The sequence below is a fragment of the Muscardinus avellanarius genome (genome assembly GCF_963383645.1).
Source record: "Muscardinus avellanarius genome assembly, chromosome: 16".
NCBI classification, from domain to species: domain Eukaryota; kingdom Metazoa; phylum Chordata; class Mammalia; order Rodentia; family Gliridae; genus Muscardinus; species Muscardinus avellanarius.
Genome location: NC_137802.1, coordinates 27,919,495 through 27,991,119, shown reverse-complemented (window position 1 = coordinate 27,991,119; position 71,625 = coordinate 27,919,495). Strand labels below are relative to the sequence as shown.

Here is a 71,625-nt window from a genome sequence, read left to right as displayed (position 1 = left end):
CACACACACACACACACACACACACACACACACGGTCTTGCTAAGTTGCTGAGGGTCTTGCTAAATTGCTAAGGCTGGTCTCAAACCTGCAATCCTCCTGTCTCAGTTCCCCAAGAACTGGGATTATAGGTGTGCACCATCACACCAGATTTTAATCTAGTCTTGAGTCTGTGGGTGTTTGGGCTATCTGCAGTTTTTGTTTTCATGAACTGAGTCCAGTAGGGGAGTTTGTGTAGTATATAGTGAAGGGAAGAACTACTGACTCATGAAGAGTGTGTGCAGCAGATAACGCCAAACTGCCTTCTAAGGGTGCGGGTCCACCTGCCTATCAGCAGCAGGGTGGGGGGCCAGCGCTCCATCTCCTGGTAGCCCTGGCGTGGGTCAGTGTTCCACCTGTTGTGTCCACATCTCAGAGATTCCTGGCCATACACAGTCCTCCCTTGGCTTCTGGCCTGAGTACCTCTAGTCTGGTCACCCCGGGCCTGACCTGAGCTTCTTACTTCCTGCTTATTTTGTTGGCTCAGGCTTGCTCCAGGCCACGGCCCAGACTTGGCCCAGAATCTGGGTTCCATTAGGGCTTGGTGGATCCGAGGGGTGGGGGACATTAGAGATCGTTTTCCCATGCCAAGCCGGGTGGCAGTGGGATTGCCTGCCACAGAGGAGATGCCTCCCACCCCTGAGGACTAGGACTCCTTAAGAGAGTTTTAGCAGCTTTTCTTGAGGCCTTTGGCAGGTCAGCTCCGGCACTGTTGGCACTGGCAGGAGGATGAGACATTTGTACTGGCTTTTGGCCAGGCCACATGGACGGCTCTGCACACAGCGCCAGCTCATCCAGCCGGGGCTCAGGTGTGCAGCTTGCCCACCCCACACCTTCACCTTCCAGAGTGGCCGCTGTGCTGTCATGGTCACATGACAAGCAACACCCAGGAACTCGGAGCCTGAAACACAGGTGCCACCCCAGGTGCAGCCACCACGAGAAAAGGAGTATCTGTGAGGCAGGAGGATTGCAAGCTTGAGCCCAGCCTGCCACGCTCGCTCACCTTTCTTTCTTTTCTTTCTTTCTTTCTTTCTTTCTTTCTTTCTTTCTTTCTTTCTTTCTTTCTTTCTTTCTTTTCTTCCCCAGTACTAGGGGCTGAATTCAGAATCTCATGCATACTAGGCAAGCACTGTACCACTGAACTATACCTCCAGGCCTTTTTCAATTTTTAAAAAATTTTATTTTGAAGCCTGACATGGTGGTGCACACTTCTAATCCCAGTGCTTGGGAGGCTGAGACAGGAGGATCCAGGTTTGCGGCCGGCCTCAGCTACTTAGTGAGAGAGACCCTGTTTCAAAATAAAGAATAAAATTGCTGGGGGTGTAGCTCAGAGGTAATATGCCCCTGGGTTCAATCTTCAGTATCGCAATATATATATATATATATAGGCAGGACATTGCAAAGTTGCTCAGGCTAGGCCCAAATTTGCAATCCTCTTGCCTCACAGATATTTCTTTTCTTGTGGTAGCTCGGGGTGGCACCTGTGTTTTGGGCTCCGAGTTTCCGGGTTTTCCTTGTCATGTAACCACAACAGCATAGTGGCCACCAACACTGCCCGAACTGGCTGGAAATGCAGCTCTACCTCTAACTGACTTGGTTATTTTGCTAGAGAGTTGATGTCCCTTAGCTGCTTTTCCTTATGTGGACACTATCTATAGCCACAGGATTATTAAATGAGAAAAATGTATATAAATGTTAGCACTCTTTCTGGCACAGGCTGGGCACCAGGAACTGTTTTGCATGGCGCTGGCGATGTGGTAGGAAGAAGCGTGTTTGGAGTGAGCAAGACCCAGGTCTTGTTCCTGGTGCCCTCACGACCTCTTGGCTGTGTCAGTTGGCTTGTCCGAGCCTCAGTTTCCCCTATTTGCAAGATGGCAATAAGATTTCTCCAGCATTTAGTTCGCTGAGCTAAACAGGAGGGAAAAGTGCTTGATGAGTATTACTGACTGTTACTATATGACATGCAGGGGCTTTGTTTTTTCTTTCTTTCTTTCTTTTTTTTGGTGGTACTGGGGATGGAACCCAGGGGGCTTCTACCTCCAGGCTACACTCCCAGACCTATTTCATATTTTATTTGGAAACAGGGTCTCTTAAGCCAGAAAGGCTGGCTTCGAACCTGCGCAATCCTCCTGTCTCCACCTCCCAAGTGCGGGGTTACAAGCCTGCGCCACCATGCCCCAGCGGGCTTTGTTTTTTTCTAAAAGGGAGAGGAGACTAAGTGACACGAATAAGAATCATTAGCTGGGCGTAACCTCAGTACTTGGGAGGCTGAGAAAGGAGGATCGCAGGTTCAAGGATCATCTCAGCAATTTAGCAAGATTCTCAGCAACCTAGAAAAACCCTGTTTAAAAAACAAAAAATAAGCTTGGCATGGTGACACACGCTTGTAATCCCAGCATTTGGGAGGCTGAGACAGGAGGACAGCAGTTTGTGACCAGCCTCAGCTGCTTAGTGAGGTCTTTTGCAACTCAGTAAGACCCTGTTTCAAAATGAAGAATAAAAAAAAAAAAATAGGGCTGGGGGTGTACCTTGGAGGTAGAATGCCCCTGGGTTCTATCCTCAGTACCTAAAAAAAAAAAAAAAAAAGGCTGGGATGTAGCTCAGAGGTAGAATACTCCTGGATTTAATCCCCAGTATCACAAAAATAAAAGAATCATTTCCTGTGGAATAGGTCAGACTTTATGTTTCAAATATTTATAAACGTATATATTTTAAAACTACATTAAGCTGGACATGGTAACACATGCCTGCAATTCTAGTATTTGAGAGGCTGAGACAGGAGGATTTTAGGTTTGAGGCTAGCTTCAGCAATGTTGCTAGACCATTTAAAACAAACAAACAAAAAAAACAGAGTGGGGGTGTGGCTCGGAGGTAGACCATCCCTGGGTTCAATCCCCACTCCTCCCCCAACAAAGAACGCATGACAAACACCGTGGAAAAGAGAAAACTAGAACTCACGATCCTCCCACGGAAGCCGAGCCGCTGCCGGTCAGTCACTTCCTGCCAGGGTTTTCCACGTGCATTTTATTAAGAGATGATACTTAGAGGCTACGCGCAGCTCGGTGTTCTTCCTCTTTCACTTAATGCTGCATCGTAAACATTTCCTCACGCTGCCACATGCTCTTCGTAATTGTAAGTTTTTATGGCTGCATACCATCCTTAATTAAGACCTTTGTGTGTAAAGTTCTACACTATTTTACATTTTTTTTTTTAAAGAATCCAGAAGTCAAATTTACTGGGTGAGCAGGTAGAAGTTCTTTTTATAGCTTCAGATTCATCTGGGCAAATTGCTTTCCAAAGGGTGTTATCCATTTGCTACGAGGTCCTGTCTGATACTGCCCCTTTGGCTCTGTATTCATTGGTATTGGGTATTATAGGGATTATTGGGATGTTATTTTTTCTGGGCTGATTTGTGAGCTGTGTCTCTTATTCATCAGCTGCAGTTGCCAAACCAGAAAGAGTAAAGGAGTCAAGAAACTACATCAAGCCTCATGGATGCTGGGTCATGGAGTCAAAAGACCTTGAGCAGGGCTTTTACTGACTGTCTCCCTGACTTTTACCTTTGGCATTTGTACTATAAAGAGGGATGGACAGCCAGGTGTAGTGGCACATTTCTGTAATCCTTGTATTTGGGAGGCTCAGATAGGAGGGTTACAGGCTTGAGGACAGCAATTAGTGAGACTTTCGGCAACTTAGTGAGACCCTGCTTCTCCCAATTTTTAAAAAAAGGGCTGGGGGAGCCAGGTGTGGTGGTGCACACATGTAACTCCAGCATTTGGGAGGCTGAGACCAGAGGATTGCAGTTCAAGGCCAGCCTCAGCTACTTAGGGAGGCCCTTTGCAATTCAGTGAGACCCAGCTTCAAAATAAAGAATAAAAAATAGGGCAGGGGGTGTAGCTTGGAGGTAGAATGCCCCTGGGTTCCATCTCCAGTACCAAAACAAACAAACAAACAAACAAACAAACAAAAAAACAACCCAACAAAAAACAAAAAACAAAAAACAAAAACAAAGCTGGGTGTATAGCTCAGAGGTAGAATGCCCCTGGGTTTAATTTCCAGTATCACATTAAAAAAAAGATGGATGTATATTATAGTTTGTTTGTTTATTTATTTTGTGGTACTAGAGAAGGAACCCAGGGGCATTTGACCTCCAAACTACACACCTAGCCCTATTTTGAAAGAGGGTCTCACTGAGTTGCGGAGGGCCTCACTAAGTAGCTGAGGCTGTCCGCAAACTGTGATCCTCCTTCTCAGCCTCCCAAATTCTGGGATTACAGGTGTGTGCCACCATGCCGGGCTTATTTATTTATTTTTATTTTTGTGATGCTAGAGATTGAACCTGGGACATCATGAATGCTAAGTATGTGCTGAACCACTGAATTCAACCCTAAGCTTCTTAATATAATTTTTATTTATATTTATTTATTGGTTTTGGTATTGGGGACTGAAGCCAGGGGCATTCTACCTCTGAGCTATGCCCCCAGCCCTTTTTATCTATCTATTTATCTATCTATCTATCTATCATCTCTCTATCTTCTACCTATGTATTTATTTTGTAGTACTAGAGATTGAACCTAGGGGCATTCTACCTCCAAGCTACACTCCCAGCCCTTTTATTATTATTATTATTGCTGTTATTTTGCAGTACTGGGAATTGAACCCAGGAACACTACCTTTGAGCTGCACTATCAGCCCTGTTTTTCTACTTTCTTCTCCTTCTCCTTCTCCTTCTCCTTCTCCTTCTCCTTCTCCTTCTCCTTCTCCTCCTTCTCCTTCTCCTCCTTCTCCTTTTCCTTCTCCTTCTCCTTCTTCTTTTTCTTCTTCTTCTAGTACTGGGGATGGAACCCAGGGGCATTCTACCTCTGAGCTGCACCTCCAGCCCTATTTTTTATTTTTTATTTTGAAATAGGGTCTCACTGAATTGCAAAGGGCCTCACTAAGTAGGTGAGGCTGGCCACAAACCATGGTCCTCCATCTGAGCCTCCCAAATTCTGGAATTACAAGCATGCGCCACCAAGCTTTTATTCTTTACTTTGAAAGAGGGTCTCACTGAGTTGCAGAGGGCCTCACTAAGTAGCTGAGGCCGTCTGCAAACGTCAATCTTCCAGTCTCAGCCTCCTGAATGCTGGGATTACAAACTGGGATTACAAGCGTGCGCCACCACGCCCGTCTTATTTTTTTGTTTTGATACAGGGTCATGGACCTGTGATTCTCCTGTTTCAGCCTCCTAATTACTGGGATTACAGGCATGTGCCATCATGTCTGGCTTCCTTTTTATTTTGAAACAAGGTCTTGCTCTGGGCTTGGTGGCACACGCCTGTAATCCCTGTACTGGTACTGGGAGGCTGTGATAGGAGGATCGCAAGTCAGCAAGTAGTGAGACTTAATCAACACAGTGAGACTCTGTTTCCAAATAAGAAATAAAACTGGGCTGGGGGATGTACCTTGAGGTAGAATGCCTCTGGGTTCAATCCTCAGTACCACAAAAACAAACAAAACAAAATAAAACAACAAACAGACAAACAAAAAACTCAGGATTTTGCTACATTGCCCAGGGTCAGGCTAATTTGCTGGGGCTGGCTTCAAACCTGTGACCTTCCTGTCTCAGCCTTCCAAGTACTGAGATTACAGACATGTGCCACCAAGCCTGGTTTAGATATCCTTTTTAATCACTGAAAGATAATCTGTGGAGAGAAGTTACCACAATGTGTCTAACTGTTCCTTTATGTTTCTCAATTTTTACTGTCAATCAGTACTACCACAGTGAACACCTTTTTCATAAATCTTTAATTTTTTGGATTGGTTGCCTGAAAATGATTTTTGGAAATGAAATTTGTGGATGAGAGTGTTGGTATTTTATTATACTTTATATTTTGAGTGTGTTAAAGACAAGATGCCAAACTGCTCTTGGAAAGGCTTATACCAGTTTACCACCCCACCGACAATGTACACGTGTTCAATTCACTTTCCCTTGCCAGCAGAGACTTACCATATTTAAAACAATCTTCCAGAATGCAGCTCCTGTAAATTAGTTTTGTGCTCTAATCCAGTATTAATCTAACCTTTAAAGCCAAGGGACTTTTCCCTCTGTGTATTGCCAACCAAATCCATTCTGTCCAACTGAGGCCAGCTCTGTTCCGCAAGGATGTAGAACGCTGTGTCTGAGATTTCATTGTCTACTTTCCTTTCTTTGCAAAACCTCATGGCCAAGTTTTCATGAATCATTATAGAAGAAAAACATTGCCTTTGCTTCAGGAAGTGCTCCAACATTTCTTTACGGGATTATGACTTGGACTAGATCTCCCATGGAGCACAGGTGGGGCTCTGCCTAGGAAGGTGCCATCTGATTCACTCCCTGGGACGTGGCGGACTCCGCGAGGGTGCCAGGTGTGGTGGTGCGTGCCTGTGATACTAGTACTTGGGGGGGCAAGACAGGAATACTGCAGGTTTGAGGGCAGCCTCAGCAATTTAGCGAGACCCTATTTCCAAATTTAAAAAAAAATTAAAATAGGGCTGCGGGTGTATCTTGGAGGTAGAATTTCCCATGGGTTCCATCCTTTGCAACACACACACACACACACACACACACACACACACACACACACACACGGCAGTGAGGTGACCTGGAAAAGGGTCCTTTGTGCTGGGCAGCGCTGTAAGATTAGCCGTTTGTTTTTGCCTCCTGAGTCTCTCTTTCCTCTTCTGGTATGGGGCTTCTCTCCCCCTGCCAACGACTACATTGTGATAGTGGGATCTTGCTGAGTCCTACAGAATCCTTTCTTCCTCTTGGCCAGCCTGACTGACTCGTGAGTGGGCATTTGACCCGAGAATGGCCAGCCTGGTCCTCCATGGCGTTGGTCATAGAAATGCTGGGATCTGCTGTGTTCATGCCACATAACCATGAAGCTGGGTAAGCTGGGGTGTTTCCCTTAAGGCTGTTGCTGGTTCTCTGTTCCCTTCGCGTGGAAGAAGCTATTGGCACCTGCAACAGAATCCTGGGAATGCGGAATGAAGGGAAAGCACACGGAGATGTGGCGGGAGAGGTGGAAACTCCCATGCCAGCCATTGGAGTTTTGGCCTGAATTGAAATTATTCTTTCATTTACAATGGAAAAAACTCTAGTTCACCTGGTGGGCCGGAGAACTTAGATCTGAGAGATGAACATCGAGAGTTCTAAAAAGAGGAAGCGCCGGGCGTGGTGGTGCACGCTTGTAATCCGTGCACTTGGGAGGTGGAGACAGGAGAATCACGCAGGTTCGAAGCCAGCTGTGCTGGCTTAAGAGACCCTGTTTCCAAATAAAAAAGTATAAAATAGGTCTGGGAGTGTAGCCCGGAGGTAGAAGGGCTTCCAGGAACCCCAGTACCACAAATTAATTAATTAATTAATTAAATTTGTTGCTGATTATAGAAATTCAGTGACTTTGTATATTGATTTTTATTCAGTAGCAAACTCTTATTAAAACTAATAATTTCTCCATTGACTTTTGTGTTTTCGACAAAGCCAATACTGTCTCTGAATAATGAATGTCTTATTTCATTTTCCCAACTCTTATACCTTTATTTCTCTCATCTAATTAAATACTGAATGAAAATGCTATATAGGCACTAATTTCTTTGTCTCAAAGGGAAAACATTCTATACTACATCATAAAATAGGATTTTTTTCTGTCGATATATACTTTAAGAGGTTAAGGAGATTCAATTCTAGCTTTCTAAAGGTTATTTTTATATTCCTATTTATCATTATCATTATTATCATTTTTATTTATCATTATTATTTATATTATATCATTTATATTTATTTTATTTTATATTTATTTTATTTATCATTATTATTTATATTATCATTAATGGGTAGTAATAATCTGTAAGAACTCTGAGAAGCCATTAAAAAAAGACACTAATGAAAGGTTAGAACTGAAAGAGGCTGCAACATGGGAACCAAACCCTGCAATAACAAAGACAGACACAGACAGACAGCACTGAAGAGGAGAGGGGCTGTGGGGAGCAGGGCGATGCTCTCTGGAAACACTGTTTGTGAGTAGTCAATAGTCTGATTAATGTGGAAGATCATGGCACAATAAAAAGGTATTACAGCCGAGTGTCTACACACGAGCGAGTGTGTACTAAGTGCTAAACACATAAAATAAATATATGAAAGCAGTGGTAGCTGCTGTAACTCATGCCGCTGCAGGAGCTTTTAAGAGTTGCTAATAAAATAATAATGCATGTTATTTATCTGACCGTGTTCAAAAGGCACAGACTGTTCGCAGGTGGCCATGCATCTCGCCGCCCAGGTGGGGGGGCTGTCCCATGGCTATAGGTAAGCACAGGCTCTCTGGAGTCTGCTGTGCATGTAGCCCTGGTTCTGGCAGTAAAGGAGGGATCTAGCTGGGCGTGGCGGCACATGCCTGTACTCCTGTACTTGGGAGGCTGAGACAGGAGGGTCGCAGGTTTGAGGCCTGCCTCAGCAATGGAGTGAGACTCAGAAACCTAGTGCGACCCTTTTAAAATGAAAACAGGGTGGGGTGGGGGAAGGTAGCACAGAGGTAAGATGCCCCTGGGTTCAATCCTTAGTATCACAAAAATAAAATAGATAAATAAATAAAGGAGGATGAGAGGCTGATCCTCCTCTCTGCAGCAGCCTGATGTCTAAGGTCTTGCCCGTGACATCTGCAGCTCCTGCTGGGAGTCAGGGGCTCCTCCTGCTCCTGTCATGGGTGCCCTGGGCTTGTGTCTTGGGCCATATAAACCACAGCCCTGGGCACTGTCCTTAAAGGTGCGTTTACTTCACTGACCCTAAAAGCCCCCCACGAACTCTCTTTCTTCCTCCCAGGTCCCCACGTGGCCCAGGAACTTCATCTCTGCTTCGCATGGGAGTCTCAGCCTGGCAGCCCATTGGTCACCACGCAGGCTGTGTGCCTAAGTGCTTAACTCAGACCCGCGGGGACATGTGCACCCAGGGCTGAGAATCCTCAGCTGACACAAACCTGTTTTCCCGCGCGAGGAGACAGAAAAGCAGCTGTTACCAGCTCTCTCTGCGCCGGCCTGTTTCACAGAGCTGGGTTATCCTCACCAGTTCTGCTCAGCAGTACCTGCCAGAGTATGGCCATGGAGTAGGTGCACTGTCTTGTCAATAAAATAAAACTGAATTTCTTACGGAGCTCCAGGACATTTAATCCCCCCCAGGCTACCATCCAAACCCTCAAGTGAGTTAAAGACATGGAATTTGGAATTAAAAAAAAAAAAAAACCCTCGAGGATCAGCTGGGTGCAGTGACGTACACCTGTAAATGCCAGTTTTAAGGAGGCTGAGGCAGGAGGATCTCAGGTTCAAGGCCAGCCTCAGCAACTTAGTAGTCTCAGCAATATTTTTTTGAAACAAAAATAAAAAGGGTATAACATACACACACACACACACACACACACACACACACACACACGGAACACGATCTGTGTTTGATAGCAAAGGGCCACACGACCTTGTCATGGTCCTTAATTCCTTATGAGGCTAAGACTTTCCATCTGAAAATGGGAAAAGTGCGATACTCCTGTCTCTGCCTCCCAAGCGCGGTCCCAGTACATATTTTTAAGTGTATAGTTCAGTCATATTAAGGGCAGTCACCATATTTTGCTACCATCACTACCCTGACCTACTCTGTTCATCTTCTAATTCCATCCATCCATCTTCTTTCTTCCTTCCTTGCTTCTCTTCTTCTTCTTCTTCTTCTTCTTCTTCTTCTTCTTCTTCTTCTTCTTCTTCTCTCTCTCTCTCTCTCTCTCTCTCTCTCTCTCTCTCTCTCTCTCTCTCTTCTTTCTTCCCCCTCATACAGGGGATTGAACCCAGGGTATTCTACCTCTTAATTATATCCCCAGCCCTTTTTTTTTTTTTTGTTTTTGAAACAGGGCCTTGCTAGTTTGCTGAGGCTGGCCTTGAACCTGCGATCCTTCTGTCTCCCCAGTACTGGAATTAAAGTGTGTGCCACCGTGCCTGACTTTGTAGTCTCTTAGGCCTTGTCTTCTCTCAATTCTGGGGGCTCTCCAAGGGAAGCTTGTACATTCAACTGTCCCATCCTGGTTGTTATTTGCCATCCCAGCTACCCTGGGCAGGACCTCAGACTCAGCGCACACACTGTCCCTCGGGTGAACATCTGCAGCCCCGCTCTCTAGATGCCGGGATCACCTCCTCTCAGATGACAGTGGGATGTCTACTCTCGGTAGAGGAACAACCTTGTCCTACCCTTGGTGTGCTTCTACATTGAGAGCACAACACGACCGGCCCCCAACACCTCAGTGGTCCAGCCTCGGCCATCGTGGCCTCAGTCTTGCACAGCACGAGGTGTGTGGGGCATTACTAGTGTGTTTTTTAGGATATTCTAAATCCTAATGTTTAGAAGGCAGAGACAGGAGGATCGCAGATTTGTGGCCAGCCTCAGCAACCTAGTGAGGCCCTCTGCAATTTAGTGAGACCCTGCTTCAAAATAAAAGTATAAAAGATAGGGCTGGGGTGTAGCTCAGAGGTAGAATGCCCATGGGTTTGATCACGGTTAAAAAACGTGTTCTAAATATTACTACACCGCAATCCAGCTCAGCTTCTGTTTACTGTCTCTTCTCCAGTTCTGGGCAAAGAGCAGGCCCACCTGTCTTTCACATCCTTGCGTGTTATCTGTAGAAGACGACATCTTCCTGCACATAAGAGCTGGGTTTGTAGCATGGAACAGTCCAGATCCAGGCCTAGTACAAGAAGCATTTTCTGTGTCCATGGATAACCTCTCCTGGCATCTCCTGGAGTCGCTGGACTCCTGGGCGCCGCAGTTGTCTCTGCTGTCTCCATAGCTACAGGAGCATTTATTCCACATCTTCACTACAGAGAGACATACAAGTGGATTTTCCCTAAAATAAAAGGCTCTCTTTTCCCAGAGGAGATTCACTTTTTGTAAAAAGAAAGTGGCCTTAGCTTTGAAAGTAAAGGTTTCCTCCCACTCGCAGTCCACTGAGATTTCAGGGACCTGCGGAAGAACTTGAGTTAGCATTTATCTCTGTTTCCTGTGCTTTCCTCCTGTTATGGGCCAAATTATCATCCCCTCCCCCCAAATTCACATCAAAGTCTCGTCCCCTAGAACTTCAGCATGTGACTGTATTCGGAGATGGGGGCTTTAAAGAGGCAATTAAGGTAAAATTCAATCAGTACCATGTTAGGGTGGTAATTGTGTTATTGTCCTCTTTATAAAAAGAGATTAGGCCGGGCTTGGTGGTACACACTTGTAGTCCCTGCGCTTGGGAGGCAGAGACAGGAGGATCACGCAGGTTCGAAGCTAGCCTTGCTGGCTTAAGAGATCCTGTTTCCAAATAAAAAATGTAAAAATAGGTCTGGGAGTGTAGCCTGGAGGTAGAAGGGCTTCCAGGAACCCTTCTACCCATCGGAAAAAAAAAAAAAAAAAAAAGAGATCCTGTTTCCAAATAAAATATTAAAAAAAACTAGGTCTGGGAGTGTGCCCCGGAGGTAGAAGGGTTCCATCCCCAGTACCATAAAAAAAAAAAAAAAAAGAAGAGATTAGGCTGGGTGTGTAGAGCACATTTGTAGTTCCAGTACTTGGGAGGCTGAAACAGGAAGATTCCAGGTTTGAAGCCAGCCTCAGCAATTTAGCAAGCCCCTCTGCATCTAAGTGAGATCTAGTTTCAAAATAAAAAATAAATTATTGAGCTGGGTGTGGCGGTGCATGCTTGTAATCTCAGCATTTGAGATGCTGAGACAGGAGGATTGCAGTTCGTGGACAGCCTCAGCTACTTAGTGAGGCCCTTTGCAACTCAGCTACTTAGTGAGACCCTGTTTCAAAATAGAGAACAAAAAATTAGGGCTAGGAGTATAGCTTGGAGGTAGAATGCCCCTGGGTTCCATCTTCAGTGCTGAAAAATAAAATTGGTCTAGGGGTATAGAGTAGAATGTTCCTGGGTTCAATCCCAGCATAAAAACAAAAACAAAAACAAAAACAAGCCAGGCGTGGTGGTGCATGCTTGTAATCACCTTGGGTGGATGAGACAGGAAGACCACAGGTTTGCGGCCAGCCTTAGCTACTTAGTTACTTAGTGAGACACTCCACAATTTAGTGAGACCTTGTTTAAAAAAAGAAAGAAAGAAAGAAAGAAAGAAAGAAAGAAAGAAAGAAAGAAAGAAAGAAAGAGAAAAACTAGGGATAGGAGTGTAGCTTGGAGGTAGAATGTCCCTGGGTTCCACCCTTAGTACCACGAGAGAGAGAGAGAGAGAGAGAGAGAGAGAGAGAGAGAGAGAGAGAGAGAGAGAGAGAGAGAGAGATTAGAATATGGAGAAGAATGCCCTTGGAAGACACAGGGGGGAGATGGCCATCCAGAAGCTGTTAGGCCTCAGAGGAAACCAGCCCTCAGCCTGAGACTTCAGCCTGCAAAACTGTAAGGAAATACAACTCTGGTTGTATTTCCATACAATCTGTGGTTGTATCTGCCATACTTGTTAACATAGCTCTAGTGAACTAACACCCTTCTCCCTTGGCAATCTTTGCAAAAGCCTTCCCCATGAAATACTGTGCAAACCTGGAGGCCTGACATGCACTCTCCTGCGAACGGGAGGAGAGTATTTCAGGAGGGCATTTTGGCTAGGTGTGTAGCTTCAGGAGGATCTTGAAGGAGCAGAGAGGATGGGGCGGGGGCGGGGGCACAACCAGCCAGGCACTAAAGCTGCCTCCATGTCTTCAAGATGGACCAGCCAAGCCGGGCGTGGTGGCGCATACTTGTAATCCCAGCATTCGGGAGGCTGAGACTGGAGGATTGCAGTTCGCGGCCAGCCTCAGCTCCTTAGTGAGGCCCTCTGCAACTCAGTGAGACCTGGTTTCAAAATAAAGAATAAGCGCAGGGCGTGGTGGTGCATGCTTGTAATCCCTGCACTTGGGAGGCGGAGACAGGAGGATTGTGCAGGTTCGAAGCCAGTCGTGCTGGCTTAAGAGACCCTGTTTCCAAATTAAAAGTATAAAATAGGTCTGGGAGTGTAGCCCGCTGGTAGAAGGGCATCCAGGAACCCCAGTACCATAAAAAAAAAAAAAAAGAATAAGCTGGGCTTGGTGGCGCACGCTTGTAATCCCAGCATTCGGGAGGCTGAGACTGGAGCGTCACGGTTCGCAAACAGCCTCAGCTACTTAGTGAGGCCCTCCACAACTCAGTGAGACCCTGTTTCAAAATTAAGAATGAAAAACTGGGAGCCAGGTGTGGTGGCGCACGCTTGTAATCCCCGCGCTTGGGAGGCAGAGACAGGAGGATCGCACGGGTTTGAAGCCAGCCTTAGTGAGGCTCTCAGCAACTGGGAGTATAACCCAGAGGTAAAAAGCCTCTGGGTTCCACCCCCAGTACCACCAAAAAAGTAAAAACAAAAACAAAAACAAAAAACTGGGCAGAGGGTGTAGCTCAGAGGTCAAATGCCTCTGGGTTCCATCCCTAGACACCCCCCCCCCCAAAAAAAAAGAATAAAATAGGTGGTGGCACACACTTGTAATCCCTGTGCTTGGGAGGCGGAGACAGGAGGATCACACTGTTTCGAAGCCAGCCATGCTGGCATAAGAGACCCTGTTTCCAAAAATAAAAAAGTATAAAATAGGTCTGGGAGTGTAGCCTGGAGGTAGAAGGGCTTCCAGGAACCCCAGTACCACCACCACCAAAAAAAAAAAAAAAAAAAAAAAAAAAAAAAAAAATAGGGCAGGGGGTGTAGCTCAGAGTTTAAATGCCCCTGGGTTCCATCCCCAAATCTGAAAAAAAAAAAAAAAAAAAAGATGGACCAGCCAGACAGACAGACACTAAAGCTACACTGTCCAATAGGAGAGTCACGTGTGCCTACTGAGTCCTTGAGATGTGACTTGTCTGAAATGGAGATGCGCTATTAAGAGTAAAATCTATAAAGACTTAGGTTAAAAAAAGGAAAATTTTTTTTGTGTATGATACTGAGGATTGAACCCAGGGGCATTCTATCTCTAAGCTATATACCCAGTCCTATTTTATTTTATTTTATTTTATTGTGGTCCTGGGGAATGAACCCAGGAACATTCTATCTCCGAGCTACATCCCTGACCCTATTTAAAAAAATTTTTTTTTTATTGAACATAAATGGTATACATTTAAACTATACTTGGTGCCCTCTCCCCCCGCCCCCGTTTTCCCTTCCCCCCTCCCACCAATGATTGTCCAGGGTAACCATGCCATATTCATGATTTTACACATATTCAGATGTAGACCCTCATTAATCAAGTTCAGCCTTCCTCCTCTCCTATCATTCCATTCAAGCTTTGCTGGTATTTCCCCTCCATTATCTGGAGTCCCACTGGTATCCTCTGTGTTCCCTAGTTTGGGCATATTAGAGGAAACATTTGTACCTTCTCCTTCTGTGCTTGGCTGATCTCACTTAACATAATGCTCTCCAGGACTTTCCATCTTCTTGCAAATGATATGATTTTGTTCTTCTTTATGGCTGAGTAGAATTCCATTGTGTGTATTTCCCACAGTTTTGCTATCCATTCATCTGTTGATGGTGATCTGGGTTGGTTCCATATTTTGGCTATTACAAATTGTGCTGCTATGAACATAGGTATGCATATGTTACTATAGTTCTCTGAATTCAACCCCTTTGAAAAGATACCCAGGAGTGGTATAGCTGGATCATATGGTGGATCTATTCCCACCTTTCTTAGGAATCTCCACACAGATCTCCATAGTGGTTGAACTAGTTTGCATTCCCACCAACAGTGTAAGAGAGTTCCTCTTTCCCCACATCCTCGCCAGCATTTGTTGTTGTTTGATTTCTTTATGCTTGCCACTCTGACTGGGGTTAGATGGAATCTCAGTGTAGTTTTGATTTGCATCTCCCTGATGGCCAGTGATGAAGAACATCTTTTCATGTATCTATTGGCCCTTTGTATCTCTTCTTTTGTGAAGTGTCTACTTAGTTCATTTTCCCATTTCTTGATTGGGTTGTTTGTTTTGCTAGTGTAGAGTCTTTTGAGCTCTTTGTATATTTTGGATATTAGCCCCCATCAGAGTGGTGGCTGGTAAAGATCTTTTCCCATTCTGTCGGCTTCCTCTTTAGGTTATTGATAGTTTCCTTTGATGAGAAGAAACTTTTTAGTTTGATGCTATCCCACTTGTTAATTCTTGCTTTAATTTCCTGAGCTTTGGAGGTTTTGTTGAGAAAGTTACTGCCTGTGCCAATGTGTTGTAGTGTTGAACCTATGCTCTCCTCTATTAACTTCACAGTCTCTGGTCTAATTTCTAAGTCTTTGATCCATCTTGAGTTGATTCCTGTGCATGGTGGGATATAAGGGTTTAGATCCATCTTTCTACAAATGGATAGCCAGTTCTCCCAGCACCATTTGTTGAAAAGGCTGTCTTTTCTCCAGCATATGAGTTTGGCCCCTTTGTCAAAGATTAATTGGCTAAAGATGTGTGGGTTTGTTTCTGTATCTTCTATTCTAATCCACTGGTCAGTATATCTGTTTTTGTGCCAGTACCATGCTGTTTATACTACTATTGCTCTATAGTATAATTTGAAGTTTGGGATTGTGATGCCTCCTGCATGTTTCTTATTGCTGAGAATTGCTTTGGCTATTCTGGGTTTTTTCTTTCTCCATATAAAGTTCATGACTGATTTTTCTAGGTCTATAAAGAATGTCACTGGTATTTTAATGGGAATTGCATTGAATCTATAGATCACTTTTGGAAGAATGGCCATTTTGATGATATTTATTCTGCCTATCCATGAGCATGGGAGATCTTTCCATCTTCCAAGGTGTTCTTCAATTTCTTTCTTTAATGTTTTAGTTTTTGTTGTAGAGGTCTTTTATATCTTGGGTTAGGTTTATTCCTAGGTATTTTATTGGTTTTGAGGTTATAGTGAATGAAATTGTTTTCTTTGTTTCTTTCATTGTGGATTCATTGTTGGCGTAAAGAAAAGCCACTGATTTCTTTAGGTTGATTTTGTATCCTGCGACTTTGCTGAATTTGTCAATCAGCTCCAGAAGTCTTTTGGTTGAGTTCTTTAGGTCTTCCAGGTAAAGGATCATGTCATCTGCAAATAAGGATAATTTTAATTCCTCTCTTCCTATGTGGATTCCTTTGATTTTCTTCTCTTGTCTTATTGCTGCAGCAAGTCTCAAGGACTATATTGAAAAGGAGTGGTGATAGTGGGCATCCTTGTCTTGTTCCTGATTTTAGAAAAAATTCTTGCAGTTTTTCCCCATTCAATATAATGTTGGCTTTGGGTTTACAGTATATTGCCTTAATGATGTTGAAGTATGTTCCTTCTATCCCAATTTTATTTCTTTTCTTTTCTTTTCTTTCTTTTTCTTTTCTTTCTTTTTTTTTTTTTTTTGGTGGTACTGGGGGTGGAACCCAGAGGCTGTCTACTTCTGGGCTATACTCCCAGACCCATTTTATATTTTATTTGGAAACTGAGTCTCACTAAGTTGCTGAGAGCTTCACTAAGTAGCTGAGGCTGGCTTCGAACCTGCGTGATCCTCCTGTCTCAGCCTCCCATGCGCGGGGATTACAAGTGTGCGCCACCACGCCCGGCTCTATCCCAATTTTCTGCAGGTTTTTTTTTTTTTTTGTGGTACTGGGGTTCCTTGAAGCCCTTCTACCTACGGGCTACACTCCCAGACCTATTTTTACATTTTTATTTGGAAACAGGGTCTCCTAAACCAGCGTGCGCGGCTGGCTTCGAACCTGCGTGATTCTCCTGTCTCCCAAGTGTGGGGATTACAAGCGTGTGCCACCACGCCTGGCTTCTGCAGTGTTTTTAACATAAATGGGTGTTGGATTTTGTCAAATGCTTTTTCAGCATCTATTGCTATGATGATGTGGTTTTTATTTTTTATTTTTTTTGGTGGTACTGGGGTTCCTGGAAGCCCTTCTACCTCCGGGCTACACTCCCAGACCTATTTTTGCATTTTTATTTGGAAACAGGGTCTCCTAAACCAGCGCGCGGGGCTAGCTTCGAACCTGCGCGATCCTCCTGTCTCTGCCTCCCAAGCGCGGGGATTACAAGCGTGCGCCACCACGCCCGGCAATGATGTGGTTTTTGTTCTTGGTTCTATTTATGTGGTGAGTAACATGTATTAATTTGCGTATGTTGAACCAGCCTTGTTTTTCTGGGATGAAACCAACTTGGTCATGATGTATTATTCTCTTGATATAGTTTTGAATGCATATGGCTAGTATTTTGTTTAGAATTTTTGCATCTATGTTCCTTAAGGATATTGGCCTGTAGTTTTCCTTTCTTGAGGTATCTTTATTTGGTTTGGATATTAATGTGATACTGGCCTCATAGAAAGAATTTGGGAGAGTTCCATCTCTTTCAATTTCCCGGAACAAGTTATGAAGTATGGATATTAGTTGTTCACTGAAGGTTTTGTAGAATTCAGCTGGAAACCCATCTGGGCCTGGGCTTTTCTTTGGTGGAAGAATTTTTATTGCCGTTTCTATTTCTTTGGTTGCTATTGGTTGGTTTAGGCTTGCTATGTCCTCTTGGTTGGTTTAGGTAGTTTAACTGTGCTTAGAAATCTATCAATTTCTTCCACGTTTTCAAGTCTATTGGAGTATAAATTTTTAAAGTAGTTTCTGATAATATTTTGAATTTCTTCACTATCTGTGGTAATATCTCCTTTTTTATTTCTAATTTTGATAATTTGAGTTGATTCTCTTTTTCTTTTGGTTAGGTTGGCCAGGGGTTTATCAATTCTATTAATCTTTTCAAAGAACCAACTTTTTGTTTTATTGATTCTTTGAAATGTTTTTTTTGTTCTCCATTTCATTTATTTCTGCTCTAATTTTAATAATTTCTTGCCTTCTGCTGGCTTTGGGAATAGACTGTTGCAGTCTTTCTAGGTCCTTGAATTGTGTCATTAGGTTTTTTACTTGGTGATTCTCTGTCCTTCTTATGTGGGCACTCAATGCAATAAACTTTCCTCTTAATACTGCCTTCATAGTGTTCCATAGATTTTGGTAGGTTGTGTCTCTGTTTTCATTTGTTTCCATAAATTTCTTTATTTCTTCCCTAATTTCTGCTCTTACCCATTCATCATTCAATAGTGTATCATTTAGTCTGCATGTATTTGAATAATTTGAGTTTCCTGTTGTTGATTTCTACTTTTATTCCATTATGGTTTGAAGATGCAAGGAATTATATTACATTTTTTAAAATTGCTGGCTCTTTCTTTGTGTCCCAGGATGTGGTCTATTTTGGAGAAGGTTCCATGGGCTGCTGAGAAGAATGTGTATTCTGTAGTTCCTGGCTGAAATATTCTGTAAATGTCTATTAGGTCCATTTGGTTTATGGTTTTATTTAGTTCTAAAGAGTCTTTACTCATCTTTTGTCTTGAAGATCAATCCAGTGGTGTGAGAGGTGTATTAAAGTCTCCCAGAATTATTGTATTTGAGTCTATTTGGGATCTGATGTCTAGAAGGGTTTGTTTTACAAATGTGGTTACACCCACGTTTGGGGCATAAATATTTACTATCATTATATTTTCTTGGTGTATTGTTCCTTTTAATAAAAGGAAGTGCCCTGATTTGTGTCTTCTGATGTGTTTTAGTTTAAAGTCTGTTTTGTTGGATATTAGGGTTGCTACCCCTGCTCTTTTTTGGTCACAGTTGGCATGGTATATCTTTTTCCATCTTTTCACTTTCAGTCTGTGAATGTCTTTGGCTGTAAGGTGAGTTTTTTGCAGACAGCATATATTTGGATTATGTTTTTTTAATCCACATTGCCAGGCTATGTCTTTTGATTGGTGAGTTAAGTCCTTTGATGTTAAGAGACATTCTTGAAATATGGTTTTTGTTTTCTGCCATTTTGTGTTCTGTCTACTCTTGGGTGGTTTGGTCTTTCTTCTTTACTTAAGTGGCCCACTTATTAACTTCCTCTCTTCTCTGGTTCTGAAGTCTGCCTCTTTTTTCTTCTTTATGGTTTATTTCTTTAAGACTTTTCTCTAGCGTTGGCTTTGAATTCATGAATTTTTTAAGATTCTGTTTGTCCTGAAACACTTTTGTTTTCCCATTGATTTTGAATAGTAGTTTTGCTGGATAGAGTAGTTTGGGTTGGAAGTTATTTTCTTCCAGGGTCTGAATTACGTTGTACCAGTCTTTCCTAGCATTCATGACCTGGATTGTATAGTCTGGGGTGATTCTTATTGTTTTGCCTCTATATGTCACCCGTCCTTTTGTTCTCACTGCTTTTAAGATTCCTTCCTTGGCCTCTATGTTGGTCATTTTGGCTATAATGTGGGGTGGGGAGGTCCTTCTTTGGTCCTGTCTCAATGGTGTTCTGTATGCCTCCTGGACATGAAGATCCAAGTCTCTTTCCATGTTTGGAAAATTCTCTGAAATTATTTCTTTGAAGATGCCTTTGGTCTGTACGTCTATCCCTTCTTCAGTGCCTATTATCCATAAGTTAGGACACTTCATATTATCCCATATTTGCTGGATGTTTAGGTTTTGTTGCTGTAAAGATTTCTGTATATCGCTGACTGTGTTTTCGGTTTTAGATGTAACAGTGATATTATGTTTTCCGTTTCATCTAATCTTCCAGAGTTTCTTTCTATTACTGTCTTCATTTCACTTATTGACTCTTTCATTTCATTCCAGACCTCTTTCTGACTCTTTCTTAGTGTTTTTAACTCATCTTTCATCTTCTCTAGACTTGTTTTAAATCCTTTCATCATATTGTAAATCAAGATTCAGAACTCCCCTTCTTGCATTTCTTGTAGGTCAGTATTTGTGACTTCTGTCGTTTCTCCACTATTCCTGGTTCTCATATTTTTGAAGTTCTCAGGCCTGTTCTTCTGTTGTCTTCTCATTGATTGTGGGTATTGTGTATAGACCAGTCTTAGTAGTAGGGATTTAGAAGAGTCAACAGTTAAGCAGTACTTTTTTGAGTGGTCAGGATTGGGTGATGGTGGAGTAGCTAGGGTGATGGGTGCAGGAGTTGGGTAAGGTAGAGAATATAATTAGGTTGTGGACGAATTTCAGTATAATGGAGTTGAATCAGGTTGAGAATGGGAGAAGGTTAGATAGTAGGACCCTTGTATTTATCAGAATATTTAAGTATGGAGATGTGAGAAACTTTGTGTGTTAAAGAAAGAGCTACAGTTGGAGGACAGGGGAAAGATTTGAAGGAAGCTAGTTGATAGTCTGAATTGTAGACTTTTGTAGAGGGAGTGGGGGAAGGCGCACACACAGATGGATAAAGTAACAAAATAAGGTAGTAAGACTATTATACGTCAAATATAAACAGCAGCATCGACAACACAATAATGGAACACCAGAAGAGAACAAGAAGGGTTAAGAGAGTAAACAGGATAAACATAAGGCAAAATAAAACATCCTAACAACCATATGATATGAGGTGAAAGATCCAAACAAACAAGAAACCCAAATAAAAGTAAAAAAAAGAAGGAAAAAAAGGAATAACTCCCCCCAAAAACTGAAAAACTGAAAAAAGAGACCCAGAAACCAAAAAAAGAGAAAAAAAGAAAAAAAAAAAAAACAATAAAACAAAAATTGGCAACAAAAAAGAAGAAAATTTAAAAAGTAAAAATTAAAAATTAAAAAAGAGAGAAGGAAACAGTCCTACTATTTTACTAACATACGGTGTGGCCTTGGGCAAGTGTCACGCCTTAAGCGGCCTTGCTGTGTCAGTGGGGTTGAAGGTGTTCCCCTGTGCGGACACTGGCACCCTCAGTTGTTGCAGTGTCTAGTGACACTCGCTGCGTGCCCACTGGCTCCCGTGGCTAATCTGAGCGTGAGCTGTTACCTGGCAGCCCAATCAGAAGCTCTGACGGGCTGGCAGTTCTTCCATATCTGGTTCTCCGGGGGATGGCAGGTCCGTGTCGGGGACCCTGCAGGTCTCCAGGTGTCTCTGTGGGTGCCTCTTCTGTTGCGCCAACAGTGCTGCTCAGGGGTTTGGCTAATCTCAAAGCTTGGAATATTAGAGCTCTATGATAATTTTCAGACTCTTAGAGAGTTTACAGGGCTGCAGTGTTGCCGTTTCCCAAAATCCATTTTGGGTCGGCGGCTCGATATGGCACCTTTTGTGGGTGTTGCAGAGACTCACAGGTCAAAATTGTACTAGTATTGGGAAGAGGTTTTAAAATTTATTAATGTATCAGTATTGGGAATGATTTCCAATTTTATAAATATATCTTCTTTACTAAGAAAGCCAGGGCTAGCTAGCAGGAAGAAGGGGACTTGTAATTTACATTTTAAAGGAAAGAAGGTTTCTTTACAATTTCACACATTCTGGGGGATGAAACAAAAGGTATAGGCCTGTGTTTGGAGACAGGATGGCTCTTCCTCCTGCCCCAAATCCCCGGCTGCAGAGATAGCAGAAGCAGAGCCGGGGCTGGAGATAAGGGGTAGCATTATCTCCAGATCAAAGGACCTGCCCCGGACTTGGTCGGGATAAAACACTTAGTAAACTGGAGTTCTATGGCATTTTCATTCGAATTGCCCCCCTGTGTCCCGCTCCGGCACAGGGCTGTAACTATCTCTATATTTCTTCCTTTTTAATAAACTTCTTTAAAATCTTCAGCAGCTGTCAAAGCGATGAATACTTATTCTTAGCTTAGGACAAGAATCCACGGTTTTTCTGTTTGTCTGTTTGTGTGGTGGTGGTGGGGAATTACTTCTCCCCACACACACATCACGCACATTTCACCCCGCAACAAAAATCACTGGATTTTTTTCTGCAGTAGTCCCAGAGTCTGTTTTGTGAGGTAGGTTGGGGCTGGGCGGCGCCTTCTCGTGGCTGTGCCTCAGAGTCCGATGGGACTGCGCGGGTTTGGGCTTGGGCTGGGGCTGTGCTGGGGCCTGAAGCTTCAGCTGCTGAGAATGTTGCGGGGGATAGGTTGGGGGGGGAAAGGTGTGTGAGGTGAAATAACCCCCCCCACCACCAGACACACAGAGACAAACAGAAAAACCGTGGATTCTTGTCCTAAGCTAAGAATAAGTATTCATCGCTTGGACAGCTCCTGCAGATTTAAAGAAGTTTATTAGAAGGTAGAAATATAGAGGTAGTTACAGCCCTGTGCCGGAGCCGACACAGGGGGGCAATTCGAACGAAAATGCCAAAGACCTCCGGTTTACTTGAGTTTTTATCCTGTCTAAGTCCGAGGAAGGTCCTTTGATCTGTAGATATGCTAGCCCTATCTCTAGTGTGAAATTGTTTCTCTGGTATCTGGGATTTCTTCAGATTTCCCTTAGGCCATTTGTTTCTCTCAGGCATCTGGGATTTCTTCAGATTTCCCTTAGGCCATTTGTTTCTCTTTCAGAAATGTAAAGGAGCCTCTCAGGCTTCCTTTCCTTCCCTTTAGAAATGTAAATTACAAGTCCCTCCTTTCTGCTAGCCCTGGCCTTCTGAGTATAAAGGATATATTTTTAAAATTGGAACTCTTTTCCCAATACTCATACCTTAATACATTTTAAACCCTCTTCCCAATGCCAGTACAAGAAGGTGCTCAGGCCGGGGCTGGGATGGGGCCGGGGTGGTAGCAGCCCAGGGGGCGCTGGGGGAAGTGGAGCCCGAGCCTCGGGGCCCCTGGGTGGCTTACCGGCGGCGGGTGGTCTGGCGTGAAGGTGACTCGGCTTGCTGACACCCTGGGTCCCCGAAAGACTTTTCCTTTTGGATTTTGTTGCCACGTTGGTGTAAGTCAGGTCCCGGGACTACAGTTTGGGCGGACAGCCCGTGCTGGCACCGGCGGCCCCGCTGTGGCTGCAGCAGATCCAATACTCGACCTTTTTTCCCCCCATAGTTCAGGGTTCTTGGATTTCTTCCGCCAAGGTTCCTGGATCAGTTTTGGTTTCTGAGATATATTTATTTTGTTGGTTAAGACACTGCTTTCTCGGTAGTTGAACTTTATTTATTTCAACTACTGAGAAGTGCTGTGTCCCTCAGTCGCCATTTTGAATCCTCTCAAGTCCCTATTTTTTATTCTTTATTTTGAAACATGGTGTCACTGAGTTGTGGAGGCCCTCACTAAGTAGCTGAGGCTGGGTGTGAACTTTCCATCCTCCTGTCTCAGCTTCCTAAGTACTGGGATTACAAGCATGTGCCACCATGCCTGGCTTATTTTTTATTTTAAAACAGGGTCTCACTAAGTTGCAGAGAATCTCACTAAGTTGCTGAGGCTGGCCTTGAACCTGTGATCCTTCTGTCTCTGTCACCCAAGTACTGGGATTATTGGTGTGTGCCACCACTCCTGGCTGATAATATTTTATGTAGATTATATCTTAAAATAATATTTTGGAGTATTGGGTTAACTAAACTTATATATGAACTTGCTGCTCTTTACTTTTTTTTGTGTGTGTGGGTCTGGGGATGGAACCCAGGGACATTTGACCTCCGAGCTACACACCAGCCCTATTTTTTATTCTTTATTTTGAAACAGGGTCTCACTAAGTTGCGGAGGGCCTCACTAAGTAGCTGAGGCTGTCTGTGAACCATGATCCTCCAGTCTCAGCTTCCCAAATGCTGGGATTACAAGCGTGCACCGCCATGCCCAGTTCTGCCTTTTACTTTTTTAGTGTGGCTACTAGAAAATTGTCAGTTATATAGGTGGCCTACATTGTATTTCTGTTGAACAGTGCTGCTGTTAAGAAGGCATGCACCAAAGCCAGGTGTGGTGGCAATGCCTGTAATCCTAGTACTTGGGAGGGATTACATGTTCAAGTGAGACTCTTAGCAACCCAGGGAGACCCTATTTCAAAAATAAATAAATAAATAAAAAAGAGCTGGAGGTGTAACTCGAATGTAGAATACCCCTGAGTTCAATCCCCATTAAAAAGAAAAAAGAAAAAGAAAAGAAAAGAAAAAAAAAAAAAAAACAGGCATGCCCCAGCCACCTGGCTATAGAGATCATGGTCTGTGAGCTGGCCAGCTCTCCCGAGGCTCATGGGCAGGCACCATGTGCTTGGGACAAAGTGTAGGAGTAGACTTGTCCCTGCCTTGGGGGAGTCTAAATCCCCAACACCTGGCAAATAAATGCCCTAGTGAGTGCCCGGTGTGTATGGGCCCCTCATTTAACGGTGCCCTGCCCCCTGCTCCTGCCTTTCGCGTTCCTGGACCATTAGCGACTCTCGGACCTCTGGCTCCTGCTCCAGGCCTGGTCACTGCTCTTGCCTCTTTCTCCTGTTTCCCCCAGGGAACTCCTGGTTGCTTCTCCTGGGCTCTCCTGACCAAGGCCACGCATCACAACCACTGTCCTGTTCCCCTGCCTGGCTCCACCGGACTCCATCTGGACCCTGGTCCCCTGGTGTTCACCGAGCTTGTTTAGGATGCAAGATGCCGACCTCAGCCTGTGGGACCAGGAGAGGCCAGGAAAAGAAACAGGACCCTTCCAGGAAGAGAACCCATAAACAAACCAACGCAGGGTGCAACAGTGCCCCAGACTCTACACAGCCCCATCCTGACTGCACACGTGGCTCTGTCCAGCTGCGGCTCGACGCAGATAACTCAGCTTTCACGTGAGAAAAGACAGAGGCCCAGGGGAAATGTGGCAGATCCTGGGAATGTATGAATTGAAGAAATTGAATTAATTAAGAAATATAAATCTAGAAAATGGAAATAACAGACAAAGGGAGACCAGACTTCTGGCGGCCACTCTGAGAAGTCATGAGGGTGAAAGCGGGCTGGGTCCCTTCAGACCCCGGCCCGAGACATTCCAGCCTCTGGATGCTTGGCTGTTAGGCTCTGACTGTCTGACACCTCCAGACCCTCTCAAACCTGCTGTGTTCCAACCTCTGTACTTTGGCTTGCACCGACCCCTTCCCCTGGGCCACCTTTCTTTTCTTTTTTCTTTCTTTTTTTTTTTTTTTTCTTCAGTACTGGGGATGGAACCCAGGAGTATTCTACATCCGAGCTATACCCCCAGCTCTATTTTTTATTCTTTTATTTTGAAACAGGGTCTCACTCAGCTGTGGAAGGCCTCACTAAGTAGCTGAGGCTGTCTTAGAACCGAGATCCTCCTATCTCAGCCTCTCAAGTACTGGGATTACAAGTGTGCACCACCATGCCCAGCTTTATTCTTTGCTTTTGAAACAGGGTCTCACTAAATTGTGGAGTGTCTCACTAAGTTGCGGAGTGCCTCACTAAGCAGCTGAGGCTGGCCGCAAACCTGCGATCCTCCTATATCAGCCTCCCAAGTACTGGGATTACAAATGTGTGCCACCATATCTGGCTTCCCTGGAACACCTTTTTTGCCCACATCTTTATTTTAAAACAGGGTCTCACTAGGTTGTGGAGGGCCTCACTAAGTAGCTGAGGCTGTCTGCAAACCACAATCCTCCCATTTCAGCCTCCTGAATGCTGGGATTACAAGCGTGCGCCACCACACCCTTTTTATTTTGAAACAGGGTCTTGCTGGGTTGCTGAGGTTGTCCTCAGCCCTATGATCTTCCTGTCTCTAAGGACTGGGATCCAGGCAGCATTGTCATTTTTCAAAGCTTCCTAGTGGTTTCTACTAGGTAGTGAGGGGCGAGGTCCTCCGAGCTGGCCATGAGTGCACAGGGGGAGCGCTGAAGCATTCCCGGAGGAAGGAGTGGAGAACCTCCGGTGTCAGGTGGAGCACGGCCTTTAACAGAGCTTCGGCGCTAAGAGCCAGGATTCAGCACACCTGCCCATTTCAATAAACTCCTGCCACTGCCTTTAAAAATGGCTGCGAGAGCCCTCCTCATCGGAGGCCTCTCTGGACCCTTGCTTTCTATTCAGTATTTCCTGAGAGATCCATCAGCCCAACAGTAAAAGTGCCAAGGAGAAAGCTCTGTTTAACGGCCATGCCTCTCTTTGGCTTTGTTGCCATAACTTCTGGGGAGCAGCACTTACCTGGCGCCCCGCCACCCTTGCCCTGTGTGCTGCGTCGGTCCAGGCGACTTGGGGCCTCACTCTGCTTACGTGCATGCTAATGTTCAGCCTCTCAGGGATTTGGGACCTCCGCCAGAAAGTTCAACTTAGGAGTCCGCTCATTTCTTCATTCAATGATTCTCTGTCCAGTGCAGGACACTGTGCTGGGTGTTAGAGATGACGTTAGAGTTTTGCACAGAACACTAGGAGGAACTGAGAAGTGAGGAACTCATACTCATTATGGTGTGTGTGTGTGTGTGTGTGTGTGTGTGTGTGTGCCCACGCGTGTGTGCAAGCCTTCTCCAAGAAGGTGAAGTTCGACTTGAGGTCTGAAGGATAAGCGGGAGCCATGGTGAATGGCGAGCATCATCTGCAGGATAATTGTCAGCCCTGCTTGATGGTGTGAGTTGTTAGAATCCCCAGCAGCCCAGGCCACACTCCATGCCATTGGGTAAGAACAGACATCAGTATTTAAAGCTCTACAGGTGATTCCAAAATACAGCAAGGTTGTAAATCATGGAATTAGGGGACCAAAAGTGAAGAATGCCTTAAAAAAAGAATGAGCACAGCTCAAAGGTTGCCTTCCAGCCCTCTCCTCTCCAGCCCTCCCCAGGTGCTCCAGAGGAAGGCAGGATGGTGGGTTTAGAAGCACACGGCATATGCTGACTGATGTAAAACCACCGTTCATTTATTTAGGCCATTGATAACTCAACATTTGTGGTATTAGGGATTGAACTCAGGGGCATTCTACCTCTGACCTACACCCCTAGCCCCATTCTACTTTTTATTTATTTATTATTTATTTATTTATTTATTTATTTATTTATTTATTTTCGTGACTGGGGATGGAACCCAGAGGCATTTGACCTACAAGCTACACCCCCTGCCCTATTTTTTATTCTTTATTTTGAAACAGGTTCTCACTAAGTTGCAGAGGGTCTCACTAAGTAGCTGAGGCTGTCCATGAACCACGATCTTCCAGTCTCAGCCTCCCAAATGCCGGGATTACAAGTGTGCGCCACCACGCCCGGCTTACTTTTTCTTTTTAAACAGAGTCTTACTAAGTTGCTGAGAGCCTCACTAAGTTCTCTGAGGCAGGCCTTGAAACTGTGATCTGTTTCAGCCTCCCAAGTACTGGATTAGAGGCCTGCACCCCCACACCCGGCTGACAAGTATTTATGGAGCATCTCCTGTGTGCGAGGTGCTGAGAAGCCAGCGGTTGATGAGCTCTCATCCTGGCTCTGCGGGAGCTCATTGCCTAGTGCAGAAGATGGCCAAACATTTATCCTGCAGTGTGAGGAGTGGGTACAGAGCAAGGGGAGCCTGCGGGAAGGTCCCAGGGTGGACCGTGGTGGTTACGGAGTTTCCGAGAGCAAGGGGCCTTAAGGAATGTTAGGGTTTGGATCAGATGTCCCTAAAGTCTCAGGTGTTGAGGACTTGTGCCAAGGTGGGGCCTTGGGAGGAGGTTGGACCATGAGGGCCTGAGCTCATCAGGGTTCATCCATCGGTGGAGTCGTGACTTGATAGCATTGTTGGAAGGTGTAGAAAATTGTAGGCAGGTGAGGCATGGTTGAAGGAGGTAGGCACTGGGGTGTGCCCTTGGGCTCTGTCTTGTGTACCCCCCAACTCCTGCTTCCAGGTTGCCATGAGCTGAGCAGCTTTCTGCCACCATGCCTTCTGCCATGAGCTTCTGCCTCGCTCCGGCCCAGAGCAAAGGGGGTGGCGACTGCACACTGAACCCTCTAGACTAGACCCTGAAGGAATCTTCCCTCCTTTAAAGTTGTCAAGTGTGTGTGTGTGTGTGTGTGTGTGTGTGTGTGTGTGTGTGTATGGTGCGGGGGATTGAACCCAGGAACATTTTACCTCTGAGCTACACCCCAGCCCTTTCTATTTTTCATTTTGACCAGTGTTTCACTAAGTTATTGAGAATCTTGCTAAGTTGCTTAGGCTGTCCTTGAACCTGTGATCCTCCTGTCTCAGTCTTCCAAGTATTGGGAAGTAGGTGTGCACCACGATGCCCATATATGTCAGCTGAAAGAGCTGACCAGGCAAAGGGGTGGAGGGAGGAGACGGAAGCAGAGATAGAGGACAGGCATGTGCAAAGGCCCAGAGGTAGGAGTGAGCTGGTAAATTCAGAGAAGTCAAGTATTTACTCTGGCTGGAGTGTGATATATGATGTGGGATAAGAAATGTGGGAGGAATAAGAAAGAAGCTGAAAAAACAGGCAGAGGCCAGGTCCTCAGTGGCCTGAGACATGGGGAGTGCTCTGTGCTGATGACCGTGGGGCTCCTGAGGTGTCTGGAGGCAGGGAGGGCCTGTCAGCCCCATGTGTGATTCCAGTGCAGGCGGGTAGAGAATCCTCCTGGGAGACAGGAGGCCGCGTCAGGCAGGGCCAGTGGGGAGGGGGAGAAGCAGCTGGAGTCAAGAGGCAGGCTCTCTGGAGTTCTTGCTCCGTGCAGTGCGCCCTGTCTGGGGCCCTGTCCTGTGGAATCCTCAACTCTGCCTGGCTTCTTGCTACGCTGCAGCCTGACAGCTCCTGTGGTGAGCGGGCTAGACATAGGCCATGATTTGTCTCCCAGGCCTTGGGAACCCACTGTCCTTTGTTAACGGGGGCCGGTGTCCTAAAAACTCTTGCCGCATATACTTGATCTACTCTTTGATTGCTTCAGGCAGGAATATAAGTCTGGTTTCTGTTATTCCGTCTTGACTAGAAATGAAAATTCCTTCCTTCCTTTTTCTTTTTCTCTTTCTCTTTTCTTCTTCTTCCTCTGCTGCCTACTCTTTCCTCCTCTTCTTTGTATTGGGAATTGCACTCAGAGGAATTCTCTACCACTGAGCTACATCCCCATCCCGTTTTATTTTTTTATTTTTGAACCAGGTTTTGTTAAATTGCCCAGGCTAGCCTCAAACTTACGGTCCTCCTACCTCAGCCTCCTGAGTGCCTGGGATTACAGGATTACAGGTGTGTGCCACTGTGCCTGACTCAAAACCCTTTAAGCTGCGGGGAGCACAGATTGCATAGAGTAGCCTCCTTCCCACTCCCCATAAGAGTAGAACATGAGAGGGGCGTGGTGAGGTGTCCGGCTGAACCCTGGATCAGAGGCTGGCTAAGCGGGGCTGCGTGGGGACAGGGTGAGGGGGCAGTGTGGCCGCGGGGAATCCCTGAATCCAGAGGAAGGGACGAGCCCCCAGACACCACAGACCCTCATGGGGCTGTTTGTGAGCACATCGGGGCACATCCTTGGGGACCATGAGCTATTCACCGAGGGTGGAGAAGTATAGAATAGAAGTCAGCACTCACAGCACCCCAAGGACGTTGTGACCCCACACATGAGACTGAGGTCAGATGGAGGAAGAGTCCCAGTGATAAGCAAGGTGCCTCTAAATCCACGGCACTTTCCTCTTATGCCAATACTGACTTTGCATAAAAGGGTCTTTGCGGGGAGGGTTGCTGATGAGCTGGGTCAGTCAGGGACCTGCTGGGGACCATAAAGATATCTCTCATCTTAGCCTTTGCAATCCGTAACTTTTTTTTTTGTAACAGTAACTTTTTTCGACCTCAAAGCTACACCACACAGCCCTTTTTATTTATTTATCCATTATTTTGAAACAGAATCTCACTAAGTTACTTAGGGTCTCACTAAGTAACCGAGGCTGGTCTAAAACCTGTGATCCTCTTGTCTCAGCCTCCCAAGTACTAGGATTACAGGTGTGTGCCTCCAAGCCTGGCTTGGAAGTGACTTTTATCCTTATTTTACAGATAGAAACGAGGCTCTGCCTCACAGACTCTGAAGCCCATGATCAAGGTCAAAACAGTCGGTTGGCTATCTCCTGGGAAAACTTGGCCTCAAGTCATGGTTTAGGAAAGAGATTGTGTTTGGAGTTTCATTTCAGGGTTCAGAGAATCTGCTTGATTTTTTTTCCCCCTGTTACTAGGGATTGAACCCAGGGGCATTTTACCTCTGAGTCACATCCCCAGCCATTTTTATTTTTTTATTTGCAAACAAGGTCTTGCTAAGTTGCTGAAGCTGGCCTTGAACCTACGATCCTCCTGTCTCAGCCTCCCAAATATTGGGATTACATACCTGCACCACCATGTCCTGTCCTGCTTGGTTCTTTCTCATTTGGGTTCAAATTTTAGTTTAAATTCTGTCCCTAGAATTTTCTTTTTTTTTTTTTTTTGAAGATTTAAAAAAGTTTATTAAAAAGATAGAAATACAGAAAATAGAAATACAGCCCTATGCCAAAATGGCATGGGGGGGGTGACTTGAAATGAATATACCCTGTCCCTAGAATTTTCTGCTTCTTCATAAATATTAAACAGATGTAAAGCATAAAGGCAACGTGTCATTCTGGGGCGACTGGAGGTAGCCAGGACTTATAATGGTCTGCGGCTTGGGGAGGGTGATGGCCCATGTCCATCAAGACATACAGTGGCTGTGGGATGTGCAAGGTGAGCCACGGCTAATATTCAGTGGATGTGGTAAATGCAGTGAATTCCGCTTTTCTGCAGGCACGCAGCTACGTCTCCTCTGCCGATCCCAGTTCCAGAAGGAGGGCCATGCAAGGAGGCACCGCTCAGTCAAGCCCCACTTCGGGCCCCTTTGAAGGAGCCTCCCCATCTTGGCCTGACTCAGATAGTGGGAAGAAAAGCCAGAGGTGGAGCCAGACACAGGCCTGGGCAAAACTGGGAGCTAAGCACTGATCCCAGCTAACAGCTGGAAGTGAGCCAGTGCCAGGCAGTCAGAGGGGAGAACAGGAGCGAGGCCTCCTAGCACCTGCTCTGCGCCTTAACGGCATGCACTCCCAACAGCACCGAACTCCATTATGATGGGCTGCAAAGTCGGTGTGGGAGGTTGGTCGATGGGCAACTCTCCAGAGGAGATTAAGGATGCTCGTCCAGGGCAGCCGAAGGAGGGGGGGCTGCCTCACTGCTCCGGCCTGGCACATTTATGCCCTCCAGCCTTGGTGAGACTCACAGTGCATAGGAGGCTTGAAGCCCAGCCAACTTATCAGCTAGCCAATCAGCCAGGCCACAGCCCTACAGCTGGACACATGCAACAGGTGGGTTTGGACCCCGCTCTGCTGGCGTTTCCTTCTTCTCCAGAGCTATTTCTTAGTTTGGAATCCTCACCATTTTTGTTTTGGTTTTGTATGTACTGGGGATTGAACCTGGGGCCATTCTACCTCTGAGCTACACCCTCAGCCCCTTTTAGCTTTTAGTTTTGAAACAGATTCCTGCTAGGTTGCTGAGAATCTTGCTAAATTGTTGAGCCTGGCCTTGAACCTTGACTCTCCTGTCTCAGCCTCCCAAGTACTGGCATTATAGGCATGCATCATTATTCCCAGGTACCATTTTTTTCTCGGACTCTTAGGGCAATCTCTGTTCTCCCTGCCTCCAGTCTGGAAACTCTTCCATCTATCATTCACTCACTCAATGAATATCTGCTAAATACTTACCCTTTGCTGGAAATGCTATGTTGACTATTACTAACTCGGTTCCCTCTCTGAGACCCTCCAAATTCCTTTAAGCCACCAGGCAAATCTTTCATGCCTGGCTCCCTAAAAGCAGGCTCCATCCTGGGTTGCCACAGTGTTCAACCTGCATGACCATACGCAGCAGCCCTGGTTTGAGCGCCTTTGATGTCCATCTTACTGCATATAAAAATACTTCATAAACTGCAAGGCACAGTGGCACATACTTGTAGTTGCAGTGGCTTGGGAGGCTGAGGAAGGAGGATTGCAAGTTTGAAGCCAGCCTGGGCAACTTAGTGAGAGCCTGTCTCAAAATAAAAAAACAAAACTAACGGGGCGTGGTGGCGCACACTTGTAATCCCACTATTTGGGAGGCTGAGATAGGAGGATCACAGTCCACGGCCAGCCTCAGCTACTTAGTGAAGTCCTCTGCAACTCAGCAAGACCCTGTTTCAAAATAAAGAATAAAAAAAAATAGGGCTAGAGTCGCAGCTTGAAGGTAGAATGCCCCTGGATTCCACCCCCAAACAAACAAACAAACAAACAAAATAACAAACAAACCCAAAAGGGGCTGGGATGTAGCTCAGTGGTGGAGCAGCCCTGGATCCTGTCACACAAAGAAGGAAGGAAGGAAAGAGGAAAGAAGAGCTTCATGAATGGCTCGAATGCTAGTATATTATTATTATTGCATGAGAAGTCTGGGACCTCGTTCTGGAAATGGTCTGGTCATTTCTTAATAGACCCTCGGGAGTTCCCTCCCTGTCCAAAATTCTCTGTAATCAGCAGCCTTCCCTTCCAGAGTTCCAGGAGTTTCGAATCCCCTTCCTCCCCAGCCTCTCCCTTCATTTCCTGTCTCCACGCAGGGGAAGGTGAGGAAGCCACACTCTCTGAAACCTTTTATGTGTCAGGCCTGTGCTGAGACATTTGCAGAAGATGTTCCATTTAATCTGCAACGACATTTTGGAAGAAACTGTGGTGGCTTTTTTTTTGGGGGGGGGGCCTGGGGATTGAACTCAGGGGAATTCTACCTCTGAGATATACCCCCAGCCCTTTTTATTTTGAAACAGGGTCTTGCTCAGTTCCTGGGGCTAACCTCACACCTACAATCTTCCTGTCTTAGCCTGGTGAGACTACAGATGTACAGAACTGTGCCTGGCTTCTCTTCTCTCTCTCTCTCTCTCTCTCTCTCTCTCTCTCTCTCTCTCTCTCTCTCTGTCTCAGAAACTGAGGCTCAAAGATAAGGAATGACTTTGTGTGTGTGTGAAGTGGCAGGTCCAGATGTGAGGCTCTGGGCTCCAGTGTCAGGCCTTGGGATCCTAAGCCAGCTGCTCCACTTGCTAGTTGTGTGCATGGGGGAAATTACTAAGTCTCTTGGTACTTTGATTTTCATCCTCGGTAAAAAAAAAAAAAAAAAAAAAAAGGGTAAAATAAAAGTATTATTTTACAAAGGATGGTAAAATAATACTTCCTGCCTCTGTGTGCTATTGAGGGGATCAAGGGTGTTAAAGCAAGTGCAATGCTGTGCGCCTGATACTGTTACTGTTTTATCATTAGTACCACAGCCATGGCATTACATGATGACACGGGTGATCTTCACACGTGTAGAAACAGCCTGGGATTGAATGCCCCTTGGCTCAGAAGTCTTAGGTTCATCTGAGAACAAAAGCCAAGCATGAAGAGGTATCTAGAATTACCCCCCCTCAACAGGACAGCGGAGAGTCCATTTCTCCAGGCCCACGGTGACTTCTGGAAGGGGAGATGAGGATGTTGGCTGATGACGTCATGGAGGTCTGTCTCATCCACCTCTACAAGAGATAAGTGGGAAGTTGGATCTGAAAGGACCTGGTGGGTCTCAGAGGGAGCTTTGCTTATGCTGCAGAAGTTGTGTCCAGAGGTCTGTGTCGAGCCGCGGAGACGGGTCTCTGTTCCGCAGGATGGGGTTTGTTAAAGTTGTCAAGAACAAGGCCTACTTTAAGAGATACCAAGTGAAATTTAGAAGACGACGAGAGGGCAAAATTGATTACTATGCTCGGAAACGCTAGGTGATCCAGGACAAAAATAAGTACAACACACCCAAATACCGGATGATAGTTCGTGTGACCAACAGAGATATCATTTGTCAGATTGCGTGTGCCCGCATAGAAGGGGATATGACAGTCTGAGCAGCATAGGCACATGATCTACCAAACTACGGTGTGAACATGGCCTAACAAAGCATGCTGCGGCACTCTGCTGGCCGGCTGCTGGCCCGCATCTTCTCAATAGGTTTGGCATGGACAAGGTCTATGAAGGCCAAGTGGAGGTGATGGAGATGAATACAGCGTGGAAAGCACTGACGGTCAGCCTGGTGCCTTCACCTAATGCTCGGACGCAGGCCTTGCCAGAACTACAACTGGCAAGAAAGTTTTTGGGGCCCTGAAGGGAGCTGTGGATGGAGGCTTGTTTATCCCTCATAGTACCAAACGATTCCCTGGTTATGATTCTGAAAGCAAGGAATTCAATGCTGAAGTACATTGGAAACACATCACGGGTCAGAATGTTGCAGATTCTATGCGCTATCTAATGGAAGAAGATGAAGATGCTTACAAGAAACAGTTTTCTCAGTACATAAAGAACAACGTTACTCCAGACATGATGGAGGAGATGTATAAGAAAGCTCATTCTGCTGTATGAGAGAACCCAGTCTATGGGAAGAAGCCCAAGAGAGAAGTTAAAAAGAAGAGGTGGAATCATCCCAAAATGTCTCTTGCCCAGAAGAAAGATCGGGTAGCTCAAAAGAAGGCAAGCTTCCTCAGAGCTCAGGAGCGGGCTGCGGAGAGCTAAACCAAACAAAAATTTTCTATGAAGATTTTTCAGATAAAGACAATAAACTTATTGACCAAGCAGAAAAACAAAAAAAGAAGTTGTGTCCAGTTTCTTGCTGGGCGTGGAGGCGCATGTCTGTAATCCCAGTACTTGGGAGGCTGAGACAGGAGAATTGTGGTTCACGGCCAGCCTCAGCTACTTAGTGAGGCCCTCTGCAACTTTGTGAGACCCTATTTAAAAAACAAAAGAATAAAAAATAGGGCTGGGGGGTGTAGCCTAGAGGTAGAATGCCCCAGGGTTCCATCCCCAGTACTGTAAAAAAAAAAAAAAAGTAAAATAGTACAGTATTACTCCCCATTCCTGATTCTACCCTCCCACAGTCAAACACCTTGAGTTCTTCTCAGGCCCCTTTTGGGCATTTCCTCCGTGTTTTAAAATAACATGTATATACTGCTATTTCTTGGTTTAAAAATTATTTTCTACATTATCTACTGACCTCTCACCAAAAAAGGACTGAGCCCTGGACTGTTCATGGGTACATGGCTTTTTATGGCAGTGATAAAAATGTTTTGGAATTTAATAGTGATGATGTTTGCACAACATTTCAAATATGCTAAAACCAGATAAATTGTCCACTTTCAAGGGGTGAAGTTTTATGGCATGTGAATTAAATTTCAATAAAAATCATAATAGGTTGGGAAAAATGATTGAGTGTTCCCTCCCTCCCTCCCTCCCTCTCTCTCTTCTCTCTCTCTCTCTCTCTTGGTAGTACTCAGGATTGAGCCCAGGGGCATTCTGCCTTGGAGCCACATCCTCAGCTCTTTTTATTTTTGTTTTTGAAACAGAATCTCACAAGGTTAGCTGGGCGTGGTGGCGCATGCTTGTAATCCCCACGCTTGGGAGGCAGAGACAGGAGGATCACGCAGGTTCGGAGGTAGCCTTGCTAGCTTAAGAGACCCTGTTTCCAAATTTAAAAAAATATATAAAATAGGTCTGGGAGTGTAGCCCGAAGGTAGAAGGGCTTCCAGGAACCCCAGTACCACCAAAAAAAAAACCAACCAACCAAACAAACAAACAAAAAAAAAAAACACCTCACAAGATTGCTGAGATTCTAAGTTGCTGGGTCTGGTCTCACATCTGTGAACCTCCTGTCTCAGCCTCCCAAATCCTGGGATTCCAGATGTGCGCTGACATGCCTGACCACTGCTGATTTTACTTTTATGCTCTTCAGCCTCCTACAATAGTTGCATTATGATTTTTGGTTGAGTGGATACCCAGTGTTTACTGTGTATATAAATGCTGTTCATGACTGGGTCACATGAGGTGCAAAGATTGCATTTTGTTCCTTACACAATACAGTGAAAACAGTACTCTGTTTACCCCACTGTTTTCTATGTACAGGAACATTCGATTTCCCAGAATCCTTTGTGGCTCAGGGGGGCAGGGACATTGAGCTAAATTCCAGCTGATGGAAACGCAAGTGTAAGTGCTGTGGCCCTTTGAGTTCAAGGCAGCCCACGGCCTTCCCCACATTCTGTCTTTCCCCTCTGGTTGGATGGAGCGAAGGGCCCTGAGATGGAGCTGTAGGATGCAAGTAGCCCAGGCGCCATGTCACTTCTTGAAGAGTTGCCAGGGGCATCGCCTGTGAGAGAGATGTGAATGAGATACCAGCTTTCAGTGTTAAGCTGCGGGGATATCAAGACGTATCTGGTAATCCCAGCATTCGGGAGGCTGAGACCGGAGGATCACGGTTCACGGACAGCCTTAGCTACTTAGTGAGGCCCTTTGCAACTCAGTGAGATCCTATTTCAAAATAAAGAATAAAAAAATAGGGCAGGGGGTGTAGCTTGGAGGTCAAATGACTCTGGGTTCCATCCCCAGACCCGCAAAAATGACGTATCTGTTGTGATGGCTGACGTTAATTTCTCTTCCTCCTCCTCCTCTTCCTCCTCTTCTTCTTCCTCCTCCTCCTCCCTTTCTCTTTCTTTTTCTCTGTCTCTGTCCCTGTCTTTCTCTCTCTTCTTTCTTGGTACTGGGCATTGAAAACAGGAGGGTTCTACCATTGAACTACACCCCTAGCCCATTCTATTTTGAAACGCAGTCTCACTAAGTTCCTGAGGGCATTCCTAAATTGCTGAGACTGGCCTCGAACCTGTGATTCTCCTGTCTCAGCCTCCCAAGTACCAGGATTACAGGCATGTGCCAGCACACTGGGCTTGCTTAGTACTCTTAACATTTACAAAATTGTTTTTCTATTTGCTTCATATTCTTGTTATTATCCTAATCTTTCTAATTCACCTCTGAACTCTCCCACAGAATTATAAGCCTCCTCTCAATGAGGTCAAACACCTGGGCTCTTTGACTGTGCTCCCTACCCTTTGCCCCTAAATAATCCTTGTGATGGGACTCCAGGATTTTCTCTGCTTGACAGGGAGGCAGGAGGGGTCAGAGGGGAAATGGATTATATTCGGGTTTTTTTTTTGTTGTTTTTTGTTTTGGTGGTACTGGGAGTGGAACCCAGGGCCTTTTCTACCTCCAGGCTATACTCCCAGACCTATTTTATATTTTATTAGAAACAGGGTCTCACTAAGTTGTGGAGAGCCTCACTAAGTAGCTGAGGCTGGCTTCGAACCTGCACGATCCTCCTGTCTCAGCTTCCCAAGTGCAGGGATTACAAGCGTGCACCACCACGCCCGGCTAAAATGGATTATATTTAAAGAGAAGCCGTGTAACTTTTTTTTTTTTATGGCACTGGATATTGAACCCAGGACATTCTATCTCTGAGCTACACCTCCAGCCCTATTTTATTATTATTTTGTTAATTTCATACAGGGTCTCACTAAGTTGCTGAGGCTGACCACGAACCTGCTATTCTCCTATCTCAGCCTCCCAAATACGGCCATCACAGGTTTCAAGGCCTGACTGTTGCTTGCCACAGTGCCTGGGGAAGCAATGGAACAGTAACTATGGGCGCAAGTTATCTATCTATCTATCTATCTATCTATCTATCTAATCTATCATCTATCTATCTATCTATCTAGTTATTTATTTTGGTACTAGGAATTGAAACCAGGGACATTTGATCTCTGAGATACACCTCCAGCTCTTTTTATTTATTTATCTTTGAAACAGGGTCTCATGAAGTTACTGAAAGTCTCACTAAATTGCCAAGGCTGTTCTTGAACCTGTGAGGCTCTCAGCAACTTAGCAAGACGCCGTTTCAAAATCAAAATCAAAATAGGGCTGGAGGTATAACTCAGAGGTAGAATGCCTCTGAGTGCAATCCCCAGTGCGCCCCCCCCCCATGCTAATAATTAAAGTATTTATGAGAAAAGGTCACCACCTTGGTTACCAACCCCTTCCTCACGCCCTACTTAGTTATCATGGGAAATGAAGGTTGAAGGAGGGGCGGGGGAAGGAAGGTCCATGAGGGAGGCTGAGACCTTAGTGGCCTGACTGTGGCCTGTTTCATCAACATATCTTCTGGTCCCATCCTGGAGAGTAGGTGTCACCATGACAACACAAGGGGACAGACATTTCAGCCTTTAAAAATGTATGTCTCTTTCTGCATCAAGGTCATTTGTGAAGATCCATGTTAATGCCTAGAACTATCCTCCTGCAGCCCCCTTCCCAGCACAGTGAGATGTTTCTGATTTTGAAACTTAGCTGGTTTCTCTCCAGAGGAGAAATACGCTGTGCAAGGGAAAGAAACAGCCAGGCCATGAAACTCCTCCCCACCTCATCCCTGGGAGAGCGTCGCTATCAGAGGAAGCCGCATGGAACATGGGCCTTGGGTAAACAGAGGCAGAAGGCCAGAGCCAGAAGCCCCTTTTATGTCCCTGATCTTGGTCTCTCTGATCAGAGTGGCTCACAAATATTGCTAGGAAGAGAAGCCCTGAGAGTCGGCTTCCCGGCCCCTGCACAATTCTAGCTCCTTCCTTTGAGTGCCATGGTGAACACACCTTCGCGGTGGCTATCTGCACTTGCGGGTTCATTTTCCAAACACTAAACAAACACCCAGGAGCCAGGCATTGTGCTGGACATGGGGAACAGAGCATTGAACAAAGCAGCCTTCTGCTCACCTGGGCTTATCTTATCGTGGGGACAGATGGACGATAGTCCAGTAATAAACAGTTGAGCAAGGTAAGTGTAGATAGGGGTCAGTTTCAGAAGGAACGGGAGGGCTGGGGCGCTGGCGGTGGGTGGGAGGTGCGCGGCCCCTCCGGCGTGGTTAGTGGCCAAGGCCTTTTGCTATTTCTGGACATGTTGCTGTCGTTCACTCACCAGAGCCCTTGGACTTGCTGTCCCCCTGTCTGGGAAGCTCTTCCTCTGTATTTTCCCATGGCTGTCTGCTTTGGAGCATTTTGGCCTCGGCTCAGAGGTCCCCTCGTCAGACAGGGCCCGTTTGGCCACACAAACCAAAGTAGCCTTTATTTATTCCTCTACTCGGACTGTTAGAGCTACAAGCCCTTATGAAGACAGGGACTATGTGGGCCGGTGGTTTGGTCAGGAAAGCAGAATTCCTTCTACAGATTATCCACGTGCAGAGGGCTTTAATCTGTGGAATTAGAGGCTTGCTCAGTTGCCTGGCTGGGGGAGTGGAGTTCAGAGATTCATTGGCTGTCACACAGGCTTGCTAGTGAGGCGGGCTACTGTGAATTTTGAGAAACTCAGGAGTTTGTTGTCCAATGTGTCAGTCTGTAGCAACAAGAAAAATAAGTTGGGTTTTTTTTTTTTTTTTTTTTTTTTGGTGGTACTGGGGATTGTATTCAGGGGTGCATTACCTTGGAGCTAAGCCCTATCCCTTTTATTTACTTATCAATTTTTTTTTTTTAAATCTTGAGACAGGCTCTTGCTAAATTGCCCAGGATGGCCTCGAACTTTCAATCCTCCTGCTTCAGCCTCCCAAGTTGATGGTATTACAGGTGTGTGCCACTGTGCCTGGCAGAAAAGTGATTCTTTTTTATTTTGTGTGTGTGTGGTACTGGAGATTGAACTCAAGGGCATTCTACCTCCAAGCTACACCTCCAGACCTATTTTTTTTTTATTATTTTGAAACAAGGTTTTGCTAGGTAATGAGAATCTCACTACTTTCTGCAATCCCCCTAAGTACTGGGATGACAAGTGTGCGCCACCATGCCCAGATAGAAAGTAATTTTTTTTTTTTTTGTAGTACTGGAGATAGAACCCAGGGTCATTCTACCTCCAAGCTACACTCCCAGTCCTATTTTTTATTCTTTATTTGGAAACAGGGTCTCACTGAGTTACAAAGGGCCTCACTAAGTAGTAGTTAAAGCTGTCCTCGAACCGCGATCCTCTTGTCTCAGCCTCCAAATGCTGGGATTACAAGTGTGTGCCACCACATTTGACCTGGAAAGTAATTCTTAAGAGCCTGAGGAAGCTGCCATGAGCCTAAAAATCTTCCAAAAAGTCCCCGCTGGCCAGCTCACTTGCCTGCAAGAAGTTGCTATTGACTTCACATCCGCGATTATCCTGGAAGTCAGCCTATAACTACTTAGAGAAAAATAGCTTCCCTTAGCTTTCTATATCTGCTCTGAATGCTTCCTGTTGACAGGCTCTAACCCAGAAACATACAAGGAAGGAGATTCTGGGAAACAGAGGAGGCTCAGCGGAGGGGTGGTGACACTGGGCTGGAAACACACAGCCCAACCTGCTGCTGTGCATAAAGTGGGTACTCCGGTGGTAGTCAAACGGCTGAAAGAATATCTCCCAGGTCCCTGGTGGGGCCAAGACTTGAATCTTCAGCTCTGCGACTCCAAAGCTCAGGCTGCCCTATTCAAAAACTAGTTGAATGAGTATGACCTTGACCCAGGGACCCAGAAAGCAAGGCTGAAACGCCTGACCTATGATTTCAGACGGGGCCCGTGCGTCAAGCATGCCAGCGGAGCGAGGCATATTAGGGACAGAGCAGTGATCGAGGCAGGGGGTTCCCAGAGTTTTGGATCTAGAGAGAGAAGGTTGGAGAGGGGACCCCAGCCCTCCGTGGTCAGTCCTCAGAGGCTCCGGGTGCGGTGGCTTGTGGAGTGCAGTCGATTGAGAGAGAGTATTATGGCTGCTGAGGATGGTTGGGGGGCATTCCTAAAGGAAATGGGGGGTTAGTGTATCCCCTTTTGGGCCTGGGTATTTGGTTAGAGGTACTTTTCTGATGTTAAATTTTTTTTAGAAGAGAAGGGCATTGTGGCGCACAGCTGTAATTCCAGTACTTGGGAGGCTGAAACAGGAATCACAGGGTTGAGGCCAGCCTCAGCAATTTAGCAAGAACCTCGGCAACATAGTGAGACCTGTTTCAAAATAAGAAATAAAAAATAGGGCTGGAGGTATATCTCAGAAGTAGAATGCCCCTGGGTTTGATCCCTAGCCCTGAGAGGGGGAGGGGGAAAGGAAAGAAAGAAAAGGCTGCTTTTAGGCTCATGGCGGGAAGTACCTGTGGCCCGCAAGGTGCCAGGGCCTGCAGGTATGTGGAGTGAGGGCATCTCCAAGTCCCGAGCCGCCATGCCCGCCCCAGGGTGAGGGCCGGTTGTGTTCCGTGGCCTGGGGATCCAGAGAGACCCAGCTCTCTGGCTGCCTCCTTGTGAAGATCACCAGGTCTAACACATCAATATACAATCATCCAGGCCTCAGCCTGCAGGGCCTACATGAGCCCCTTCCCCAGCCATGCCCCTCCCAGCCCCCTGCAGTGTGCAGCCAGGATGAGAAATTGGGTCTGGCCAGGCATGGTGGTGCACACTTGTAATCCCAGTACTTGGGAGGCTGAGACAGGAGGATTGCAGCTTCACTGCCAACCTCAGCTACTCAGTGAGGCCCTCTGTAACTTTGTGAGACCATGTTTCAAAAATAAAGAATAAAAAAATAGAACTGGGAGTGTAGCTGGAGGGTAGAATGCCCCTGGGTTCAGTCCCCAGTTCTGAAAAAAGAAAGAAAGAAAAAAAGAAAAAAGGAAGGAAGAAAGAAAGGAAGGAAGGAAGAATAAAAAATAGGGCTGGGAGCCGGGCGTGGTGGCGCACGCTTGTAAGCCCCGCGCTTGGGAGGCAGAGACAGGAGGATCGCGCAGGTTTGAAGTCAGCCACGTGCACTGGCTTAGGAGACCCTGTTTCCAAATAAAAATGTAAAAATAGGTCTGGGAGTGTAGCCCGGAGGTTGAAGGGCTTCCAGGAACCCCAGTACCACACACACACAAAAAAATAGGGCTGGGGTTGTAGCTTGGAGGTAGAATATTCCTGGGTTCAATTCAATCCTCAGTACTGAAAAAAAAGAAAAAAGAAAAAAAGAAAGAAAACCAAACTGGGTCTGAGAGTCAAGGGCAGTCCAGGGTAGCTAGGAGGAAGGAGGGTTTGCAGGAAAACAGTACTTCCCTACAAGAGAGGCAGCCCCCCCCCCCCCCAGAGATGGGCTCTTTCACTGCTGGGGGCCGACGCCTTGTGTGACCTCCAAGGTCTCAAGGCAGCTCCCAAGTGCAGGTGTGGGGCTCAAGGAATAAACACCATGTTTTACTTCCTCTGCAAACATGGAACATCTGAGAAACCAATTTCCTTTTTCAGACACGGCTGGCCCAGCTGTGCAGGCCCTTGGTAGGCAGGGGTCAGACTTCATAGTATAGAGGCTGTCAGGGCACCAGGCTGTGAGCAGAGATAATACCCCCAAGATTGCTCTTCACATCAGAATGTCCCTGTGCTCTGAGCGGAGGCAGATCTGAGGGCAGGCTCAAGTTTTCTTTCCTGAGACGGACCACAGAGGGAATAGACCAAGCAGTTCTTGTTTTCCTATTCACAGCACTGCACAGAATCCAAGATGCCACAATAAAGATTATAATAAGTATTATTATATTTGTGGTGCTGGGGATGGGACCCAGGGGCCTTCTACCTCTGAGCTATACTCCCAGCTCTATTTTCTTTTTTTATTTGGAAACAGGCTCTCCCTAATTTGCTGAGACTGTCCTTGAACCGGCAATCCACCTTTCTTAGCCTCACAAGTAATGGGATTACAAGCATGCACAGCCATGCCTGCCACCGCCTCCTCCTCCTCCTCCTCCTCCTCCTCCTCCTCCTCCTCCTCCTCTTCCTCCTCCTCCTCTTCCTCCTCCTCCTCCTTCTCCTCCTCCTCCCCCCCCCCTCTGGTACTGGAGATTGAATCCAGGGCCATTCTACGAGCTACATCCCCCAGCCCTTTTTATTTTATTTTGAAACAGGGTCTTGCTAAGTTGATGAAGGTATCGCTGAGTTGCAGAGGCTGGCCTTGAACCCGCACTCCTCCTTTCACAACCTCCCAAGTACTCCCTCCTGCCGGCTGTTCCCTGGCCTGGCACCTTGAGAATTTGCCTATCCATTTTGGTGGATTGTATTTTGCTTGGAGCAACTGTGGGTACTATTTCACAAGCGAGGGTCCCAGTCCTTCTGAGCTGGGAAATGAAGATGCTGTGCTTGGAATCTGGGTCCCTGCGTCCTTACCATGGTGGTGCTGAGGAACCGGGACCAAGTCGTTACCTCTCTCTGGATGACTGGGTCTCCAGAGAAACGGAACCAGCAGGGTATGTATGTGTACACACACAATCTCTTATAATAAAGGGATTCCTTGTAAGGAGTTATTCACAAGATTGTGAAGACTAGCAGTCTCGAATTCTGTAGGGTGAGCTGGCAAGCTGGAGACCCAGGAGAATGGATGGTTTTAATCCAGGCAGAGTCCGAAGGCCTGAGATCCAGAAGATTTGGTGGCGAGGCTTTATTCTGAAATAAAGCAGACTGGAGACCCAGGAAAGCTGACGTTTCATTTGAGTCTGAAGGCTGGGCAAAGCTGCCATCTCAGCTCAAAGCAGTCACGTGCTTGGGGAGGGGTCAGCTTTCTCGTGCTGCCCAGGCCTCCCCACAGAGAGGATGAGGCAATCTGTTTTACTCCATCTACTGATTTGAATGTTAATCTCATTCAAAAAGACCCTCATTGAAACACTCAGAATAATATTTAACTGGATATCTAGGCATCTTGTAGCCCAGTCAAGTTGACATAAGAGTAACCGTCACGACCACTTTGTGAACTGTAGAAGGGGCGGGGAAGCTGGCTGCAGGGTGGTGTCAGGGAGTCAGTTTGCTTTTCCCCGTCTGGTCCCAGCTTTCCTGAGATGGTGCCAAGAGCAGTAGCTTCTCTACCTACGGCTGTAAGGTACTGGAGCACCTTGCTGGCCCCGCCGGGCTGCCCTGCGCTCTGTCTGCTATTCTGTAGCGTGCACAGCTGTCCAGCCATGGGGACAGTGACGTTCTCCTCTGCTCTGGCAGAGAAAGGTCACACGCTGCGCAGGGGCCTCTAACTCTGCTGGAAAAGACCCACCCAGGAACCACAGGCCGGGCCCACTGTGTCCAGAGGACAGAGGAGGCCAGGTCCGGCCTGGGCACTGTCCAAGGTGGCGTGGGGCTTGAGGGGTGCTAAATGCACATGGCCCCTCTGGTGCTTCCATGTGGGGTGTCCCAACTTGCTCGGCTCTGCCTCACTATCCCCCACCTTCAGTTTTGACCCCAGAACCTGCCGGATCTCGCCTCCTTCTGCTACCATCTCCCCATGCTTTTCTGCCTGTCCATAAATGACACGTTGATGTTCAAACTTTCCACAAAAAAAGTCCCTTTGTCATTAACTCTTTTTTTTTTTTTTTTTTGAGGGTTTGGGGATGGAACCCAAGGGCATTCAACCTCCGAGCTATACCTCCTGCCCTATTTTTTATTCTTTATTTTGAAACCAGTTATCACTGAGTTGCAGAGCGCCTCACTAAGTAGCTGAGGCCGTCCCCAAACTGTGATCCTCCGATCTCAGCCTCCTGAATGCTGGGATTACAAGAGTGCGCCACCACGTCCGGCTTGTCATTAACTCTCGCTCTGGCCCTGGGTCACACACAGCTTGGTGTCTCCAGTGCTGGGCCTGTGAGGATAAGAAGGAGGAGTCTGTTGCGGGGTGCCTCTTTGAGAGAAGGTGCTCCTGTGGACACACAGACCGGTGGGGATGAGCCATGAAAGGTTCAGAGTCCCTAGGAAGGGGCTGGCTGGCCTGGAGAGAGGAAGAAGCCCATAGCCCTGGATGCTGCAGCCCTGGTGGGGTGAGCACGGGAGGAGGATGGGGGAGAAGGAGGCCCATGGGTCCAGCCACGTGCCCTCAGAGGCCCCCAAACCTGCTGGGTCTCGTGTGGTAACCGCACTAGGCATCGGTAGGCAGCGTTTCTGAGATGTTATACTTTTAATTGTTTTTACATTAAAAATTTAAAAAGAGGAAACATGGGAAGTGAGAAGATTTGAAGATGTTATAAATGTTGGTGTTTTGCAGGGGGAGGTGGCATGCCTGGTGTTTGAGGAAGGGGGGTTGGGGGCTCCCCAGAGGCACTGGGCGCTGGTGGCTGGGGAGGTGGGCTGTGCAGGGGTGGGCAGGGAAAGCAGCTGCTGTGTCTGGGAGACTGCTTACACTGAGCAAATAAACTGATAAACTGAGGACAAGGAGAGCCAGGTTTCTTGTTGGAGAAGTTATTTGCAGAAATGCCAAGGAGAAGGCTAGAAAGAATTCTGAGGAGCTGGAGAAACGTTAAGTCATCTATGTAGATAGCTAGACTTACATATGCATGTTCACATTACAACCAGGAATCTGATGTGTGTATACGTGCAGAGTATGTGACTAGATGGTGGTAGGTGTTGGTATGTACACATGTGCTTGCATTTCCGAGCTTTCAGGGATTCCAGAAGCAATAGCGTCCCGGTCGTCATGACTACATCAGGCTTTTAGATCTTCGTTTCTTTTTCTTTTCTTTCTTTCTTTTTTTTTTTTTTTTTGTGGTACTGGGGTTCCTGGAAACCCTTCTACCTCTGGGCTACACTCCCAGACCTTTTTTTTTTTATAGTTTTACTTGGAAACAGGGTCTCTTAAGCCAGTGCGGCTGGCTTCGAACCTGCGCGATCCTCCTGTCTCCGCCTCCCAAGCGCGGGGATTACAAGCGTGCGCCACCGTGCCTGGCTAGATCTTGGTTTCTAAACACCATTCTCCACTAAAATGAACCACAGTGTCTTGGAGAAGTAGCTGCTTCCAGATAGAACAGGAAAAGGAGAAGACGAGCCCAGAGCATCTACCGGTGCCAGAGGCGAGGACGTGCTCGAAGAAGGGGAAGGCGTATGAAAACATTGTAGGGATCGTCCAGAAGGAACGCCACTGGCCACATCTGCGCAATTCAAGCATCAACATGAAGAATGATAGTGATGGATAAAATCCATGGAATGCATCAGGAACCCAGGAGTCCATGTAGACAGAATTCATTAAATAAATAGGAGAAAAGGAAAAGCTTTTTCTTTTTTTTTTTTTTTTGGTGCTGTTCCTACCAGGAATTCATGGCTCAGATATCATCACAAGGGAACAAACAGCAGCTGGCCCCAGGTTGAGTTACCCTATAAGATGACAGACTGCATTTAGGGGGCAAAAAAAACAAAAAACAAAACCAAAACCCAACTATCAGGGAAAGTCAAGAAAGAGAGAGAGGAGCCATTCCAGTCTGTAGGAAACCGGAGAGCCATGACCACTAAATACAATGGGCTCTTAGACTGGATCCGGGACTGGAGAGGGAAAGAAATCCTGTGGTCCCGGGAACTGTTGGAGAGGCTCGCCTGAGGCCCGTGGCTCGGACGGTGCTGTCCTGGATTGTGGGTGCTGAGCGCCCCATTCGGAAGGCTTGGTCACATGTCCTCGTCTGCAGGAATCTACTCTAGAGCGCTGAGGCATGTCTACAGCTTGCCTTTGAATGGCTCAGGAAACGACCAAAGATTGCGTGTGGCGCGCACGCGGGCACCGGTGCACACGGGGAAGCCAACGCGAGCGTCACTGTCAGCAGCCTGGGGAAGAGGGATGGGTGTTCACAGTTTGGAATGATTATTCCTACAATTTTTCTGTTAATCCGAAATTATTTCAAAAGTATTTTTAAAAAGATTAAAAAAAACAAAAACCCACTCAGAGCCCGACTAATCCATAGGGAACTGTGTAACATTCGAGAATATTTTCTTCCAGTCTTTTATGTGGATTTTTATGTAGTTAAAATGGTGCTCTACATACAATTTTATATTCTACTGTATCATTTAACATGGAAATGTAAACATTTCCCTGAGTGTGACTGCAGATCTCCATAAACATTGTTTTTATGGGCGCAGAGTGCTTTGCTGAGAGGTTGGATCAAAACTTACGGAGCCAGTGATTGCTGGGCCATATTCAGCTTATTTCCTTCTTAAAATATTATAAATCATAGTATAGGTATCTACTGTAATAAAGCACTTTATATGTTTGTCTTACAGTAGATTTTTAGAAATAAAATTATGAAAGGATATGAACATCTTAATGGCGCTAGCACACACCACCTCCTTGCTTCTTTTCTCTTTTTTTGTTGTTTTGAGGCACTGGGAATTGAACCCAGGGTCCTACCTCTAAGCTATACCTCCAGCCTTATTTTTTTTTTTATTTTGAAACAAGGTCTCTTTAGGTTGCTAAGAACCTCACTACTTGCTAAGGCTGTCCTTGAACCAGCGACCCTCCTGCCTCAGCCTCCCAAGTACTAGAATTACAGGCATTGGCTCCTATTGATTTCTTTTCTTATTTCTTATTATATTATTATTTTTGTTTTCTCGTTGCTTTTCAAAAGCACTTTAGCAAGAGAATAATTCCAATAGCAGGGAGTGCTAATTCCAGCAGCCCTCACCAGCATTTTAAGATTCTTAACTCTTTTGATAGGTGAAGGGAGATGCCTCATCCTTTGATGACTAGGAATTGTGACTCCTTGATGTACTTAGACCAGAGGCCTCTCCGAGGCCTGGGCATATGACCAGGTGTCTGGCATAGAGCCCCTCTAGGATGCCAGCTTCTGGTGTCCATGCCTGGTTCCCTCTGGAACCTTCTGACTTCAAAATTTTTTATGTGCCTGATTGACTTCTTCTCAGAGCCTGGCATCTGGATCAGCCTGGGCCATTTCCCAATTATTCTTTTTGGTTAGATCTAGCTCCTTGACAAGACCTGGTTACATCTGTCTTTCACCCACTTTCATTAGGCCCTTCCTTCCTAACTTTCATTTCCTTCCTTCCTTCCTTCCTTCCTTCCTTCCTTCCTTCCTTCCTTCCTTCCTTCCTTCCTATGGTATTGGTGATTGAATCTCCAAGCTACACCTCCAGCTGAGTGTTACTTTTTATTTTGAAATAGGGTCTCATTGGCCAGGCATGGTGGCACATGCTTGTAATTACAGCATTTGGGAGGCTAAGACAGGAGGATCACGGTTCGTGGCCTGTCTCAGCTATTTCGTGAGGCCCCCAGCAACTTAGTGAGACCCTGTTTCAAAATAAAGAATAAAAAATAGGACTAGGGGTGTTGCTTGAAGGGGGAATGATCCTGGGTTCAATCCCCAATACGGAAAAAAAAAAAAAGAAAGAAAAGAAAAGAATAAAAAAAAAGAAGAAAGAAATAGGGCCTCATTAAGCTTTTGAGGCTTACCTTGAACCTGTGATCCTCCTGTTCTCAGCCTCCCAGGTACTGAGGTTACAAGTGTGCACCACCATGCCTGACTCTATTTTATATTTTATTTCATTTTGCGGTACTGGGGATGGAACCCAGAGGCATTCTACCTCTGAGCTGCATGCCCAGTCCTATGTTTTATTCTTTTTTTTTTTAAACTGGGTCTCACTGAGTTGCAGAGGGTCTCACTAAGTAGCTGAGGCTGTCCGCGAACCACAATCCTACTGTCTCAGCCTCCCGAATGCTGGGATTACAGACATGCACCATATTGCCCAGTGAAATATTTTATTTTGGACTTATTTTTCTATGTGTATAAGTACAGATTCACTTTTATAAAAATGGGTGACTTTCATTTTTTGACTTTTTAAAACTTTTTAAAAGCCGGGCATGGTAGCACACACTTGTAATTCCCGCACTTGGGAGGCTGAGACAGGAGGATCATACAGGTTCAGAGCCAGCCTCAGCTACTTAGTGAGGCTCTCAGCAACTTAGTGAGACCCTGTTTCCAAATAAAATATAAAAATAGGTCTGGAAGTATAGCCTGGAGGTAGAAAGCCTCTGGGTTCCATCCCCAGTACCACAAAAAATAAAATAAAATAAAATAAAAAATAAAAAGACTAAAAAATAGGACTGGAGGAGTAGCTTGGAGGTACAATTCCCCTGGGTTCAATCCCCAGTACTGCAAAAAAATTTAAATTAAATTAAATTAAAAATTAAAAAAAGAATAAAATAAATAGGGTTGGGTGTGTAGTTTGGAGATAGAATGCTCCGGGTTCCATTCCCAGTACTGCACACACACACACACGCACACGCACACGCACACACGCATGCACACACGCACACACATGCACACATACACACACACGCACACACACACACACACGTCGGCAGCAGGTCTCAGATTTACACATGGCTTGCATATTGTGGTTCCTTGGGTAACATGAACATTAATAGGACCAAGTATCGATGTTACTTTACTTCTGTGTTTAAAAATAAATTTCTGGGCTGAGGGTTAAGTCAGTGGTGAAGTGTTTGCCTACCATGCACAAGGCTCTGGGCTTAATCACCGATACTGAAGAAAAAGAAAAGAAAAGGAATTCTGTTTGTAATGTACAGCATTCTAGAATTGTAAAAACTTTCTTGGAATACGTGCATGTGTATATGAAAGGTTTTTTTTTTTCAGTACTGGAGATGGAACCCAGAGGCATTCTACCTCCGAGTTATACCCCCAGGCCTGTTTTTTATTCTTTATTTTGAAACAGGGTCTCACTGAGTTGCAGAGGGCCTCACTAAGCAGCTGAGGCTGTCCGCGAACCGCGATCCTCCTGTCTCAGCCTCCCAAAGGCTGGGATTACAAGTGTGTGTCACTATGCCCTGCTCTATATGAATGTATTTAAGAAAACATTGCTTAATAAATAGTGTAATTGTTCCAAAAGACAACAGTGTGTGTGTGTGTGTGTGTGTGTGTGTGTGTGTGTGTGTGTGTGTGTTCCTAGGGATTGAACCCAGTTATTCTGAAGCTCAGTGGACAGCTGCCATCTGGGAAAGGGTTTTTTGGCAACTGTTACAGCCAAGAGCAGTTCCGTGAAGGAGGAGCAGGCATGTTTTGTAGATTTCAGAAGACCTGCTCAAGTGCAGGCGGCAAATCCTGCTTCAACTGATCTATTGGTCCTCTGCCTTTCCACTATGTCTTGCTTGGCTCGTTATCCTGCTTTATTTTCTTATATTACCATCCTTGAGTTCCTTGTACTTGGTTTTACCAAAATGCTATGTGAATAGACTCTGGATTTTTAATTTTTTTTTACATTTTAATTTTTTTGTTCTGGGGATTAAACCTAGAGGCATTCTACCTCTGAGCTAAACCCCCGACCCTAATTTATTTTTTATTTTGAAATGGCCTCATTGAGCTGCCGAGGGCCTAGCTAAGTTGCCGAGGTTGGCTTTGAACCTGTGACCCTCCTCTCGGTTTTCCAAGTACTGGGGTTACAGGTTTACACACCATGCCTGACTAAGCTCCGGGTCTTTTGCACATGTGTGGGCTGTATCTCGCCTGTATTGTCCTCTGTTGACTTCCTTGGTGTGGTGGCTCCTGTATTGAAGAGGACAGCCTGGCTTTGTCTCAGTTTGTGCTCAGCTATCCTGCGGGGGCCAAAGGGGCCACTTGGCTCATTTTGTAGCTTGGGTGGGTATGTGCATTGTCTTCCAGAAGAACGTGTAGTATTCCATCCACTCCTGTTTCGAAAAAAATGTAAGTCAGCATGTTGTGTACCAAGCATTGTGCTAAGAGTTCAGATGCATTATTGTGGCTTTTTTCTATAAGATTGGTGGTATCATTATTATCACTACCCTACAGGGTGGAGCTGGGACTGGAGCGCCTAAGCTCTGAGCAGGTGGCCCACCTGCAGAGGATCGGCGGCAGCATCCGTGGCTTGTGCCTTTTCAGGTGTCCCACACCCACAGTCATATGCTGCTTATAATGGAATACTACAGTATACACTGTTTCATAGCCTGCTGTTTTACACGCCCATAATCCCAGTACTTGGGAGGCCGAGACAAGAAGATCACAGCTTCAAGGCTGGCCTGAGCAACTTAGTGAGACTATGTTTCAAAATAAAAAATAAAACAGGGCTAGGAGTGCTGGGTGCAGTGGTGCACGCTTGTAATCCCAGCATTAGGGAGGCTGAGACAGGAGGATCGCGGTTTGTGGACAGCCTCAGCTACTTAAGTGAGACCACCCGCAACTTAGTGAGACCCTGCTTCAAATTAAAGAATAAAAAATAGGGATGGGGGTGTAGCTTAGAGGTCGAATGCCCCTGGGTTCAATTGTTGGGGTCTGCTCAACTGCCTGACAGAACTTCCAATGAATCAGCTGCATGTAGCATCCAGCGCAGGTCTGCACAACCGCCTGAACTTCTGATGAATGAATCTGCAACATGTAGCGCCGAGCGGATAAGGAGGGCGTAACTACTCTCCTTGTAGTTGGGCTAGTGCCCTTGTAGGGTGCTAGCCCAATATGGTAATGTTGAGCCTTATTGGCTCATATAATGCTTCTGTGGATAATGATTGGCTGCAAGTTATGTGCTTTGCATGTGCAAGAGTGACCTTTAGCTTGATAGGTTAGAATAGTTTCCTGTTGGAAATCCCCCGTGTGGTTTTTTGCTTTAAATTGGGTTGCCTGAGAAAAAAATAAACGAGATCCTGCTCGACACGTCTCCCGGCTCGTGTGGTTCTATTCGGGCCGTCGGCACCCACCTTCCTCATAGCCCCACTGGGCTATGATGGGCTGGACCCGTCATTCAATCACCATTAAAACACACACACACACACACACACACACACACACACACACACACCCCACACAGTAAAATGCTTAGAATAGAGTTCTTAGAAGTGGAATTAGCCTGGCGTGGTGGCTCATGCTTGTAATCTCAGCATTCAGGAAACTGAGACCGGAGGATTTTGGTTCACAGACAGCCTCAGCTACTTAGTGAGGGCCTCCACAACTCAGTGAGACCCTGTTTCAAAATAAGGAATAAAAAATAGGGCAGGGGGTGTAGCTTGGAGGTCGAATGCCCCTGGGCTCCATCCCCAGACCTGCCAAAAAAAAAAAAAAAAAAAAAAGTGGAATTAAGGGTCAGGATTTTTTGGAAGCATTTGACCAAGTGTAAGATTTGTACCAATGCATGCGCCTTTCAGAGCTGTAAGAAGGAATTATGGCTTCTGGAAAGATGGCTTAGGCATGTGGAGGGAAGTTCTCATCACTGAAGGTGCCCAAACAGAGGTGATCAGACAGGCAGTCCTCAGTGGATAGTACAGTCGCTGTGGTGGTCAGTTTGGGGTGGGGGAGGCTATTTTGGGTGTCACAGTGATTGGGGGGTCAACCATTTTCATGGACAAGGGCAAATTAGACAGAATGCGAGACAGGTCTAGTCAGCAAGAAGTCTCCTTCCTCCTCCCAGCTTGCCAATGCCCTGCAAGAAATTCATGTAAATAATAAAAAAAACCCCACAAACCTGCTTGTAATTTTCCATTCCCACACATGAGTGCCGTTTTATGTATAAATATTACATCTTATTTTTAAATTTGGAAAATATAAAACATTTCCAGAAGTACAAATATGGGGCAAAACAAGAAAGATGATACTTTGTATTGTTTAATTGTGTGTGTGTGTGTGTGTGTGTGTGTGTGTGTGTGTGTGTGGTACTGGGGATTGAACCTAGGGGCGTTCTACCTCTGAGCTACACCCTCAGCCCTTTTTTTTTTTTGGTGTGCGTTTTGTTTTGAAACAGGGTCTCGTTAGGTTGCTGAGAGCCTCACCCCTTGCTGAGCTGGCTATGGACTGCGATCCTCCTGTCTCAGCCTCCTGAGTACGGGGATTGCAGGTGTGTGCCACCATGCCTGACTCATTGTTTACAATTTAACAAGTGGGTCATCATTCTGTAAAGTGCCGTCTGGTATGGTGCTGATGCTTTTTTTTTTTTTTGTGGGTCTGGGGATGGAACCCAGGGGCATTTGACCTCCGAGCTACACCCCCTGCCCTATTTTTTATTCTTTATTTTGAAACCGGGTCTCACTGAGTTGCAGAGGGCCTCACTAAGCAGCTGAGGCTGTCCGCGAACCGCGATCCTCCAGGTCTCAGCCTCCCGAATGCTGGGATGACAAGCGTGGCCACCACGCCCGGCTATATGCTGATGCTTATGATGGTGGCTGGTGATTCCTGGTGAGGCCTGAGTGTGCGTGGACAGGTAAGTTCAGTGTGTGTATGGTGGAAAAGGTAGTTTTTCTCCCCTACGTTTTCTTGTATTTTAAGTGTCAAATATTAAGTTGAAGCATATAAAACTGCCATCTTCATAGATCAAAGTTTTATATCAGCAATTTCATGGGATTCAATGTAGCATTGAATATTGTCTGTCTTTTAAATCTAAATGTATTCTTAGTCTATGCAAACATGTCACTGCCACGTACCCAAGCGTTTATATGTTAAAATATTACATCTCTATTCTTCACTTAAACGTCAGGTAGAGCACCGTACAAATTCTTTTGTATTTACATGTAAGTGGTCTATTTTATTACTGAGTTTCCCTGGAGAAAGGCCTTAGAGCCATTAGAAACGGTTATGAGTAGCTGCAGACCCATAGTACCAGTATTTGGGAGGCTGAGACAAGGCAGGAGGATCACTGGTTCCAGCTAGCCTCAGCAATTGTGAGACCTTTTTTAAAAATAATAATAAGCCGGGTATGGTGGCACACGCTTGTAATCCTAGCATTTGGGAGGCTGAGACCTGGAGGATCGCTACTTAGTAAGCCCTTAGTAAGCTACTTAGTAAGCCCTTAGTAAGCTACTTAGTAAGGCCCTTTGCAACTCAGTGAGACCCTGTATCAAAATAAAGAATAAAAAAATAGGGCGGAGGTGTTGCTCAGATGTAGGATGCTCCTGGGTTCCATCCCCAGTATTGCAAATAATTAACAACAATAACAATAATAATAATAATAATTATAATTATAATTATAATAATAAAAGAAGCATTGGGGATGTAGCTTGGAGGTAGAATACCCCTGAATTTAATCCTCAGCACCATAAAAAAAAAAAAAAAGCCTATGAAAAGGGAATTGGTTCTGAGAGGGCTGGAAGCTTGCCTTTTTAAGGATGGACCGTCCTATTCTGAGTAAGTGAGCTGCCTGCAAGGATTTGGACACTAGAGTTACCACGTTTTATGACAATTAGCAAGTGTTTCCCCACTGAGTTCCTAAGGGCTTCCAAAACCAGGGGAGGGAGGATAATACGGGAGCATTGCTATCCTCCTGTCTCAGCCTCTTAAGTACTAGGATTACAGGTGTGTACTACTGCACCTGGCCTGTGTGTCCAGTTCTTTTTTAATTTTTGTTATTGGTGCATTGTAGTTATACATCTTAATGGAATAACCATGTTTGGCTTAGTGATTTATATGTTTGTGATTGTACATCATGTACATTAGGGAATTTCCCTCTCGCATCCCCTCAGCTAGGTCACTTTATCTGTGGTTTCTCCTTCTTTGTCTAGAGTTCCTCCTATGGCCCTTTTTCTCCCTAGCTTCCACATATTAGGAAGAGCACCCAATTTTTTACTTTTTGTGACTGACTAATCTCACTTAGCATAATGTTCTCCAGTTCCATCCATTTCCCTGCAAATGATGTAATTTTGTTCTTCTTTATAGCTGAGCAAAATTCCATTGTTATCTCATAGTTTTGTGATCCATTCATCTGTTGATGGACACATTGGCTGGTTCCATATCCTGGCAATTGTGCGGCTATGAACATAGATACACATGCATTAGTTTGGTAGTTTGGTTTCCATTCTTTTGGGTAGATACCCTGAAGTGGTATTGCTGGATCATATGGTAGGTCCATTCCCATTCTTCTGAGGATCCTCCATACCATTTTCTAAAGTGATTGCATTAATTTGCAATCCCATCAACAATATATTAGAGTTCCCACTTCTCCACATCTGCAACAGCCTTTGTTATTTGTTTTGAATGATTGCCATTCTAATTGAAATTAGGTGAAATCTCAGGGTAGTTTTGATTTGCATCTCTCTGATTGCTAATAATGTTGAACATTTTTTTCATACATTTTTTTTTTTTTTTTGCACCCAGTGGCATTCTACCTCTGAGCTACACCCCTGGCCCTATTTTTTATTCTTTATTTTGAAACAAGGTCTCACTGAATTGCAAAGGGACTCACTAAGTAGCTGAGGCTGTCTGTGAATCTCAATCCTCCTGTCTCAGCCTCCCAAATGCTGGTATTACAACATTACTTGCCTATTTTTTGATTGGGTTATTTTTCTTAGTGGTGAGTTTCTTGAGTTCTTTGTATATTCTAGATATTAGTCCTCTATCAGAGGAGTATTTGGTAAAATTTTTCTCCTATTCTCTTGGTTCTCTGTTGAAGTTCTTGCCGTACAGAAGCTCTTCTTTGATCTGCCTTTTAATTTCTTATGCCTTTGGGGTCTTGTTGAGAAAGTTCTTGCCTGTGCCTATGTGCTAAAGTGCTGGAACTATGCCCTCTTCGAGGAGCTGCAAGGTCTCTGGTCTGATTTCCAAGTCTTTGATCCATCTTGAATTCACTCTTGTGCCCAGTTCTTAAGACACATCATCTTCTCTAATCCTCAGGGCAACTCCAGGGCAAGGTCAGCCTATCCGTAATCTGCAGGCTAGAAAGTTGAGGATTGCTGTGTGTCTTAGTCCAGTCAGGCTGCGATAACCAGATGCCATAGCCAGGTAGCTTAAAAGACACAGAAGTTTCTTTTTCACTGTCCCAGAGTCTGGGAAAGCCCAGATCAAGGTGCCAACAGGTCTGATGTTTGACGAGCACTTGTGCCGGGCGCACAGTTGGTGCCTTCTCACTGTGACCTCGCCTGGTGGGAGGGCGAGGGAGCAGAGTGGGAGTATGAAATAATTCCTGAGAGTTTCCAGATGATATAGAAGAAGCCCAGTTAAGTTAGAATTTCAGATAAATGACGAACAATGTTAGTGTGTCCCAAATATTGCATGGGACATACTTGTTTTAAAAATTATTTATTGTTGCCGGGCGTGGTGGCGCACGCTTGTAATCCCCGTGCTTGGGAGGCGGAGACAGGAGGATCGCGCTGGTTCGAAGCCAGCCGTGCGCACTGGCTTAGGAGACCCTGTTTCCAAATAAAAATGTAAAAATAGGTCTGGGAGTGTAGCCCGGAGGTAGAAGGGCTTCCAGGAACCCCAGTACCACCAAAAAAAAAAAAATTATTTATTGTTTATCTAAATTTCCAAATTAAAGGGTCGTCTTAGATGATTAAATCTGGCAACCTCCCTGTAAATCTATACCCTGGGGGTGTAGCTTGGAGGTAGAATGCCCCTGGGTTCCATTCCCAATACTGCAAAAACAAAACAAAACAAAACAACAACAACAAAAAAGAATACAAATAGGGTGGAGTATAGCTCAGAGGTAGAATATCCCCAGGTTAAATCCCCAGTACCAGAAAAAAAAAAAAAAAAAGGTATACAAAATCTACAAGCCTTTCCAGGATCTCAGAAGGAGCCTGGGTCCTGAGCCCTCGGGTTCAACAGCTTCACCATCAATATGCCTCTGGATTAGGTCGTTGGTGGTTGAATGAATAAACAACCTGGCAGGGTCGCTTGCCCATTTGACAACTGTGGAGACTGAGGTTCAGAGGGCGAAGGCAGTCACCCAGGCTCATACCACCGGTAAAGGGCAGAGCTGCTGGTGCTGTGGTTCCGTGTGGAGGGAGAGAACGTGACAGTGGAAAGACTCTGATTTGTGGATCAAGAAAGACCTGGATGTGAGTTTCAGAGGAAGGCTTCTGGGTTTTTGGATCAAGAAAGACCTGGCTATGAATTAGCATGAACTTGCTGGGTAAACTGTTCCAGTCAGCATTACCAGTGCTGTGACCCACGATACTTGATGACCACAACCTAAAGGAAGAAAGATGCATCTGCTCAGTTCTGAGAGTTTCGAGGCTCCAGTCCATGTCAGGCTGGGTCACAGGTGTGGAGCTCAGGGCCTGGTGATGGGAGCAAAGTGAGCAAAAGGAGGGGATGCCAAGCCCATGCCCCCAGGAGCCTGCCTCCTCCGGCTACTTTACGACCCGATAAAGCCATTAATCCATCAGTGGATTTATACACTGATGAGATTAGAACCCTCCTGATTCAATTATTTCACATCTGAACAGTTTTGCATTGCCTTATGTGAGCTTTTCCAGGGGACAGTCTATATTTAAATGTCTTAACTTTGGCCAAGTGTTTTAACCTCTCTGTATCTTCTCTGCCTGAGAAAGCAATTTTTTTTTTTTTTTTGTATTGGGGGTTGAACCTAGGAACATTGTCTCTCTGAGCTACACTTTTTATTTAATTTTTTTTTTTTGAAACAGGGTCTCACTCAGTTGCTGAGCCCTTCCTAAGTCGCTGAGGCTGGCTTCACACCTGTGAGCCTCCTGTCTCAAGTACTGGGATTATCCTCGAGCGCCTCCACACCCCGTGAGAAACAACCCTGCTCCTGTAGGTGGCTGGAGATGACCTAAGGATGCTCGTTTGGAGTGAGGGTCTCTCCCTGCTGTCAGTTCTTCCCTGCTTCAGGAGAAGTCAGGAGGCTTCGCCAGTCCTCTCGGTGCTACCTCGGGAGCTTGGAATAAACACTGACAGGAAGCCCAGAAGCGGCACATTTTCCAAGTGACAGCTTCAGCCTCTTTTCTGGAGGCTGTGGCTGCCAGCTTCCTGGAAGCACCTGTTGGTATGGGGGGAGGGCGAGGGCAGGAAAGCCAGGCGGCTCGTGCCAGTACTAGCCTAGCTGTGTTCAACTTGGATATTTAGGGGGGGAAAGGCAATACCAACACCATTAGCAGTTTCTCTGAGTCTTGTATGGGAGAAAACTGGAGAGGAGAAAGGAAGGGGAAAGCCCCATTTGTAAGTCCCCTACCCTGCGCTGCAAGTTTATATTCATTTCATTATAGCAAACAAACAAACAAAACCCCTTAAAATAGCGCATGTGTGTTGTGCACACCTGCCAGACATTGCTCAGCACATCACCTGTATTAAGTCATTTAACCATCACACAACCCAGTGGGGTGTTTGCTTGCTCCCTGTGACAGATGGGGGGGGGGCAGGGCTTTGCTCAAGTTCCGATAGTTAACAAGTGGTAGCCAGCCAGGTCGTTCGGCTACAGAGTGGCAGGCCCTGCCACCCAGCAACAGACGGGGAGACTGAGGCTCAGCTGAGGACCCGCCCAGCTCACTGGCCTCCTGACTCCAAAGCCTATTCATTTCTTTCCCTCTCTCTCTCCCTCCCTCCCTCCCACCTCCCTCCCTCCTTCCCTCCCTCCCTTCTTTCCTTCTTTCCTCCCCCTTTCTTCCTTTCTTTTTTATACTGGGGATTGAACTCAGGGGCATTCTACCTCCAAGCTACGCTATATTTCACTTTTGATTTTGAAACAAGGTCTTGCTAAATTGCTGAAGGCCTCTCTAATTTGCTGAGGCTGGCCTCAAACCTGTGATCCTCCTGTCTCAGCTTCCCAAGTGTTGGGATTCCAGGCACGTGCTATGGCACCGGGCCATTCATGCATTCATCTATACTGTGATTAAACCCAGAAGTATTCTACCTACGAGTTTCACCCCTAGGCCTATTTTATTCTTATATTTTATTTGATTTTTGTGGTACTGGGGGTGGAACCCAGGGGTTTTTCTACCTCCGGGCTATACCCCCAAACTTATTTTATATTTTATTTGGAAACAGGGTCTGACTAAGTAGCTGAGGCTGGCTTTGAACCCGTGCGATCCTCCTGTCTCACCCTCCCATGCGCTGGGATTACAAGCATGCACCACCACGCCTGGCTTGATTTTCCATTTAAGTCTCCCTTTGTTCCATGATGGAATGGCGTAGTGATGTCACTGAGGTGGGTGGTGGCGGGCAGTGGCTGGAGGAGGACCTCAGGGGCTCCCTAGTCCAGCCAGTGCCTCTCACACTGAGCACCCACAAATGCAGGTTGTGGACTGGTGGGTCTCCATTTCTGACCAGATCCGAGGTGGTGTTGGTGCAGCAGGCCTGGCGGCCACGCTTCCAATATCAAAAGACTGTCCTCGTCCCTGACTGTAGCCAGCCCCGCGCCACACCATCGCCTTTCCTGTGTCCCTCGCTCTCCTAGGCAAACCCATCTGGTTTTTGCACAGCTCCCAAAGCCCACCCTTGGCCCTCAGCTGTTTTTTTTTTTTTTTTTTTTTTTTTTTTGGTGGTACTGGGGTTCCTAGAAGCCCTTCTATCTCCGGGCTACACTCCCAGACCTATTTTTACATTTTTATTTGGAAACAGGGTCTCCTAAGCCAGCGCGCGCGTCTGGCTTTGAACCTGCGCGATCCTCCTGTCTCCGCCTCCCAAGCGTGGGGATTACAAGCGTGCGCCACCACGCCCGGCCCTCAGCTGTATTTCTAAACTCAATTGTTCCCTGAGGAATAAGGCCTTTTCATTTAATGATAATAAGAGCAATGTTTACTCTTTACAGGAAACTTGGGAACTACTGAAAAGTGCATGGAAAAAAATGAAAACGACCCAGAACCCTCTAGCCCAAAGAGTACTATTGCCAAGGTTGTTTTTTTTTTTCTTCCAGTTTTGGGTATGGAACCCAGGGGCTCTCTACATCCAAGTTGCACCCTCAGCCCTATTATTTATTTATTTTTCTTTTTTAATTTTTTAATTTTATTTTTTTTATTGGTGCATTATATTCATACAACTTATTGGGGTAAAAAACTTGTGTGTACTAACATGTACTCATCGCTGATTTAACCCCTACCCAAATCCCACCCCATTCCCTCCCCATCCCTCCCTCCCTTGCTTGGCTTAGTGATTGACTTCGATATGTTTAAGTACATTGTGAGCTTTAGAGATTTTCCTCTTCCCCCCTCATTTCTCCTCCTTTAGGTTGACTTGTTTGCTCCTCTTTTCTCCCTATTTATTTATTTATTTATTTATTTATTTATTAGTGGTACTGGGGGTGGAACCCAGGGACTTTCTACCTCCGGGCTATACTCCCAGACCTATTTTATATTTTATTTGGAAACAAGGTCTCATTGAGTTGCAGAGGGCCTCACTAAGTAGCTTAGGCTGTCCTAGAACCACGATCCTCCTGTCTCAGCCTCCCAAATGTTGGGATTACAAGCTTGAGCCACCATGCCCAGCTCTATTGCCAAGATGTGATACCTTCCTATAAGCTCTTTTCTCTTGCATATGTGTCTATTTAAAAATATAATTGAAATAATAGAAAATAAGTATGAGTTGAGCGTGGTGATGCACGCCTATCATCTCAGTACTGAGGAGGCTGAGACAGGGTGATCATAGGTTCAAGACCAGCCTCAGCAACTTAGTGGGATCCTATTTTAAAATAAAAAAATATTGCCTGGCGTGGTGGCAACATGCTTGTAATCCCAGCATTTGGGAGGCTGAGGCAGGAGGATCCCAGTTTGGGTACAGTCTCAGCTACTTAATGAGGCCTTCTGCAACTCAATGAGACCTTGTTTCAAAATAAAGTATAAAAAATAGGTCTGGAGGTGTAGCTTGGAGGTAGAATGCCTCTAGGTTCCATTCCCAGTACCACATAAATAAATAAGTAAATATATATATATATATATATATATAATATATATATATATATATATATATATATATATATATATATATATATAATATTAAAAAGGGCTGGGAGTGTTGCTCAGAGGTAGAATGCTCCTGGTTTCAATCTCTTGCCTAAAGAATAAAAATAGTATGGGCATTTCTTCTTTCTACAAAAGAAGCATATAGCCTTTTGTAGATACTGTATCTTGCTTTCCTATTTTATTTCTGGTTCTTTGAAAGCACATAAAAAAGACTAAATATCTTTCATTTTTTTTTTGTGTGTGTGTGGTATCGAGGATTGAGCCCAGGGCCATTCTACCTCCAAGCTACACCCTCAGGCTATTCATTCATTTATTTTTTATCTTTTATTTTTGTAATGGGGATAGAACCCAGGGGTGTTTTATCTCTGGGCTACACTCCTAGATCTAGTTTATGTTTTATTTGGAAACAAGTTATCAATAAGTTGCTGAGAGCCTCACTAAGTTGCTGAGGGCTGGCTGCAAACCTGCTATCCTCCTATCTCAAGCTCCCAATACAAGTGTGGGCCACCACGCCTGGCTCCTGTTTTATTTTTATTTTGAAAGAGTCTCCCTAGGTTGAGAGTCTCACTACTTGCTGAGGCTGTCCTCGAACCTGCAATCTTCCTGTCTCAGCCTCTCAAGTATTGGGATTACTGGCTCATGCCACCATGCCCAGTTCAGGACTAAATATTTCACAGGCACTAATAATTGGTATTTATCAAATCTTTGCGATGTGAGTCCCTGGGTAAATGCATACTCAGTATTTCTAATGATAGTCCATCATTTAACTAGTCTTCTACATAAATAATGCTGTAGTGAACATCTTTGCAGTGTAATGAACATTTTATTATCTTGTTGATTATTCCATAGATTCCCAAAGCTGGGAACGTGGACCCCAGAGCGATGCTGGAATGACCCTGGGCAGTAGTCGTCTAAGGTGCAATTGGGGGACATTGAATAAAAATAAGGAGCAGTAGAAGCACCCAGGGCAGGTGCTGAGTAATGTTTTTTTTCTGAAAGGGAGCGGTGAGCCAATAAGTTGGGAAATCTACATATTATACTTTGGGTTGGCAAACTTTTTGTAAAGGCCAGATACTAAGCATTTTCTGTGTAGTGGACCTGCAGCCTGTCATTCCCCTCGAAGCACAAAAGTAGCTTGAAACTAAGGACTGTGTATGTGTCCCAATAAAAGCTTATTTACAAAAACAGGTGGCATTGGGCTCATGAGCCCTCCTTGTGCTGCAACCACTCAGGGACTGGAACTTTTTTTTTTTTTTTTTGATGGTACTGGGGTTCCTGGAAGCCCTTCTACTTCCGGGCTACACTCCCAGACCTATTTTTTTTATTTGGAAACAGGGTCTCTTACACCAGCGAGGCTGGCTCCGAACCAGAGCGAGCCTCCTGTCTCAGCCTCCCAAGCGCGGGGATTACAAGCATGCACCACCACGCCCGGCTTGGAAACTTTTTAATAAAAGGCAGATAGGAAATATTTTCAGCTGAGCCAAATATGCCATCACAGTTACTTCTTACCCTCCTCCCTCCTTTTTCTTCTCCTTCATCCTCTTCCTTCTCTGTCTTCATTCTCTCTCTCTCTTTTTTTTTTTTTTGCAGCACTGAAGATTCAACCCAGGGGCACTCTACTTCTAAGCTACACACTCGGCTTTATTTATTTATTTATTTATTTATTTATTTATACTGGGGCTTGAACCCAAGGACATTCTACCCCTGACCTACATCCCCAGCCCTTTTTACTTTATTATTTGGAAATAGTAGAATCTCATTAAGTTGCAGAAGGCCTCACTGAGCTGCCGAGACTGGCTTCGAACTGGGATTACAGGCGTGTGCTACCACTCCCGGCTTATTTTTAATTTATTTTATTTTTTAAATTTTTATTTATTTAGCCGGGCGTGGTGGCACACGCTTGTAATCCCAGCATTCGGAGGCTGAGACCGGGGGATTGTGGTTCGCGGACAGCCTCAGCTACTTAGTGAGGCCCTCTGCAACTCAGTGAGACCAGGCTTCAAAATAAAGAATAAAAAATAGGGCAGGGGGGTGTAGCTCGGAGGTCAAATGCCTCTGGGTTACATCCCCAAACCCATACCCACACCCACACCCACACACACACCCACAATATATGTGTGTGTGTGTGTGTGTGTGTGTGTGTGTTTATTTATTTATTTTGCAGTACTGGGGATGGAACCCAGGGGCATTCTACCTCCAAGCAACACCCCAGCCCTATTTTTTATTCTTTTATTTTTGAAACAGGGTCTCACTGAGTTGCAAAGGGCCTCACTAAGTAGGTGAGGCTGGCTTCGAACCTCCAGAATCCTCTAGTCTCAGCTCTCAAATGCTGGGATTACAAGCGTGCGTCACCATGGCCAGCTTATTTTTTATTTTGAAACAGAGTCTCAGTTGCTGAGGCTGGCCTTCGATCCTCCTGTCTTAGCCTCCCAAGTACTAGGATTGCAGGTGTGTGCCACTGCTCCTGGCTCTTCTTACATTAAAAAAAAAAAAAAAATCGAAACCCCTACAGAACCAGGCCTTTGCTGGCCCCAGACAAGATGGGGAGAAGCTGAGTTCCCGATGGAGACGGTGCGCGGGTTCGCACGTTGCTCCGTCTCCTCTACGTGGCCTGGTTGGGTTCCGTGCCCAGGCCCACCCGACTCTCACCACATAGAAAGTTTCCTCTGCTCAGCGCTGGTGATTCGGGGTGAGTGTATCTCATTCAGCTCCTTGCTTGCTGCCAGCCTGCTGTTTTTCTCATGCGTGACCCCTCCCGCGTCCCCGTCCTGTGCGCCTGTGTGTGCTTTGTCCTTTTCACTGGGTTCTTGTTCTTCTTTTCAACCTCGCGTGACCTTTTGATGGAGAAAGGACTTGAAGTCTTGTGGTGTTTTCTGCAATGACTTCCCCCGGCCTTTTATTTTGCCTTTTAATTGTATTTTGGTGAATAGAGGTGCTTAATTTTTATTTGTCTTTCCCTTTGTGAGTTTCACTTCCCCCCCAGAACTTTCCCATTTGGTCTTGTGACGCCTGAGCCCCAATTACTCTCAGCCTCTTGACATCCAGAAACCGTTTGAGGATGTGGTGGGGAAATATATGTTAGAAATGCTTTCAGCTGCTCCTCATGGAGAAATCTGATAAATGGTCATTTAAGCCAGTGGTTTTCAAACACTAGCATACATCAGAATCACCTAGGTGACCAGGGTTCAAGCTGCAGCACCAGGAAAAAAATAATTGGGACAGGGGGAGCTTGGTAAAATTCAGATTGCAGACAGGCCTGGTGGCACATGCCTGTAATCCCAGTACTTGGGAGGCTGAGATCACAAGTTTGAGGCCAGCCTCAGCAATTTATGAGGCTATTTGCAACTTAGTGAGACTCTGTTTCAATTAAAAAAAAAAAATAGGGCTGGGCGTGGTGGTGCATGATTGTAATCCCCGCGCTTGGAAGACAGGAGGATTACGCAGATTTGAAGCCAGCCATGCTGACTTAAGAGACCCTGTTTCCAAATAAAAATATAAAATAGATGGGAGTGTTAGCCCGGAGGTAGAAGGGTTCCATCTCCAGTACCACACACGCACACACAAAAAAAGTAAAATAAAATAGGGCTAGAGTTGTGGCTCAGAGGCAGAAGGCCTCTGGATAAATCCCCAGTACCACAAAAACAAAAACTCAAATCGCAGGGTCCCACCCACAGGGCTTCAGGTCCCATAGGTTGGAGGCTGGACCCGAGAATGCGCAAGCCTAACTCATTCCCCGGTGGTGCTGGGGGCATACTTGGAGAACTACTAGCTTGAGCAATTGAGAGATTAAATGACTTCAGAGAACAGAGTTCCCAGGGTTGGTTTCATAGCTCAATCTTATCAGGCTCTCGGTCAAGCCTTTGCTTTTCTCTGCCTTTTCCTCGGGACTGCAAGATGCTTGCCATAGCTCCAAGCAACTCACACATACACATCTTCTAAGCAGGAAGAAGGGGAGGGTAGAAACAGGATTGCCTTCTAACACAGGGCTGCCTTGACCAAAGGTGCACACCAATACCTAGGAAGAAGGGAGAGTGGATGTGGGGTGGTGGGCAGTCTCTGCCCTCAGGGCTTCCCTGCAGGAGGTGGGAAGGTGGATGGATAGTCCAGGCCCAGTGACCAGTCCTCTGCTGGGACGTCTCTAAGAAGGACACAGTATCAAGCCTCCTTGGCTGCCAGACTGGTTCTGATTTTGGCTTCAGTGAAGTAATTGGATTTCTGCCTTGTTTCTGATCCAAAAGTTGGCCTGGTCCAACCTTTCCTGTTCTGGTATTTGGATTCTTTCTTGTCCAAAAATTCCTTGCTGAATAACTGGCCCGGGTCTCTCTAAGTTGGAAGCCCTGCTTGCTTCTGCCAGCTCTCCCAGTCAGTGTCAGCCCACACCTTGGACTGTCACTGCTAATTCTTGCTATGTGTGGACAGTCCTGCTGAGTGGCACATGCCTGGATTCCCCAAGGAGTCCCTGAGCTCCCTGGGAAAGACCCTCCAGAGTGCTGGACCCAAGCGTGCCACGCCCCTGAAAAATTTCTTAGGTCCGTGGGGATGCATTTCATTTATTTGTTTGTTTATTGTTTGTTTTTGGTTGGTTGGTGCTGAGATTTAACCCAGATGCTTTCTACCTCTGAGCTACATCCCTAGCCCTTTTTATTTTTTGTTTTGAAACAGGGTCTCACTAGGTTGCTGAGAGCCTCACTAAGTTGCTGAGGCTGTCCATGAACCAGCGATCCTCCTGTCTCAGCCTCCAGAGTACTGGGATCACAGGCATGCGTCACCATGTTAGGTTTCAGTGCTGCATTTTGCCTGTTGAGCCAACATTCTCTTAATGTTTACTTCTGGTCTTTGAATGATTTTCAACCTTCATGGGAGGGCCGGGCCAGGCCTGGCTTGATTAGCACTGCCTGGCGTGGAATTGGGAGGAGGCAGTCTGTACCTTAGACAGTAGGAAATCCCAGGAGCCCAGAGGTGTGCACTACATGTGTCTGCAAGTACCCAGATGTGGGTGCAGGGAGAGCAAAGTCAACCACTTCCAGAGGGGCCCCATGTGGTTTATCTCTTAGGATTTGAACAGTCCTAAGGGAAGAACGTTAGACCCAGCCTGGTTTAAATAAACATGCTAACTGGGAAGTCGGGGTACGGTTGGCTTCAAGCAGGCTCAGAGCATCACCCCAGTGCTGTAGCTAGGACCCAGGCCTTCCCACCTGTGAGTTCGGTGTCCTCTGCATTCTCTTCCTTCTCACACTGGCTCCATCCTTAAGGTCACAGAACAGATGCCAGCAGCTCTGGGAGCACATCCTTCCCAGTTCCTTTCCAGAGGACAAAGAGAAAACCTATTTCCCTGATAGTACAAACAAAAGTCCCAGAAATGAGGTTGGCTAGCTCTGAGTGGCCGACTTGCAGCCGACCTCGGGAGCCAGGGAGACAGGCCTGCCAAAGGCCCACGGTGGAGACACCGGTGTCAACCCTAGAGTCGGGAAGAATCAACTCCAACCGAGCCACAAGGCTGGAGGTGGGGCCAGAGTGTTGCCGAAGGATATTTGTGGGTTCTGCTGTAAACTTAATGCAACTCTGTTTTAAAATAAAAAATAAAGTAGGGCTGGAGTTGTAGCTCAGAGGTAGGGTTCCCCTGGGCAGGGACTGCTGACCTGGCTCTGATCTTTCTCCTCCCAGTGTCTGTTCCTGCTTAGCTCCAGGCCCAGTACCAGGTCATCTAGCTGGAGAGTCCCGGGGCACGAAGGTAAGTCTCTGGACGAGAGCGACACCTCCCCGTCCACAGAGCCCATGATTCAACCAACGGGATGCTTATTCTTTGGGCAATAAAAAACACTGTGAAGAGCCTTCACTGCCACTTAGGACTCGGCCTCGTCCAAGAGTCCTCTGGGCTCCTTGCCCTTGTTATTGTCTATAACTCAAATATAATTTGCTATCCCCATGTGAGATAGTGCAGCTCGAATTTAGTGGCAGAAAAAAAAGAGTTCCCGGCCATCGATGCATTTGAATCTTTTCTAATCCTCAGAGGACAAAGCCAACACGAAGTTAATGTTTTGCCACACCGGGCCGAATGCAGTGTCCAGGTTGTAAGTTGGGTGTCCCCCACTGCCTGCCCGTCTATCTCTCTGCTATCTTTATGGCCTTTGTTCCTCTTCTGTCCCTAATTATCACAGTCAACCATTGTATTTAGTCTCGGGAGCCTCCCAAATCCTTTTGGATTCGGTCAGAGTAAATTCAAGGGGAATACATAAAAAACACGTGATTTGTTGATTTGTTTTCCCTTCTGTTTTGGGTTGTTGTTTTTTTATTTTCAGCATGGAAGAGAAAAATATTTAATACAGACTTAAACTTTTTCTGATTAAGATCAAATGAGGTCCTCTCGGTTGCTCTCCCTCCTTTGGTCTCCGCTCCCCCATCGCTCTCCGCCTCTCTCCGCTCCTCCCTCTCCTTCCATTGTGAAAAAAGTGTTTGATCCTCTTTCTGAAGGGGAAGGAGAAATGTTGGAGGCTCAGAAGTGGCTGGTAGAACATGCCTGTTTCTGGACTTCCTCTGGGGTGGAAATTCACTTAAAGCTTGCAGTTTCCAAACTGGCTGCCAAAGCCACAGCGCTGGGAGGAAGGAGGAGGGCTCGGAAGCTAGAGGACAGGCTGGAGCCGGGCAGCGGTGGGGAGTGGGCTGCCTTCTCCCCTGCCTCCTCGAATCTCCTCAAGGCCTAAAGGGGAATGTCTGTATGAGCTGATAAGAGTCTGGCCCCTCACTGCGGCTATCTCTGTGGAAACCCATAGAATGAGCTGGCAGTGGCTCAGCGGTAGGGAGTTTGCTTGCATGATTGGAGCCCTGGGTGCAATTCCCAGCACTGCAAAACTCCAGCCGGGTTAGGCTCAGGCCTGTAATCTCAGTCCTGGGACAGGGGGATTGCAGGTTCAAGGCCAGCCTCAGCAACTTATCAAGACTCTGTTTCAAAAATAAATAAATAAATAAATGAATATTTATTTATAGGGCATGAGGCTCAGAGGCACAATGCCCCTGAGTGCAATCTTGAATACCATTAAAAACAAAAAATCCACAGAAGCTCCCTACTTCCTTCCTCACTAACACAAAATCTCTTCCCAGTTTGTAAACTCTTCATAATACCAGAGCGTCCATCCTGGTCCACCCTCAGTGCACCCCTTCACTTTCATTCTCCTCCTGTCTCCCAAGACGGGCACACATTGATCTGAGCAGAGCTGAACGCGAGCTCTCCGTCTATGTCCTGCTGCTCCAGATCTTGGGTCACTGATACAACAGGTCTCAACCTGGGGTTCTCTTTTGGTAATGGGATGAGTTATATTTACCGAGTTCTGGGAGTGCCTCGTCTGTTCATTTCTATTCATACTGTTTCTTCAGCAACCGTGAGGTAATTTCCTGCTGGGAACATTCCACCCCACTCTGGGTCCATGGATCTCTGGATAGATGACTTAGTTCTGCTCTCAACTCCAGTTGGAGAACAGCCTAAAGCTAAAAAGCGCGCCACAGGCCTCTGTCCTCACGATGGGTCCATGGCTGGGCAGGAGATCTCAGCCCGTCCGAACCATGCATCTCAGGCCTCCTGCCGGGCATGCTGGACACAGACACTGGCTCCCTTTGTCTGGGTTTGATCTAGAAGGATGTGGTTGTAGCATCTGAGCTCAGGGATCAGGCCAGATGAGCTATCCTGAGGAGCCCAGCTGAGCTGGTGAGGGCAGTGGTCCTAGCCAGTGCCCGGGCGCTGTTTCCTGCCGGGATGACCACCACTCGGCTTGTTTCTCTTCTCCCTCTGTCCAAAGCCTTCTGGATCTTTCAGGCTGGCGTACAGTCGCCTTCTGTGGGACTCTGACTGCTGACCCTTCCGCTCCTATCCACCCACCATCCAGGACATGTGATACCACCTAAGACAACTGGCTGCCCACGGGCCTCTGTGGTGTCCAGGGCTGGGCAGGTCTTTTCAGTAGAGTGAGTGTCCTCAAGGGGGTGTCTGCCGTCTCCTGGAGGAACAGAGCCATGTTAACTATCTGGCATTCTTCTGGGGTGGTGGTCCTTCGCATAGATTTTGTTTCTGAAGTGTCTGACACCCCCCAGCACCCAGGAAGCAGTAGGGCCATGCACCAGGAAGCATGTAGCTGCCCGTGTGACTTGGCAGCTCCTGTTTCTTCAGCGATAATGTGAGGCTACGCTATTTCACACAGGTCATGGTTGTGCGCCCGCCTCTTCAGTGCTGGCTGGGCAGGCGTCACACAAATAGAGGCAGAGATCACTGAAGGTTGGTGCATTGGGGTTTAGCATGGTTGGGGGTAATAAGCATTCTTTGTTTTAGACAAGGATACTGACCCAGAGCACTCCCCAAGCTGCTAGTAAGTGACTAAGCAATCAGGAAAGTTTGACTTTGGCATGACAGTTGACATGTTCAAATCTAACCCAAGCCACAATCCAAATCCTGCCTCCTCCAGGAAGCCGGCCATAATGCCCCCTCCCTCCCGCATTTAAGTACATCTCTCTTAGATTGATCGGTCTCTCTCCTCAGGGGAGTGTCAGCCGGCGGAGTGTTGAAGCCAGCACATAGCAGACTCAGTAGCACTTACTGAACAACAAAGTGAATAAGTTCCCATCAGCAAAGTGGAAGAAACAGACCCTGCAAGGCAGTGGCAGGAGAGAGTGGAGAGGAGCCTGGAGCACCCACAACAGCTGTCTGGGTGATGGAAAGGGGTCCCCATCTCCCCATTCTTCTTCTAGCTCTTGAGTTTTCCCAGCAGAGCCAGCGAGCACTTGGGCTTGAACACGAGTTCAAGTCTTCACCCTGCCACCCACTAGCTGAACGGCCTTAAGCTAGTTGCTTGCCCTTCTGAGCGCCGAGAGGCGGCCCAGTTAGCTCTCATTCTGGCTTTGCTCCGCTCCTTTGGAGCCTGCCTCTTCCCCCTCGGCTGCCTGCCATTTCCACATCTGAGAAAAATGCAGGCCCGTGTGGAAACGGGTCCTCCATCCCCCTGCTCCTCACGCAGGGGATTAAAATCTGTCTCATCTTCCCAGTCAGGAATGCTGGGTATTTGGTCAAAGGATTCAGCTTCCCTTTTTTACGAGGCTTTAAGAAAACCCAAATTAAACCCTGATTTGTTTTTGAAGATCAGAATTCTTAATCTTCCAGCATTTGGCTCATTTCCCTTCCAGGCTTAAAGAGCAACATTAAGCAGGTTCTGTTTCTTAGCACGCTCTGCCTTTTCTCTGGCGCGTGTTGGGGGTTGTGCGGGGTTGGGCGGGGGACTAAGGGCAGCATTTGGCTTCCTAAAACAAACCCCTAGAGAGCGTCAAGCATCTCACTATCTTGCTTTAGCTTGCTGTGTGACCTTGGCCAGGCCCCTTGACTTCTCTGAACCTTCCTGGCCCCATCTGGAGGATGAAGGGCTGGAGCATCAAGGCCTGTGCCCTCCTAGAGCTGGAGAACCTTTAAACTCCCATATTGCAAACTGGGTCCAAGAGAGAAAGGAACTCACCTAAGGCCACACAGCTATTTAGCAGGGAGAAGCCAGCAGACCAGTGCTTCTGGTTTCTAAGAGGGCCCTCTACTTCATTAGAAACCTCATTTTTTCTCTCAGAAAGACACATGGGGCAATCAATAGGCAATGATTCAGTGTACTGTGAGTGTGTGTGTGTGTGTGTGTGTGTGTGTGTGTGTGTGTGTGTGTTACTGGGAATTGAACCCAGAAGCATTCTATTTCTGAGCTGCGCCTCTAGCAACTTAGAGAGATCCTGAGCAAATTAGCAAAACCCTGTTTCAAAAGAAAAAATAAGATAGGGCTGGGGGGTGTAGCTCAGAGTGGAACCCCTGGGTTCAATGCCTATCACTAAATAAATTAAATAAATACAGCTGCATGGTCCTGGGGATTGTAATTTTAAAAATTTTGCTTTGAGACAAGATCTTGCTAGGCTCACTAGGTTGCTGAGGCTGGTCTTGAACCTGTGATTCTCCTGTCTCCGTACTGGGATTTCAGGTGTGTGCCACCGTGCCCAGCAGTTCTGTTATAGCTTTGAAGACCTTTCTCTTCATGGGTGGAGTTCAATAAATTTTAGGATGAAGTTTGTGTGTTAAGGGCCATGAAGAAGAAAGAAAATCTAAAAATGGCAAATTAAGACCTGTTAACACTATTCTATGCTTCGTCCTTGTGAGGAGATAGAAAGGAAATAGGCAGATAGGGAAGAGGCCTCGGTAGAAAAAGTTAATTTCCTGAGGGGTGACGAATATCTGAAATTCCAAAGGCTCAGAAATAAGAAGGACCAGAGCTTCACAAAGTCATCGGTAGCCCCTAACCGGCCAGCAAATTGGGTTTTTCCCTCTTGGGACCCCTTCCCCTTTTGGGGAGCTCTTCTCTCTCTCGCAGGTCGTGTTAGCCCTGAGAGAAGGCAGAGTGCAACTGATGGTACGTAGCCCGGAATATTCTCAGGTAGTGACCTGAAGGCCTCTGCTGGACATCAAGGCTGACCAGGGCCCCTAGGGGTGACCTGCACCTCTTTTCTGGCAGATCTCGTGGACTCTGGGAGAAAGTAGTTTGCAACTGATGGCACTTGGCTCCGGTGACACTTGGGTAGTGACCTAAAGGCAGCTACTGGACACCAGAGACCCGACAGCCCCTTTGGGGTGTTCAGCCACCTTTCCCCATTCCCTGCTGCTTCCAATAAACCTTTTACTCCCCTTCCTGAGGTCTGCGGGTGTCATTCTTTGCTCACTGTAGATAAGAAACTCCGTTTCATCTATGATGAAACACCAGGTTTCTTCTCAGGAAACCCCCGTTTCATCTTGGGGGGCTCAAAAGAAACCCCTGTTTCACTTGGATGTACTAAAAGGAAAAAAAAAAATTTGATTCAAACCAAAAGGGTGCAAACCCCAGCAACCCTCATGACATTTCTTCCAGTCTGTAGGAGACAGGATCCTGGCTTAAGGAAGAAGTTCATAAAATCCTGTTGTGTTTTCCTTGGGTTTGGATATGTTGGGGTAAGTTACCAGATGTCTCTCTTGTTGAACTCTTGGACAAAGCAACCATATTGTCCCTTTCTTCCTTCCTTTCTCTCTTCCTCTCTCTCCCCCTCCCTCCCTCTCTCCCTCTCTTTCACCTCCCTCCCTCCCTCCTTTCCTCCCTCCCTTCCTCCCTCCCTCCCTCTCTTTCATCTTGCAGTACTAGGGATTGAACCTGGGGCATTCCTAAACCCCCAGTCCTATCTTATTTTTTATTTTTATTTTTCACTAATTTGCTCAGGGTCTCCTAAGTTGCCCGAGGCTGGTTTCAAACCCGCAATCCTCCTGTCTCTAGAACAGTGAAAGAGAATTGTCTCATAAGACATAATTTAAAATCCCAGTTCTGAAGCCGGGTGTGGTGGCACAGGTTTGTAATCCCAGTGCTTGGGAGGCTGAGACAGGAGGATCGCACAGGTTCGAAGCCAACCTCAGTTACTTCGTGAGGCTCTCACGAATACTGGTTCCAAATAAAATATAAAATAGGTCTGGGAATATACCCTGGAGGTAGAAAAGCCCCTGGGTTCCACCCCCAGTACCACCAAAAATAAAATAAAATAAAATGAAATCCCAGTTCTGGCCACTGTTACTTTACCTGTGGCAAGGGACTGCCACGTAACCCAGCAGAGCTGTCACATGTCCCAGGTTAGAGTCGATGCTTGGTGTGTTGTGAGGCCCAGTGAATATTCTGCCCTTTTGGCTTCATGACTCGGGGGCCTCA

General features: G+C 46.1%; 1 pseudogene across 1 annotated transcript; it reads left to right on the top strand.

Annotated features, from left to right (window-relative positions):
• The first annotated feature begins 33,345 nt into the window (after window positions 1–33,345).
• LOC308274445 (large ribosomal subunit protein uL18-like) lies at window positions 33,346–34,268 on the top strand (annotated as a pseudogene). Its single transcript has one exon. The product of its transcript is annotated as a large ribosomal subunit protein uL18-like (transcript).
• The last annotated feature ends 37,357 nt before the right edge of the window (window positions 34,269–71,625 follow it).